The following is a 72,089-nucleotide window of genomic DNA, read 5'->3' on the forward strand; positions in this document are numbered from 1 at the left end:
CCACAAAGGCTCAGGCCTCGGGCGGATGCAGCCTGGACGTGAAATAGGGGTTGCAACATAATAAAGAGAAGGCTGCTAAAGGTGAACAACCCATGAAAAGGGAAGATGATGCACAAGGGAGCTGCACGTGAAAGAGAGGGGCTGCATACATGGATGATGCACATGGAAGAGGGGGCTGTACATGAAAGAGAGGGGCTGCATACATGGATGTTACACATGGAAGAGGGGGCTGTACATGAAAGAGAGGGGCTGCATACATGGATTTTACACATGGGAGAGGGGGTTGCACATGGAATGGGAGGAGCTGCATACATGGATGATACACATAGGAAGAGGGGGCTGCACATGGAATGGGAGGGGCTGCTGTACATGTATGATGCACATGGAAGAGGGGGCTGTACATGAAAGAGAGGGGCTGCATACATGGATGTTACACATGGAAGCAGGGACGGATCTAGACCAAGTTGCCCCAAGTTGCGCCTGGGGCAAGGTCAGGTTTTGGCGCCTAAACTGCCATTCCCCATCCAAATTTTTCCGCCTTTTTAAGAATTCAACAAACTGCGCCTGGGGCAAGAGACCCGCTTGCCCCCCCCTAGATCCGTCCCTGCATGGAAGAGGGGGCTGCACATGGAGTGGGAGGGGCTACAGTACATGGATGATACACATGGAAGAGGGGGCTGCACATGGAGTGGGAGGGGCTACAGTACATGGATAATACACACGGAAGAGGGGGCTGCACATGGAGTGGGAGGGGCTACAGTACATGGATGATACACATGGAAGAGGGAGCTGCACATGGAATGGGAGGAGCTGCAGTACATGGATGATACACATGGAAGAGGGGGCTGTACATGGAATGGGAGGGGCTGCAGTACATGGATGATACACATGGAAGAGGGGTCTGTACATGGAATGGGAGGGGCTGCAGTACATGGATGTTACACATGGAAGAGGGGTCTGTACATGGAATGGGAGGGGCTGCAGTACATGGATGTTACACATGGAAGAGGGGGCTGCACATGGAATGGGAGGGGTTACAGTACATGGATGATACACATGGAAGAGGGGTCTGTACATGGAATGGGAGGGGCTGCAGTACATGGATGTTACACATGGAAGAGGGGGCTGCACATGGAATGGGAGGGGCACTGCTGCACTTTTTAAGGGGAACCCCAATATACTTGGCATATAAGCTGAAAAAGTGTAAATCCAGCCTTGTGTGGGGGGCTAAGGGGGCTCACTTCTGTGGTGAAGAGTCGGATCAGTCACAAGGCATCCCTAGGCAGTAACCTAGGACCTGGAGAGAGTCTTGGGGCCTAGTGGATGCTACCCACATCAAATCTTACTAAAACGGACAAGTGACCATCAGCGGTTTGCTTGCCCCATTTCATCTTAACCCTTTTCTGGTAGTGAGTTGTAGAGTGCGGAAGTGGAGTGTCATACATTTCTTGCTTCCAGTGGAATGACAGGTCCTCTTCACTCTTCTCTTCACTGTAGCGCACCGTGCAGTCTATCTCCTTGTGGTGCCCATCTCTGTGTGCCATGTGACATGCATTAGGAGCCTCAAGGAGAGAAACTGTTGCTCTGCTGAAAGCAGGTAATACATGACACTGCTGCTGATCTCTGCTAGTGCTTGGGGCAGGATGTACTGCATATTGAAAGGGTGTGTGTGTGTGTGTGGGGGGGGGGTGTTCTGGGGAGCCTGCTAAGCTGTAGCTACACCCGTGGTGGAGACTGATGTGCCTGAACACATTCTGTCTTAGGATATTACAGATGTTCTCTTATTTGGGGTCGGTTTAACAACAACAACGAAACATTTGTAAAGTGCTTTTCTCCCGTATGACTGAAAGCACTTAAACTTGTCTCAGATCAGTACATAGGCTATCATTCATAAAAGTGTGTTCGGTAAAAAAATCTGGGAGGGAAAATACTGCATTCGGTATTTTAGACTTCTGTGTGCTCATTCATAAAAATGTTTACAGTTGCGATAGAAGTCAAGTTCGGGGATTTCCCAAACTGAGCTGGTGGTAACAGGAGAAGCTGCCTGAGTTGTTACATTTTCTCCTGCAGAGACAGCCTTACAATAAAAGAGGCAGCCCCAACTTCCCTTTAGATGTGCATTTTTTTTTAAACTTCTATCTGTCTATGAGGCCTCCTTTCCACGAACTGGAAGGCAGTGAAACAGGAAAATTGAATACTCACCTTCCGGTAACTTTCCTTTCCTGGAACAGAAGATGGCGGCATACTCCTGGGTTAGGCTCCGCCCCCTGACCCCATAGGACAGATTTGCTTATAAATTAAACAACCCCCCCCCCCCCCCCCCCCGCCATTCTCGTGAAAATCAGTCCTCGAATGGACAGGAGGGAGGGATTCGTATGCCGCCATCTTCTGTTCCAGGAAAGGAAAATTACCGGAAGGTGAGTATTCAATTTTCCTGTTTCCTGGATACAGAGATGGCGGCATACTCCTGGGACATAAAATATCACACAAGAGGGAGGGAATGCAAAAAATAACAATTTATTTATCCACTGCAGCTAATACAGCTTTTCCAAATTCAAGTGTAGAAAGAGAGGCAGGATCAACATGATAATACATTAAGAAAGTATGAGAAGAAGACCAGCTAGCTGCCCTACAAATGGTTTCTACTGATACTTTTGAAAAGGATGCCCATGAGGCAGCCATTCCTCTGGTTGGATGAGCATGGACTTGTTCTGGTACATTCAAACCTTTAATTCTGTAAGCCTGCTGAATCATTTTCACCAGCCAGTTAGCAATGGTTCTGGATGTTACTGGATACCCTTTTCTAGGGCCCTGTATATTTACAAACAGACGGTCTGAGGCTCTAAATTCCATCGTTTTATCTAGATAAGCTCTCACACTTCTCCCCACGTCCAATGGGTAACACTCATGATCTACTGGAAAAGTCGGCAATGTCAGTTCCTGATTTAATTGAAAGGATGATGCTACTTTCGGGATATGCTGAAGCACTGGTCTGATGACAAGTCTATCAGGATAGAATTGCAGCAGGTTCTGAGAACATCCCAGAGCCTGCAAATCCGAAACTCTTTTTGCAGATGCTATGGCCACCAGGAAGACTGTTTTAAGAGCTACATTCCATAAAGAGGCAGATTCCACTGGATGAAAGGGAGGACTTTTTAGAACGTCCAGAACCACACATAAATCCCACTGCGGGAAAAAAGGCTTTCTAGGAGGCCTCATCTTCTGTACTCCCTGAACAAACTGCATTACCAGCGGTTCAAAGGCCCATTTCTTGCTAGTCAATGCCGACAAGGCCGATATCTGTACCTTAATGGCAGATAGGCTCAATTGCTTATCAACACCTGTTTGAAGGAAGCTAAGGACCTCCTGTATTCCTGGTTTAAGCATATCAAAGTTCTCTGAGATAGCAAATGAGGCGAACCTCTCCCATATTCTGTGATATGTGGTATTGGTGGATGTTTTTCTTGCCCTCAATAAAGTAGCGGTTACTTCATCTGAACACCCTAAATCTCTGTATTTCCTCCTCTCAACCTCCATGCCATTAAACTGAGGTTCCTGCTGTTGGGATATAGCAGATTGCCTTGACAAAGCAGATCCGGTATTGCTGGAAGCTGCCAAGGTTCCTCCACACTCATCTCCCATAGAAGCGTGAACCACGGCCTCCTTGGCCAATAAGGTAATATAGCTATGATCATGCATGATTCTTTACACAGCTTCTGGAGGAACTTCGCAATCACTGGGAACGGAGGGAAGGCATATCCCAGCTTGAATGTCCAAGGGTGTGCTAGACAATCTGCCCCTAGAGCGGCTGGATGGTGATGCCGAGAAAAAAAGTTCTTCAACTTCGCATTCTCGTGCGATGCGAAGAGGTCTACCTGCGGGAGACCCCACTTCTGCACAATCTTCTGAAACACACTCGGGTTCAGGGCCCACTCGTGAGCATTGGAGAACTGCCTGCTTAGCTGATCTGCCAGAGTATTGCGACATCCTGGAAGGTAAGTTGCTGACAGATTGGAAAGATTGTTCTGTGCCCAATTCATGATGTGCGTAGTTTCCCTCAACATTGCCTGACTCCTTGTCCCCCCTTGTCTTCTGACATAGGAGACCGCTGTTGTGTTGTTTTTTTGGAGTAGAACTGACTTGCCCAATATCAGGTGACGGAAGGCTCTGAGTGCTAAGAAGGCTGCTCTGAGTTCCAGAATGTTTGACGGGATCTGATGAGGAAAGATTCTCCACTTCTCCTGTACACACACATCCTTGCAGTGTGCCCCCCATCCTTTCAAACTTGCATCTGTTGTGATCACCACAGCCTCCTCCTGCTGAATCTGATGGCATAACCGCAGATGGTGTTCGCAGGTCCACCAATAAAGAGAGTTCCTTACTGACAAAGGTAGGACAAACTTCTGCAACAGACTCCTCTTGTTCCATAGCCTGAGAAAAAAGTTCTGGAGCATTCTTAAATTCCAATGGGCCCACTTTACCATCGGGATCACTGAAGAGAATGTCCCCAAGAGACTTAAGCACTGCTTCGCCAGAACGGTGCGTTGTGACAACACTACCCTCACCTTCTGCTGAATCATTATGATCTTCTGTGTGGGCAGACACACTTTGTTCTCTTTCGTGATGAACCTGGCACCCAAGAATATCATATCCTGTGATGGAGACAGCTGGCTCTTTTGAAAGTTCACAAGCCAACCTAATCTCTGCAATTCCTGTAGAAGCAACTGTTGATGTTGTAATAGCACTGACTGATTCTGATTGACAAGTAAGATATCGTCTAGGTAGTGGAAAACTCTCAGACCCTTCTGTCTCAAGGATGCTATTGCCGGAAGAAGAATCTTAGAAAAGGTTCTGGGGGCTGTCGAGAGACCGAATGGCAAACTTTGGAACTGCCAATGCTTGTTGTTGATTGAGAACCTTAGGTATTTCTGAAAGCTGCGTCTGATTGGTATGTGTAGGTAAGCATCCGAGAGATCGACCGTTGACATCCAATCTCCTATCTTCACCATCCTTATAATAGTTTGTAAGGACTCCATTCTGAAATGTCGTATTTTTATATATTTGTTTAGGAATTTCAGATCTAGAACCGGCCTCCAACCCCCTGACGTTTTTGGTACTAAGTCTTTGATGGACACCGGTAGTACTGCCTCCACTTGTACCAGGGAGTCGATATATTCCTCCAAAACCAGCCGTTTTTGCATATTTCCTGGCAGTCTTGTTTCCACAAACCTTGCTCGGGGAGGAGTCTTCTTGAATTTCCAAGAGTCCCCTTCTCTAAGGTCCTTTGAACCCAAGGATCGTCTACTGATTCCACCCAGTCCTTCCAAAAGTATCGCAATCTTGCTCCTACCGGGGGTGACTGGGTGGGCGCACCTTCAGAATGTCTTCTGACCTCCTGAACTGAGGGTAGACTTTGGTTTTCCTGTCTTGAGAAATGACGACTGTGAACCCTTCCAGTTCTTGTTAAACTGTTTCCCTGGTCTATAAGATTTTGCTTGTTGAAACCTCGCTGAGGTCTGCTTCCTGGATACTGGCTGACGAAAAGGACGGGTTCTCTTATCTTGGGGTAGCAGCCCCGATTTTCCCCCCGTTACTTTCGATATTGCTTCATCCATTTCTGGGCCAAAGAGATGCTTCCCATCAAAAGGGATCCTGCACCAATTGTTCCTTGACGACTGGTCAGCTGACCATGGTTTTAGCCAAAGAGCTCTCCTTGCCGTTACATTATGAAGCATTGCTCTAGCCGATGACCTAATGGTGTCTATGGCCACCTCTCCCATAAAGTCACTGGTTAATTTTAATTCATCTAAGGCCTTTACTATATCTTGTGTATCGCTACCCGAATTCAGAGCCAGTTCGATATTCTCTATCCAAACTTTAGCCGCTTTTGCCAGAGAGGTTAAAGCTACGGCCGGCCTGCAAGCGGCTCCGGCTGCCAGAAACGCCTTTTTGATATCTGTATCAACTTTTCTGTCAAGAGGGTTGCTGAAGGATACAGCGTCATCCATGGGGAGAGTTACATGACGTGCCAGCTTCATGATGGATGCATCCACCACTGGTGCAGATTCCATTACCTTTGCGTCCTCATCACTTAATGGGTACAATTTTGCGAAGCGATTTGAAAGTGACTGCTTCTGATCAACTTTACTCCATTCCTTCGTAAAGATTTCTTTTATTACCTTCATGAAAGGAAAGTTACTTGGCTGTTTATCCAAATGAGGATAGTATTTATCCGGCTCCTGTAGCGTTGCTTTGTCTTCCTCCCAACCTATTGCTGACTTTATTTCAGACACAAACGCTGGGATCAAAGCGAAGTCAAACCCCACTGGTGATGGCACTGCTGAGGTTGAAGCTTCCTCAGATTGAGCCTGCTGTGTTACAGCCGTTGCTTGAGCCGCAGACAGTTTATTAAACGATTCCTGCACTGCTTGCTGGATGAAAGACATTATCTGCTGATTGTCAGACTCCTTCTCCCTTCCTAACTCCACAAAGCAGGACTCACACACCATTTTATCTGGCATGGCTGGTTGTCCACATGACCAGCAAGCTGATTTTTCAGGCTGGACATATCTAGCGGCTTTGTCTTGCTCCCCTGGAGACCTATGCCTCTGATAAGGACTAGGTTACCGCCTATTTGATCTATATCTATAAGATCTATAATCTGGCGAATAATCCCTTAAGGGCCCTTTTCCACTAGTGGCGTTTGCGATGCTGAATCGCAAAAACGCAAACCGCTAGCGATTTTACAATCGCTACGGTTTGCTTTTTAACATGGGAATCGCGGTAGGTCATTTCCACTACCGCGATTCGTTTTTGCGGGGAACGCGAACGCGCGGCGGAGCGATAATTGCCGCGATTTTGCTATGCAGTGCATAGCATAGCAAAATCGCGGCCGCAAACGTCGGGGGAATCGCCGGTTTTGCGATTCAGCAATCGCTAGCGTTCAGCGTGAACGCTAGCGATTGCAGGTGGAAAAGGGCCCTTAAAGGAGATCTTCTATAATAATGTCCACGTCTTGGTGAACGGCTCCTGCGGGAGTCATAATATTTACTAGAATAATATCTCTTAGGAGACCTGCTCCTACTTGGAGATCGTCTCCTAGATTGACGCCTCGGGGGCGATTGTCTTTTCTTATCAGACTTATTGTCATATTTCTTTGGAGACTTCCTTCTTGATGCTCTCTCTTCTCTTCTAGATCTTGATCGAGAACGAGGCACCTCAGAGGATTGGCGACTTTTAGACCCCATGCTCCTCACTCCTCCCTCTTGCGGACTGTGGAGACACAGAAAAAGATATATGTTTCCACTAAAAACATCCGCCTCCAATCTAAGGGAGATAAGCTCTCTTTTTCCCCATGTGCACAACTATCATTATACAAAAACACCCTGGTGCTGAAAAATAAAATAGAGAGCCTCGCTCTAATACCTCTCCTGAGCATTAGGAATCTCCTGAGAATCCTCCATCTTTGAAAGAAAAAACATATATGCAGTCATAAATAACTGGAGAATAATGCATATTACCTGTCTTGCAGAGACTTCCGTGCCCCCATACCTTCACACCAGTCTACAGGTAGGATCCAGGATAATGGAAAGGACAGGCTGTCAGGAACCACCACACTCCAGCAATGCTTCTCCTGAGCGGTACCGCCAGCTGACACGCTGACACCCGCTCTGGTCACTTCCGGGAATGCACTGCTCTCTTCTGGTGTCCGGCCAATGAAATAGGCAGCCGAACTCTCGCGAGATCTCTGACGTCACCCTGAGGGAGGAATGCAGTGAGAGGGAGCGAGGGCGGAAGAATCCGCAGTTACAAGCAGCAACAGCTGCTTCCAGCACCAGGGGGCGGCTCTAAGGGAAGGTCTTCCCCGCATCTGTAAGCCCCCTTTAGAGGCCGTAACAAAAAGTGGCAGGAAAAAAAGGAGAGAAAAAAAAGCAAACCTGTCCATACGAGGACAGAAAAAAAGAGAATGGCGGGGGGGGGGGGGGGGGGGGGGCGGGGTTGTTTAATTTATAAGCAAATCTGTCCTATGGGGTCAGGGGGCGGAGCCTAACCCAGGAGTATGCCGCCATCTCTGTATCCAGGAAATGCCTCTCAAACTCTCTCAACTGCTCACTGCTGCCTGGTAACTTCTTGCTGCTGCCTGGTAACTGCTTGCTGAGCACACAGCTCAACAGTTCGTGGAAAGGAGGCCTTATTAGTCTTTCTAAACAATCTATTTAATTGCTACAGCTTAGAAGAACTTCAAGAAATATTACACATGCAGGCTGTCTGATGTGAAAAACATATGAAAACAGGTACCCAAAAGGTTAAAAAACTCAGCCTTGGTATTCTGGGAGGCCTTTTTTGTTCTGCTCTCACTGCTGCTGCCTGGGAGGTCTGTCTCCATTAACTTTGCTGTTAGCCGCATGCTTATAGCCTCTTCAAAGCAAGCGGTATTCTCCATCCCAATACCGTCTGCTCTAATCTTTATGAATTGACATCACTGACATGTGTTGAGATAATCACTGCACGAGGCGGTCATTTCCCGCACTGCTCAAGAATGTCAGCTTTTCATGCAGTAACAGGGTTTATGAATGGACATTTTGCTAAGTGGTCGGTAAAGTCAGCTGTTTTCAGCATTACCGCAAGCTGGAATGCTTTATGGATGATAGCCAATGTGATATGTACAGGGGAAAAAGTCATGTGATCATAAATGCCAGACTAAACAGGTGGCTTCTCAATTTTTGATTTAAACGTGTCCAGAGTTGGAGCTGTCTTGATTATGTTTTGGCAAGGTGTTCCACAGGGTAGGGGCAGCATGACAAAAAGCTCTGGCTCCTAAGGTTTTTAGCTGCACTCTGGGGGTGGTCAAGTTATTGGATCCTTTTGATTTGAGGTTGTGGGAGGTGTGATGTAGTTTCAACAATTCCTTCAGGTATCCGGGGCTAGGTCGTGAAGGGATTTGATTCACACTGGTACTCTGGGATGTTGCACAGCACTTAGCTGGTGTTAAATAAGCAGAGAAGTCAGGGACGTAACTAGAAATCACTGGGCCTCCCTGCAAAACTTTGGATGGGGCCCCCTCCCACCATGGGGGCTGGGTGATGTACACAAGACCCTGCTGCACACTGAATGGGGACTGTCTGCAAATCTTTGTCTGCAAAACTTTGTATGATTACCTATCAGTGGCTGAGCAGATGCAGTCATTAGAACAATTGTGCAGAGAGCAGAACATTTTTTTCTCTCCATGCCCCTAGTTGTCAAGCTTAGTCCAATGTTATGGAAAATGGGCCCAGAATGGAACCCAGGGCCTAGCATATATAAATTAGATGTGGTAAACAATTGATATCTACCTAATACTGATCATTTAAAGTAAATCTGAAGCGAAAATAAACATGATATAATGAACTGTATGTGTAGTATGGATAATTAATAGAACATTAGCAGCAAAGAAAAGAGGCTCATATTTTTATTTTCAGATATATAGCTTTTTTAATATAACATTGCATCATTCTGTCATATTTGCAGTTTACAAACCACACTCTGTATTTTAAACTATAACACAGAGCAGAGTTAATGAACCTTTGAACGTCCCTGCAGTAAACCCTTATGTAAATCTGTGTTTGACTCTTTCTTTGATGCTAGGACACCCGAAGTGACGTGTGACATGATGAGATAGACAAGTGTATGTACAGTGCCTAGCACACAAATAGCTGTGCTGTGTTCCTTTTTTTCTTTCTCTGCCTGAAAGAGTTAAATATCAGGTATGTAAGTGGCTGACTCAGCCCTGACTCAGACAGGAAGTGACTACAGTGTGACCCTCTCTGATAAGAAATTACCCTTTGTTATACCTTTCTTGCTCTCAGTAGCCATTTTCTGCTAGGAAAGTGTTTTATAGTTGGAATTTCTTATCAGTGAGGGTCACACTGTAGTCACTTCCTGTCTGAGTCAGGACTGAGTCAGCCACTTAATTACCTGATATTTAACTCTTTCAGGCAGAGAAAGAAAAAAAAGGAACACAGCATAGTTATTAGTGTGTGTGGCACTGTACATACCCATGTCTATCTCATCATGTCACTCGTCACTATGGGTATCCTTTAAATTGCTTCTGAAAACAGCACTGTGGTAGACTCAAGTTGGGTCTGAGAGCTCAGAGAAGCTCTTTTGCATAGATAACAACTGAAGTTTCTTAACTTTTCCTGTACTGGAAACAATATGAGAATCATTTATTTGCTACTAATGTTCTATTTCTAAGCTGTACTACACATACAATTCATGACATCATGTTTTTTATTTTCTCTTCAGGTTTGCTCTAACACTTATAAATTTCCCTTACGTGACATGAAATCAGATCTCCCTCCCCACCGGTGTAGTACAAAGCTGTAGAGTCCCGTTTTCATGCTCCATCAAGCAAGCAGTTACACACATGCAAATTTGATTGGTCAATGATTGGTCAATTTTACCACCATCGTGTAGTATGAGAGTTTACCTACACAATCTGTTCACATCTGTTGGCGCTTGTACTATATGGAGATAGTAAAGTTGGTCATAGATTGGCCAATCAAAATTGGATGTGCATATGCACCTTGAGTCTTGACTTTTATGTACAGCAGAGTCCCAGTTTTCCAGAACTCAACTCACCAGAAGTCTCAACCAACCAGAACACATCGCCGGAAGTACTCACAGTGGTGAAGGCCAACTTCTTAGGCTTTTTGGAGGCTGTGCTGTGCTTAAAGAGAATCTGTAACATCAAAACGTCCCTTGGGGGTACTCACCTCGGGTGGAGGAAGCCTCGGGATCCTAATGAGGCTTCCCACGCCGTCCTCTGTCCCTCGGGGGTCTCGCTGCAGCCCTCCGTACAGCGGTGACGTCATTATTTACCTTCCCGGCTCCAGCGCAGGCGCTCTGACGGCTGTCGGCTCCGAAGTAGGCGGAAATACCCGATCGCCGTCGGGTCTGCTCTACTGTGCAGGCGCAAGTCTCTGGTGCCAGCACAGTAGTAGTAGAGCGGACCCGACTGAGATCTGGTATTTCCGTCTACTTCGGAGCCGAAAGCAGCCACAGCGCCTGCGCAGGAGCCGGGAAGGTAAATATAGAACAAGCTGACGGATCTGTCGGGCCGCTGTTCGGAGGGCTGCAGCGAGACCTCCGTGGGACAGAGGACGGCGTGGGAAGCCTCATTAGGATCCCGAGGCTTCCCCCACCCGAGGTGAGTACCCCCCAGGGGATCTTTTTGATGTTACAGTGTCTCTTTAAACACTGGGCTCCATGGCCTTCAAAGGGTTAATATACTTTCAATTACTATTTTTTAACATTTAATACGGAGTTCATGATATGTATCCAGAGTCTGGGATTGTACTGTGTTAACTAGGCCTATTTTTAACATTCAGGGCCACATGCAATTCGCTTTTCCCCCCGAGTTTTCTCCTAGGTGATATTTTCACACCTAAGCAATAAATGCCTTTTAAAGGAAACCCGAAGCGAATATAAACTAATGAAATAAACAATTGTATCTATCTTCTGTAACGATAAGTGTCAGCAAAAACAGAGTTCTGATTATTAGGTGATCTGCAGTATCACCTATAATACAGATATATACCTGATTATATGGTGATCTGCAGAATGACCTATAATACAGATATATACCTGATTATATGGTGATCTGCAGAATCACCTATAATACAAATATATACCTGATGATACGATGATCTGCAGAATCACCTATAATACAGATATATACCTGATTATACGATGATCTGCAGAATCACCTATAATACAGATATATACCTGATTATATGGTGATCTGCAGAATGACCTATAATACAGATATATACCTGATTATATGGTGATCTGCAGAATCACCTATAATACAGATATATACCTGATTATATGGTGATCTGCAGAATGACCTATAATACAGATATATACCTGATTATATGGTGATCTGCAGAATCACCTATAATACAGATATATGCCTGATTATATGGTGATCTGCAGAATCACCTATAATACAGATATATACCTGATTATATGGTGATCTGCAGAATCACCTATAATACAGATATATACCTGATTATACGATGATCTGCAGAATCACCTATAATACAGATATATACCTGATTATATGGTGATCTGCAGAATCACCTATAATACAGATATATATCTGATTATATGGTGATCTGCAGAATCACCTATAAAACAGATATATACCTGATTATACGATGATCTGCAGAATCACCTATAATACAGATATATACATGATTATACGATGATCTGCAGAATCACCTATAATACAGATATATACCTGATTATATGGTGATCTGCAGAATCACCTATAATACAGATATATACCTGATTATACGATGATCTGCAGAATCACCTATAATACAGATATATACCTGATTATAGGATGATCTGCAGTATCACCTATAATACAGATATATACCTGATTATACGATGATCTGCAGAATCACCTATAATACAGATATATACCTGATTATATGGTGATCTGCAGAATCACCTATAATACAGATATATGCCTGATTATATGGTGATCTGCAGAATCACCTATAATACAGATATATACCTGATTATATGGTGATCTGCAGAATCACCTATAATACAGATATATACCTGATTATACGATGATCTGCAGAATCACCTATAATACAGATATATACCTGATTATACGATGATCTGCAGAATCACCTATAATACAGATATATACCTGATTATATGGTGATCTGCAGAATCACCTATAATACAGATATATACCTGATTATACAATGATCTGCAGAATCAACTATAATACAGATATATACCTGATTATACGATGATCTGCAGAATCACCTATAATACAGATATATACCTGATTATATGGTGATCTGCAGAATCACCTATAATACAGATATATACCTGATTATACGATGATCTGCAGAATCACCTATAATACTGGTATACCAGACAGCTGATGTGACAGCAAATAGCAACGTATAGTGATTGGTGCAACAGTATTACTGATAGGTTTAGCTATACCTCACCAGAGGAGCTGGTAGGTACTAACAGTACAGAGCCCCTCACCAGAGTCAAGGGCTCTCTGGTGAGAGTAGAGTGGTCAGACTAATCGGGTTGGCAACAGACAGACAGATGCAGTACAAAATCGGAAGGCAGAGACCGAAAGGTTTAAACAGGCAGAGTCGGCAGCAAGATCAGATGGGCAGAGGTACAGAATCAATGAGCAGAACGAGTCAGAGTCATACACCGATAATAACACAGTAATGAAGCATCTTTATAGCTATCAAACAATTCCTATCTTGTGTGAAATCCCCGGTTTCCTCCCAGATCAAAGCACACCGGAACTATCTAAGGTCTGAGCGCTAACACACTAGTTGTGAGTGATTCAGCTAGGCTTATAAAGCAGAGGAGACCCCTCCGGCACGCCCCCTCCTATCAGCCAATGAGGAGCGGCGAGCGGCTCCTCTGACGTCAGCCGACCGGCCGGTCAGGTGACGCACCTCCTCCCCGCATAAAGGTCCTGTCTGTGCGCGCGCGCACGCGACAAAGCTACCCTATGTGCAACTGACAGACCCGTCCTCGGCGCGCTAGACGCCTGAGGCACGGATAGATTGCTAAACAGGAAGCTGGAGGCAGCTGCGGTGGTATCGCTGTTCGCCGCTGCTGCCTCTCCAACGTTTGTTACATCTTCCTTCTCTTAAAAATGACTTTTTAAGATATTCCAGTTTTATTTTATGTTTAACCACTTGAGGACCACAGTGCTTAACCCCCCTAAAGACCAGGCCATATTTACAGTAGTTTAATTGGTCACTGCAGTTTTAAGGCCAAGCTGCAGGGCCACACAACGCAGCACACAAGTGGTTCCCACCCCCTTTTCTCCCCACCAACAGAGCTCTCTGTTGGTGGAGTCTGATCGCCCCCTAGTGTTTATTTATTTTTAAATAAATATTTGTTTTTTATTAATATTATTTTTTACTATTTTTTTTTTTTGTAAACCCCTCCCTCCCACCAGCCAGCCAGCCAATCCTGGCGATCGGCTGTCATAGGTTTCACACGGCTGTCCCCAGTATAGCACTGCTGCTGATCGTAGCGCTGTACTAACTGAAAAGATGTTTTCGCCGTCTAACAGTCTCCCGAGCTGCGATCGCCGCTCGGAGACTGAAGGTGGGGCTCCGCCCCTCAAGCAGGAGATGCGCACGCAGCCTGTGTGCAATCTCCTGCAGTAGCCAGCCCCAGGACTTCACACCAATTGGCGTTAGGCGGTCCTGGGGCTGCCACCGCGGCCATGCCCATTGGCGTGGGGCGGTCTTTAGGTAGTTAAATCTACTTTTAAAAGTTTTAACTGTTTTATTGTTTTTGCTAAATGACACATTCATTGAAGTATGCCAGAGCTAAAATCTATGAACTATTGATCCTTTGTATCCCTTTCCTGCTCTCAGAAGTCATTTTCTGCTAGGAAAGTGTTTTATAGTTGGAATTTCTTATCACTGACTCAGACAGGAAGTGACACTGTAGTCACTTCCTGTCTGAGTCAGGACTGAGTCAGCCACTTTCATACCTGATATTTAACGGTTTCAGACAGAGAAAGAAAAAAAGGAACACAGCATAGTTATTTGTGTGCTAGGCACTGTACATACCCATGTCTATCTCATCATGTCACATGTCACTTCGGGTATCCTTTAAGTCACCAGCAAACAAGCAAGTACTCTAAGAATAACTTTGACAGCATCTTTACACCCACTTTTTAGTACTTTTGTAAGTACAGAGTGCTAAAAAGTTGTTTTAAAAAGAAAATAAAAAATTATCTCCTAGGAGAAAACTTTGGAGAAAAAGTGAATTACATATGGCCCTCAGTCTCAAGCAACCAGAAATACACCTATCCGAGGTGACATCAGTTAATCCCTATGTGTGCCGGATAAGGGGGACTTTGCTGTATTAAATCAGCTATCTTGTTTAAATATTAGGTTTTTTTTCTGAAACAAGGTGTACTATAATAAAATAAAAACACACAACGCAGTTGTAGAGCATATACACCATGTGCTTTATTGTGCGTCTCTCCTGACAGTTTTCCTGATGTTGTTGTAGACGCCATTCTCTGGTACTTCCTTGATGTGGTTGTTTAGTGGGTTATTGTGTCACCTCTCTCACAGAAGAAGAGACCACCTTCCCATCTACCACTTCTTCCACCACTGTCTTCACCTTAATGGTTTTGGTGCTGGTGCTCTGCGCATCTTCCTTGCTGACAATTGTAACTCCTAAGATGAGAGAAGACATTTATAATTTGGTTGTTCTGGACTTCTAAAGGTGCGTACACACATGCGACTATAGTCATTTGTAACGATCGTTCCCTGATCTTTACCAACGACGATCGTTACAAAAAACGAACCACCGACTATTAAGGCAAACGACGAACGAGCCAAATCACTACAAAAGAAAGTTCTGTCTCGGCGGATTTTAACCAACGACGATCGTTTGCAAAAGTAGTACATCGTTGGAAACGGTCGTTCGTACTAGGCTTGACATGCGCATTTCACAATTTCTCCGTGAAACTTCTCATTTTTATGCACAGGCGCAATAGTTGCTTTACGTGATGTAACGTTCGTTCTAACGATCAGATCGTTACACACCTTTTAAAACTAACTTTACTTAGGTCGTTCTTTCATCAATTAAAAGTTCGTTCGTCGTTCTCAACGAACGATCATTGTCGCATGTGTGTACGTAGCTTTAGGCTGGGAACACACAATGGCCTCAATTCTGGTAGGGTTATAAAACAAATTACCTCATGTGAGGTAATTTACCTCATGAGGTAAGGACATTAAGCAATGCTGGTAGGTTTTAGTCATGTTTTACCTCATGAGGTAATTTATGAGGTAATTTACCAAAAATAGCTATTCTCATGGAAATTAGGGGGCATGTTAGCACATAATTTACCGATCAGTTTAAGACCTGCCTGTACCTGGAGGGAAAGTCAATTTGTATGCATTTTGCAGTTTTTAGTGGAGTTCCCATTGCTGTTTTAGTGTCATTCCTATTCAGGCTGTGTAATAGAAAAGAATAGTTTAAATAAAACTCCAAATATTTATTGATTTTTTTTTTTTAGAATGCCTCTTTCACATTGGGACGTTGCGTTTGATGCGGCGTTAAAGTCGCACAACGTGCCCCTAACGCAGCGCATGTAGGTTATGAAATTGGACGTTATTTTGTACTGCGTTGTGTCTCTCGGTGCGCCGTTTTCGTCGCATACTGATGGAACGAAAACGGTGCATGCGTTACACTTACTGAGCATGTGCAACACACATAACGCAGCAAATGTATTGCTAAACGCACAGCATGCAGCACTTTCTAAATATTGCTACACATTACACACAACGCAACGTGTGCACTGTGAATGTCGCACAGACACTGTATTGCTGTGCGTTAGTCTGCAATATAATTTTTTATAATGTGCGACTTTAACGTCCCACTGTGAAAGAGGCCTAAGGGATGCCTATAAATATGCTTTTCATAGGTTACTACATAATCAAATACACCTTCCCCTCACAAAAAAAATCTTCCAAAGACTATCCTAACTTAGGGAAGACAATTAAAGACTACTATTTATTTATTGCAGGTTTACCGCTGAAATACCTCATGTTTTACTTCACTTCATGCATTTACCTCATATCTTATCTAAAGCTTAGATAGTTTACACTGCAAATCTAGCTGCAAACCACTCCAACAGTTTATGATTATTTATTCCTGTGATACAATGTGATACGCCCTGGCCATGTTCTGATTGTAAACATTACATGCAGGTAAGCTGGTTTGCATCTCCAGCCCTCCGACTGTGAAAACTTCCCTCCCCTCTCCTCCTCCCCTCTGCTTCTGAAATCTCTGGCTAGTAACACCTCCTCCTCCTCCTGTCCAAACTGAGCTCCCATAAGCCCTTGCTACTAAGGCTTAGAGTACCAAGGCACTCTGGAGAAGCTGTGGGCGAGGCTTGTTTAATTTATAGGGAATTAGAGTATTAAGCCAAAAACAAAAAAAAGTATACACAATTATGCAATGAGTAAAAGTTTATCTTGGATCCACTTTAAGCAAGTGTACTATAAGTGTGTTTCTGAGCTGAACCCCATGTCATGGAAGCTGCCATTGTCTGCCAAGCTACATAGTAGTCCTAGGGCTGTCACCTCACAGTTGTGCTGGAAAGGCGCCTCACTGCCCTGGAGCAAGTATGCAGTTTGTGAGCCAAATAATGGAGGCTGCGATTAGACATTCTATAAAAAGTGCTACTGCTTATAATGTTGGGGGGGAGTGGTGGAAGCATTTAATAGCATCACTATATGTTTTATAATTAACCCACTATATTTTATATAATTAATACATAAAAAATATATAAAATAGATAAAAGGGTCCCTTATGTTATTTATATGTCATATGAATCTGGGAGGGATTTTTAAGTTATTTCTTTGATGCTATTTCCTATTGAGGCTTCCCGTGTCCTCCTCGGTCCCACGGCGGCGGAGATAAAGTTCCCCAAATAGCGGGTATGTAAATATTTACCTCCTGGGCTCCAGCGCAGGTGCAGTATCAGCTCTCTGCCTCGGATAGGCGGAAATAGTCATTCGCTGTCGGGCCGCTCTACTGCGCATGCTCAAGTCGCCTGCGTAGTAGAGCGGACCCGATAGAGATCGGCTATTTTCGCCGCAACAGCGCCCCCGCTGGAGCCAGGAAAGGTAAATAAATCAGCGCTAGTCAGGCTTGTTGAGCCAGGATTGCGGGGTGCTTCGAAGGAGCCAGTGCTGGATTGCCTGCAGCTACAGGGGAGGGTGGAAGCCTCATGGGACCCTGAGGCTTCCCCCTCCCGAGGTGAGTACCCCCCCAGGGGAACTTTATTTTGTTACAGGTTCTCAGTGACTTGTGAAACGCGTTGTCTTTTTCTAATCGTGTTTGTATAAAATCGTACTCTAAAGAAAGAAAAAACTCTGTTTCTGGGTTTTACATGTGGAGAGGTAAGATACGTCTTTTTTTACACCTAAACTTTATTTTAGGATGTCTCCACACCCCCAGTGTTCATGCCCCCTAACTGTTTCGAATCCTGCGGAACTGTCCCGATTTTGGAGGGCTCTCCCGCTATCCCGCTATGACCCCCCCAAGTCCCGGGCAGCAGTGGGCAGAGAGGATGAAAAAGATGATCGAGGCGCCAGCCGCGCCGAAGTGGGATGCATCTGGCTTCCTGCTTCCTGTGACATCACAGGAAGCAGAGTGAAGTTGGATACCGGTATGCATCGATGGACGCCGGTAAGATGACAGCCCGCTCCGCTCAGCTGCGCACTCTGCTAGCAGGGGGGGGGGACAGGGGGGCAGATTCCAAGGGAGGGAGGGAGGTTGAATGTAATGCCGGCATCCCGCATCCCACTTCGGCGCGGCTGGCGCCTCGATCATTTTTTTTACCTTCTACAGTCGCACCCTCCTCCCCACTCACGGCCATCCTCACCCTCCTCCCCACCTACGGGCAGGGTAAGATTTATGAAAAAATATAAGATAGATAGTAATAAAAAAAAACGTTAAAAAAAACTGTATGGTAGGTGTGACTAGGGGGTGTGTTGGGGGTGTGTGGTTAGGGGTGTGGCCTAAGTGTCCCGATTTCTATTTAAAAAATGTTGGGAGGTATGCCAGTGTTTGTTAGCTACACCTCTTCAGGAGATGTTAGCCTTGGTGTGCTACTATCCACAGCTACAAAGGATCCCAGGAGTGCAACTGCCGACCAGTCAATGCCGCCAGGACCTGGAGTACCGAGCAGGGAATATACGGTGGTTGCAGGGATTGCAACCCCCCCTTTGTAAGCATAATTCCTGTCTGATCAATGAGAACCAGGCCATTATTTCCAACATGTCCAATCTGTTTCTGATCGAGAATGTTCAGAAAGCTGCAAAGTTATCATCGGAAAATCGATTCCTTTATTGATCAGAAGAAGTTTGGACATGTACACTACACACGGTACAACTTCCCGTCCGATTACCCGTCGATCAGGCGGGAAATTACAAAGTATAATTTTGAATACAGAGCAACACCAAATACCCAACGATACTGCACCATTAGGCTCCTTGTCTCTCCTTGTCATACAGGTGACTGTGGCCCCTCCCTTTTGGAAAGACAACCACGGTGACCCTTAATACTATATATGCTTATAATGTTATTAGGCGTGCAGTCATGACTTACCTTTGTCTAATGCGTGAGCTAATGCAAAGCTAAGGGGAAAAGAGAAAAAAGTTTCAGTCAAACCATGTCCTTTACTGACACCCCTCAGACAAAAACACATGCCCCTTTATACATATATATGATTTACTAAGGCATCTCTGGGCTGGATTTCCTCAGAGATTGAGCAGAGATGCCCGGGGTTTGCAAAAAGTTCTTGCTATGACTGTATGAACGCATCTGTAACTGCTCACCATGGTCTGATTTCATTTGACCCAGTAGAGCAGGGGTAGGAACTTATGGCAGCCAGATGTGGCTCTTTTGATGGCTACATCTGGCTCACAGACAAATCAGTAGGGGTTGATTCACTAAGCTACACTGCTCAAGCAGCACAGCTCAGTGTGGCAGTGCAGATAACATTTTCAAAGTAGTGCTCACTACTGCTGTAGCATGCACTACTAACCTACTCACGCTACCCCAAAACTAACAGCTGCTCCAAGTACAATAATTTTTATTGAAGTTTTACATAACAAGTTATTACATTACAGGCATTAGTGATTATGTATTCGTATTTGTACAATATAAATGAATACAGTATAACAATTAACAACATATCTGTATTACAGAAATTTATATAACAGATAAAATAAGAAGAATAGTCTGGTTAGAGGGTAAGTAGGAGTTATGCAGGAGTAGTTTATTGGTGTGAAGCTGATATGAGGTGGTAGAAGGAGGTTTGGATGCAGATTGTAAGGTGTAAGTTGAGTGGACCACTGTATGTGGAGATCCGCTACCAGTGCAGGAGTCCACATACAGTCCCTGAAACTGCATTTCCGTTTTTTGAAATATGTCTGATTTTACCTAACAGCTGCTCCAATTGTCCTACTCTAGATCCTGTCAGGTCCAGTGACTTTGTAGGACGAGATCCCCGCACTTTGATTGGCCCAATAGGCTGCCTGTCACTTGACAAGCAGCCTTTTCGGCCAAAGTGCAGAGATCTTGTCCTACAAAGTGAATCATCCCCCAAGTCAGCTAGCTAATTGTACAAGCTCTTAAGCAGGCCATACACTGGCTCGATTCACGGCCGTTTCGACAGCAGATCCGATCCTGGGATCGGATCTGCTGCCAATCGCTTGCGCTAAACGCACCCGCCGATCCGATTCCCTCCCGAAATCGGATCGGACCGTCGATCGCGCCGTGCGGGAAATTACCCTCGATCGCCCGGCGGTAGGAGCGCGTCGCTTGCGGCGTACGATTCGGGCCCGATCCGAGCATGTATACATTACCTGAAGCTGGCTCCGGGGTCCTCTTCTCCTCGCTGCACCGCATTTCCGCATGTCCCAGTGTACGCTTATACTTCCTGTGTCACTCCGGTGACCAGGAAGTTGAAATAGAGGGCGCTCTATTTGAACTTCCTGGTCACGGAGTAACACAGGAAGCGCCGGGATGGAGCAAGAACAGCGGTGCGGTGCAGTGCGGAGAAGACGCCCGGGAGCCAGCCTCAGGTAATGTATACGGGGGGGGGGGGACAGGCGGCAGGAGCAGCTGAACAGATTGTGATCGGTTTCAGGCTGAAATCGATTCACAATCTGTTTGCAGTAAAGGCAGCCATACGATCCCTATCTGATCAGATTCGATCAGATAGGGATCTGTCAGCTGGTCGATCTAATGGCACATCGACCAGTGTATGGCCACCTTTAGTCAGTATTTCTCCTGTCTGGCTCTCTAGGAAATTGCTGATGTTGCTGAAACCCAAGAGAAGCTAAAGACGTGTCTGATACTTTCACTGCCTGGCGGAACAACTGTATATACATCACCATGGCAACAGGGAGGTGAGCCCTACTGTCCGAGTTTGAAATATATTGTATGGCTCTCAGGGAAATACATTTTAAAATATGTGGTGTTTATGGCTCTCTCAGCCAAAAAGGTTCCTGACCCCTGCAGTATAGGGTTGCAGACTCAGTTAATAGCCAATGGTTCTCAGCATGACCCCCGAAAGGTTTGCTCATTCACCAATGATCTACAGTTATTTCCATCTGTAGCAAACTTTAGTGAGGTTAGGTGTATAAAAGCAAAATTCATCTCTTTAGACTAGAATACTTTGCTTCGAGTACCACTGAATTGAGATGGAATTTGATTGCTACTACTGCCATTTTATGAATGGTGCTGTGACATAGGTAACAGCACCATTCTCTCAGTCCAGTGCCCCCAGGAGTCCCCGTACTGGTCAGCCAAAATCTTAAACTTCTTTTGTTATATGATGGCTAGGGGTGTGGCAGGAGTATGATAAGAGGTGTGGCAGGGGCGAGTCTTAATGAATGTGCCCTACTCTGTTGTCTCAAAAAGTTGAGAGGTATGCTCATACAGGGCTAGGAAAATATCTGTCTGGAGTTGGGCTTTAAAGTGTCCTTCAACATCTTCAAGAAGGCCCTCAAAACGCACCTTTTCACTTTGGCCTACCACCCCTCACAAGTGCTCTAAACCCGCCGCTGAACTCTGGTCCCCTACCTTTCGTGTCCCTACCTCTCCCTCTAGATTGTAAGCCTTTGGGCAGGGTCCTCCTCCTTTTGTGTCCTACCTGATCATGCACCTCCATTACTGTGAACCCATGCTATGCATTTGAGTGAACCTAACTTTCCTAATCTCCATGCTCCCATCCAGTGACTGACTAAGCATTACCTTGTACTCATACTGTGCTGTGTGATCTGGTTTTCTTGTATTCCTGTATTGTCATTTTGCTGTATGTCACCCCTAAATATTGTCTGTAACCTAAACTAATGTCCAGCGCTGCATAATATGTTGGCACTTTATAAATACAATAAATAAATAAATAAAAAAATAAATAAATACCAAGGCGATATGTGACATAATGAGATAAGCATGTGTATGTACAGTGCCAAACATATTAATAACCAGGCTGTTTTACTTTGCTATTATGCTGTCTAAATTTGAAAGAGTTAATTTCTAGGTATGGAAGTGACAGCTTCCGTCTTGTCGGTAGCTTGTCGGGAATATAGTAAACATCACTGATAAGCAAATTACAGCTATAAACGTAGCCATAAAACATTCAATCTACTTTGTAATTGTTTAAATATAAAATAAAACCATGGGATAGCTAAAAAAAAAAAAAAAAAAGTAATTTTTAGGATTAGTTCATTTTAAGTGCAAGCCAGTATTTATAAATGGTATTCTATGCTGATTTATTCTGTATGCCCTCACCTGTCCCCTTCCCCATCCAGCAGTCTCCTGTAGGTGGCGATCTCCTGTTCCAGCCTTGTCTTGATGTCCAGCAGCGTTCTGTATTCCAGGGAGTGGGTCTCAGAGTCTGACCTCACTCGCTGGAGGTCCGCTTCTATTTGGGAAATCACACCTTGGAGTTTGCCGAGTTCTGCTCCATACCGACCTTCTGTTTCTGCCAACGAGTTCTCTAGAGCGAGTTTCTGGATAAAAGATGAGAACCAGCACAATAAGCATCTTCTATTTAAACATAACCAGTAGTTATTAATACTACATTATGGTTAGCGCACGCCTGGTGAAATAATAAAAACCTATTAGGTACGCTAATAAAAAGAAAATGGACTCTGTACAGCTCAGCGGACGATGTCAGTGCTATGTAAATACTAAATAATAATCAAATAGGAACTAAAGTCAAAATAATGAATACAATTACTTATTATTTTACAATATTCATTTATAAATCATCTAGTCAGTGTTGGTCATTGTAAAATCTTTCCTCTTCCTGATTTCCTATCTGAAATTTAACACAGGTGGCAACATTTTTAGTATTGGCAGGTGATCTCGGCGGAATGTTTGCTTACTGAGAGTTTTAAAGCCAATTAAAAAGATCTCTGGGCTCCCAGAATGCTGGGGGGGGGGGATTTTTGCTTAATAAACAGCCTAGGCTAAGCCTCAGTGGGAGGTCAGGGCTACATATCAATATATAGCTATAGGAAGTGTTTCGGATGCTGAAGACAGGATATTTAACATACAAGTGGGTATCCTGGATAAGTGCCTGCATTTATAAATACCATATGTTGTTATAGTTCCTCTTTAAGAGAACTTATACTGCACCGTCGCATTGGGTGGGTAAGTAATAAGACTTGATGGAGCCCCATATCAGCCGAGTCTCAGCATATAGTTCATCCCCCTTTCAGAAAATGGATTCTTCCTTTTCTTTATCTGATATAGATAAGGCTGAGGCCTTTTTCTTACCGCTACCGAATCCGCTTTCCGCTAACTATTTTCACATTCTAATGTGGAATTTCGCGGTAATTTCCGCTGATTTTAACATTGATTTTCTCAAAAACTACAAGGTCTTTTTGAAATATTTTTTTCCTCTTGTTCCCACTTGTCTGCTTAACATTCCCTGAAAATTTGATGTTTCTACCTCCTATGGGGGGCTTTGCTATTAACCTCTAAAGTCAGCGTCATACCGCATAGCGGTTCCGATGGGATTTTCGCGGTAATTTTTGCCGAATTTAACATCAATTTTCTCAAAAACTACAAAGTATTTTTGAAATATTTTTTTCCTCTTGTTCCCATTTGTCAGCTTAATATTCCCTGGAAATTTGGTGTTTCTATCACCTATGGGGGCTTTGCTATTAACCTCTAAAGTCGGCATCATACCGCATATTGGTAATGCAAATTTTCTGCATTTTACATAACAGTCAACAGCGGCCAACTTTGGCGGTTAATAGCAAAGCCCCCGTCGGTTCTACAAACACCAAATTTTCAGGGTATGTTAAGCAGAAAAGTGGAAAAAAGAGGAAAAAAATATTTCAAAAAGACCTTGTAGTTTTTGAGAAAATCGATATTAAAATCGGCAGACATTACCGCAAAAATCCGCATTGGAACCGCTATGCAGTATGATGCCGACTTTAGAGGTTAATATCAAAGCCCCCATAGGTGCTAGAAACACCAATTTTTTTCAGGGAATGTTAAGCAGAAAGGTAGAAACAAGAGGAAAAAAAATATTTCAAAAAGACCTTTTTTGTAGTTTTTGAGAAAATTGATGTTAAATTCGACGGAAATTTCCACCTACCGCACTTGCATTACCGATTTCCAAATTTCAATGCGGAAATGCAATTTTCGATCGGAGATGCGGAAATTGCATTTCCGCGGAATCCGAACTAGCGTCCCTATCCTTGTCACATGATGTAAACAACTAGCATGTCACAATTCATAGAGTTCTAAAAACATAGAATTCCACTTCAAAAATAACTGACAGTGGTATAGTTTCTGCTTTAGGGCCAGTTTCCACTAGCCGAATACTTTCTGCATACGGCTTTTCGTATTGCAGACAGCCGCGGTTGTCTTCCGGAACTCGCCTGAAAATGGTGCAAGCGACGCATTTGCGTTTCGCATTTTTGGGCAATTTGCGGCGATCAAATTGCCCAAATAAGAACGGGCCCATAGGGTTTCATTACACTACCGTTTGAGCATTTTGCCGAAATCGCGGCAAAACGCTCTAGTGTGAATGGGCCCTAAAGATGTATACATACACACACAATGACTGTTGCCCAGAGGGATCGGCGTTCGATCCCCAGGTGATAGTTCAGGCCCAAGTGCTGTACAGATGTGTTGCTAAGCTGCAGCCTCACAACATGCTCTGTTGCTATGGAGGAGGGACATCGGCTCAGCGCACTATGGAGTTGTTTCTGGCAGACAATGTAAGAAGGGGAACACCTCACTCAGCCTAGATGATCCGACACTACAGTGTATTGGGGTGCTGCAATGTAAACACACTATATTCTTGACACAGAAGGCGTAGCCATAGCTGTACTTATGTATGGTGTGTGAGGGTGCTTGGTAATTTTATTACATTGGGGAGTGTTCCTCTGTGTCAGACTTACCGTGTTAATGAGGGCTTGCAGCTCCAGCTCAAGGGTCTGGTATTTGCGCTTCAGCTCCATGCTCTCAGATTTGGAAGTCTGGAAGCTTTCTTGGTATACAGCCACTTCCTTATTCAGGCTTTCACTCTGTGGAAAAGAATGATTGCTCACGGTTAGGATATACATGTCAAACTCTGGCCCGCAAAGCCATCAAATTTGGCCCCCACCTGCTTTCCCCACTTTGCATTAAGTTTGGCCCAATCTAGACCACCAGGGAAGCTATATAGAAAGTGAAGCCCTAAATCACCAGGGAATCCATATGGGGGAGAGAGGGGGCCACTATACACCAGGGAACTGTATAGGGGAGGAAGCCACTAGACACCAGGGAACTGTATAGGGGGAGGGAGGACCACTAAACACTAAGGAGCTCTATATGGGAGGGAGGAGGCAATAGACATTAGGGAACTGTATAGGGGAGGAAGGGGGGCCATTAGATACCAGTGAACTTTATAAGGGAGGGAGGTGGCCACTAAAAAGTTGGCCCATAACTTGGTCCCAGCATTCAATTTTGTCCCACTTTGTATTTGAGTATGACATCCCTGAGTTAGGAGGAACAAAGCACAGGGTAACATTTTCCACAATCACAATCTACATCTCACTAATTAAACATTGTTGATCAAATATTAATCAGACATGGCCTGTGCTTTATCATTTGACCGGGGAAATGGTGCACAATTGACGTTGTAAAATGATCAATATTCCTTGACTGATTTTCGGACATGGAGATATCCATTTCACCCAACGACAAGCAAACATCTAATGGTATGTGCCTAACATTAGTCAATAGCCACTCAGATTTTATGGGGGTGGGGGGAAAAGGGCTACACCTCTCTTATAGTATAAATTATTAGCAGATTCAAAAAGAAGCTACGTTTCGAAACAGCACATTTCGTCATTAGGCATGTTTTTGAGTTAGTTTTTAAATTACATTATCTTCATGTCGAAGTTCTCTCTGAATCTAGAATTGAAATAGAGAAACACATTTTCCTACCTGCGTTCTGTACCAGGTTTCAACTTCTTGGCGGTTCTTCTCTACCAGAGTCTCGTACTGCTGTCTGACTTCTGCAAGGATCTTAGACAAGTCAACCGCTGGAGCAGAATCCACCTCCACATTAACCTTTCCTCCAACTTGTCCCTGGATCAGAGCCATTTCCTATAGGGAGAGAAGACAGTAAGACCACAAGAGGAAGAAACCGAGCACAACATTGACTTGGCTATCCTTCAGCTCTCATGAAAAATATTCCTCAAAAGACAGGGCCTATCTTTGCAAGTGCTGCTATGGAAATGTTATCTCTAGGAAATGGGCTACCGATAACTGTATAAAATCATGCAGGTAACTACCGGTATACGCGTTACATACAAACCTTATTTTACTAAATAGTTCTCTAAATATTGAATCTAAAAAGCAACAAGAGGGCTTGAAGGCTACTTAGCTTATAACTTTAGACTGAGCACTTACTAATGGGATGAAATGAGCACTTACTAATGGGATGAAGATGTGATGTTTTAGTTTTTGTCTGGGAATCAATGGACAGATCTCTTACTAAAAGTGACCATACAGCATACAATTTTTTTCTTTAGATCTTTAAAGTCAATGATACTGATGCCTAACACGGTACATTGCTCTAAAGTCAATACATTTCCTTGATTTTTTATATTGCCTGAAAAATCAAACTAATCCACCACCACACACTGTTACATTTTTCCAAAAACTGAGCAGAATTTTTCACCATGGCTGATGCAGCAAAATATTGAAAATGTGGGCATTTTGATCATTTGATTTCTGTTTGAAAAAAAATTTCAATTTTTCTATACAATTGAAAGATCTAAAGTTTGGATGGACACCTTATAGGAGACCTTTGAGATATTATTTTTAAGTATCCAACAAATTGGTTTGTAGCCATTCTATTCTCCTTTCTATTTGACAACTTAAAGCTGATAATCAAGGAATCTGTTTCTCTTCTCCTGTCATACTTATTTAAATACCACTGACTACAGAAGAATGTTAAAACTGTGGCAGCAGATAATTTTGAAGGATAAAACAAATTTTAAAAGGAGTAAATTATACCTTTTGCCTAACATTTGACCCGAACCATTACCTAGTGTATAGCCAAGCACAGGCAAATAGTTGTATAGTCAGCACTCACCTAACCTATTGCCGAGCACCAGTACCCATATTAGTCTTTAAAGGATACCCAAAGTGACATGTGACATGATGAGAAAGACATGTGTATGTACAGTCCCTAGCACACATATAACTATGCTGTGTTTCTTTTTTTCTTTCTCTGCCTGAAATAGTTAAATATCAGGTATGTAAGTGGCTGACTCAGTCCTGACTCAGACAGGAAGTGACTACAGTGTGACCCTCACTGATAAGAAATTCCCCTTTTTATCTCTTTCTTGCTCTCAGAAGCCATTTTCTGCTAGGAAAATGTTTTATAGTTGGAATTTTTTATCAGTGAGGGTCACACTGTAGTCACTTCCTGTCTGAGTCAGGACTGAGTCAGCCACTTACATACCTGATATTTAACTCTTTCAGGCAGGGAAAGAAAAAAAGGAACACAGCATAGTTATATATATGGACAGGTGTAATCTAATGATGTAAATTAAGCAAGCTGTATTGCATACCCTGAATTGGATTACAATGAAATAGGGCCCTAGGCAAGATAGTCCATTTGCCCAGTGCTGATGGTCACCTGGCTTTTTTTTAGTAAGATTTGGTGGGGGCTAGCATCAACCAGGCCCCTAATCTCTCTATAGGCCCTAGGCAACTGGCTAGGTTGCCTTGTGGATGATCTGTCTCTTTGCCGACCCTGAATATTGCGTAGCATTCCATGCAGTGCCTATTTGAAAATGATAACACAGCACCCAGTTTATCCGTTTCATATACAAACATGGTGAACCCAAAATAATGACATAAAGTAACTATAGATATTTGTTCCAAATCTTGCATTCACAACCATGTTATTTCCTCCACCTTGAATCATCCTACAAGTGTTACCTCTTCGTGGTTCTTCTTCAGGAAGATCAGCTCCTCCTTTAGTCCTTCAATCTCATGTTCCAGGTCAGATCTGTTGATGGTCAGCTCATCCAGTGCTCTGCGCAGTCCAGTGATGTCACTCTCGACGCCATGTCTGATGGCCAACTCTGATTCATACCTACCGGGGGTGAAAGATTGGAGGCATTTTATTTGTAGTACAGGTAGTACCCGACTTACTAACGTACGACTTACGAATGTCCCTCCGATACAAAAGGCATGGATTCTGTGTTTCCATGGGAACAAGTCAAAAAAACAATTTTTCATCTTCAATGTGTATCATCCATGTACAGCAACCACTCCCATTCCAGGTACAGCCCCCTCTTCCATGTGTATCATCCCTGTACAGTAGCCCCTCCCATTCCATGTGTATCATCCATGCAAAGCAGTGGTCCTCCCATTCCATGTGCAGCCCCCCCTTCCATGTGTATCATCCATGTACAGCAGCCCCCTCCCATTCCATGTGCAGCCCCCTCTTCCATGTGTATCATCCATGTACAGCAGCCCCTCCCATTCCATGTGCAGCCCCCTCTTCTATGTGTATCATCCCTGTACAGCAGCCCCCTCCCATTCCAGGTACAGCCCCCTCTTCCATGTGTATCATCCCTGTACAGTAGCCCCTCCCATTCCATGTGTATCATCCATGCAAAGCAGTGGTCCTCCCATTCCATGTGCAGCCCCCCCTTCCATGTGTATCATCCATGTTCAGCAGCCCCCTCCCATTCCATGTGCAGCCCCCCTTCCATGTGTATCATCCATGTTCAGCAGCCCCTCCCATTCCATGTGCAGACCCCCCTTCCATGTGTATCATCCATGTTCAGCAGCCCCCTCCCATTCCATGTGCAGCCCCCCCTTCCATGTGTATCATCCATGTTCAGCAGCCCCCTCCCATTACATGTGCAGACCCCCCTTCCATGTGTATCATCCATGTTCAGCAGCCCCCTCCCATTCCATGTGCAGACCCCTCTTCCATGTGTATCATCCATGTTCAGTAGCCCCTCCCATTCCATGTGCAGACCCCCCTTCCATGTGTATCATCCATGTTCAGCAGCCCCCTCCCATTCCATGTGCAGCCCCCTCTTCCATGTGTATCATCCATGTACAGCACCCCTCCCATTCCATGTGCAGCCCCCTCTTCCATGTGTATCATCCATGTTCAGCAGCCCCCTCCCATTCCATGTGCAGACCCCCCTTCCATGTGTATCATCCATGTTCAGCAGCCCCCTCCCATTCCATGTGCAGCCCCCCCTTCCATGTGTATCATCCATGTTCAGCAGCCCCCTCCCATTCCATGTGCAGACCCCCCTTCCATGTGTATCATCCATGTTCAGCAGCCCCCTCCCATTCCATGTGCAGCCCCCTCTTCCATGTGTATCATCCATGTTCAGCAGCCCCCTCCCATTCCATGTGCAGCCCCCCCCCCCCTTCCATGTGTATCATCCATGTTCAGCAGCCCCTCTCTTTCATGATGAGTTCCCTTGAGCATCAGTTTCCTTTTTCATGTGTTTCTCCCCATTTTCACCCACCTCTTTTATAGTTAGTAACCCCTCCTTCATGTCCAGGTGCCCCCTTGTGCTGCAGCCACCCAAGGCCTGGGCCTTTGCGGCCTCTCCTGAAATCCGGCCCTGCATATGTGTCACTAGAATTGCTAACTAAAAGAGCTTGTCGGATTTGTACTTGAGGACAGACTTCCGTTCGTGGCTTTTCCCTCATTGGACAAGCACCCTTATGCTACTCTGACGGCGTGGACCACACTCATGCATGCACAGTACAATTACACACATAGACAAACAAGGGAACAGCTGCATACAAAAAAAGAACCCCATGCAGCAGTGGTGGGGATGAAGATAGTCTGGGAAGCTGATGGTGCATCTCACTACTTGCAGTAAGTGTCTGTATATTCCGGCGTATAAGACGACTCGGGGTATAAGACGACCCCCAACTTCTCCATTTAGAATATAAGGTTTGGGTTATACTCACCATATAAGACTGCCCCTCTTCCTACGCACACCAAATTAAAAAAAAAAACATATACTGGTGCTATGTATGAACAGATACTGGTGCTGTACTGTATGTGGTACCCAGAATATAACAGTATACAGGTGATTGACTGGTTGGATTGGTCAACTCTCCCTCTCCCTAAGCGGATTGGTCAGCTCTCCTTGTCTACCTGTTTATCAGAGCGGTATGGAACAATAGATTATGCTCTGCCCATAAAACACGCCTCTTTCACCCTTCTGGCCCCGCCCTTGTATCCTATTTACCTCCTTCTCTGCCTCTCAGATCTCACACATGTGCGCCTGCGCCGCTTCACTACAGTCCTCAGCAGCGAGATCTGAGAGGCGGTAACAGGACAGGGCGGATCACCCGGCATCAATGGCACCTGGCGTATAAGACGACCCCTGACTTTTCAGATGATTTTCAAGGGTTAAAAAGTAGTCTTATACGCAGGAATATATTGTAAATTTGTGAACGTTTCTTCCTTACTGATCTGTTTTAAATTGACCTGAGCACTGGAATTTTTTTTTTTTGAAAAAAAGAACCTCCCCCTAAGGGAGGTTTATAATGGTGTGTGCCGTCGGAGGGCGGAGGTTGAGGGGAGCATCGTTACTTAACTTACCTACAGGGTTCTGCTTCTGTAGCTCCCAGACCTTATGGCATGCGCTAACTTCTCTGCCTGATTTTGTAATTCCAATTATAAGAAAAAAAAATCCAGTAGGTTTTCCCAGTATGGGGCCCAGAAATTTCTGATGGCAGTCCTGATATCAGGGGCCTGTGACTGCAATTCTTATATGGGGACATGAGGCAAAACGAGTTCAGGTCACTTTGGGCTACCGTAATCAATCAATAGCTTCTAAATCTGATTAGTTCTGGTTTAGCCTCTGCCGTTTCCACTTCCTGTAGATCACAACCATCTAAGGCTCCCTGCACACTGCAAATCCGTTTTCCGATACCGATTCCATTTCCGATTCCGATTCCGTTTCCGATTTTCCTTGAATACATTCAACAGAAAAACGGATCAAAAAGCGCAGCATGCAGTTAAGATTAAAAATCTGAATCGGAATCGGATGTAAAAACAGATACTGGCCTCTTGCACACTGCATGCATTTCAGATTCCGATTCCGCTTTTTAATCTGTTTTTACATCCGATTCCGATTCAGATTTTTAATCTTAACTGCATGCTGCGTTTTTTGATCCGTTTTTCTGTTGAATGTATTCAAGGAAAATCGGAAACGGAATCGGAATCAGAATCGGAAACGGATTCGGAATCGGAATCGGAAAACGGATTTGCAGTGTGCAGGGAGCCTAAAAAGCGGAATCGGAATCTGAAATGCATGCAGTGTGCAAGAGGCCTAAAGATGTCATCACTACAAAATTCAATGCAAGGTCTATATCTAACCTATAGTGATTGGTTTCTTTCACTCACTTGATTTTGAAATCATCGGCAGCCAGCTTGGCATTATCTATTTGCAGGATTAGCCTGGCATTCTGGGTGGTGGCATCTTGGATCTGCAAAATAATGGAAGAAATATTGGTAATGTACCATCCAATCGTCATCCCCCAAGAAAAAAAAAAAATTAAGTCAGTGTTGCCGGCTAATTGTGAGTGACTCAGTGTCAAGTCAACCACTCTGTCCTGGTACATCTTGCCTGTGTCCAATGTTAGTCTAAGTGGTGTTTCCTGGCTTGATTTTGTCCAGATGGTACCCGTCCCAATTTTTGTCCTGTATATTACAGATTACAATTATTTGTGAAGGCCTGAAGAAGGTTACTCCGACGTTGTCGCCTTTTTTAACAATTGCATATTTCAACATATGTTTTTGGTACTTGAAAATGGGATGCTGTTTGCAAAGATGAATTCGTTTGAAGATTTGTGAACTCTGTTTTTACAAAAGAACTTTTTGATATATTAAAATTTAAGATCATCTTGAAACTTTTTTGTCTCTTCAAAAATATTTTTTTTTACTATATATCCTTGTACTTATATGATCAGTGTCAAGTCAAGTCAAAGTGGAAACTTGTATGGAAAGTCAGAATCCAAACTCATGAATTGTATGTCCTAGTTAGCACAATTTTCCTGATGTAACGGCAATCTTATGGTGAAGCAGTAAATTTGGGCAGAAGTGGACTATTTGGGTGCCGCCATAGGCACCCACCAATATATTTTAGCAGTATTTGGGCGCTGGAGTGGAAATTTGGGCACCCGATAAATAGCGGTTGCTGGTGATTAGGCGTTAGGTAGTTTGTGCTGGGGGGGAAGGTAGGCATTAGGTAGGTTGTTTGTCCTCGGTGGAGGGGGGGGGAGTTTAACCACTTCAGCCTTCAGTCGTTTTCCACCTTATGCATCCGAGTAATTTTCACCTTCCATTCATTCGCCAATAACTTTATCACTAATTATCACAATTAATTGATCTATATCTTGTTTTTTCCGCCACCAATTAGGCTTTCTTTGGGTGGTACATTTTGCTAAGAATTATTTTTTTTCTAAATGCATTTTAACAGTAATATTAAAGAGAACGCGAGGTGGGATTTTATTATGCTAGTGGGGCACAGAGGCTGGTTGTGCACAGTAACATCAGCCTCCGTTGCCCCATGGTGTGCCTCAAAGACCCCCCTGCACGCCGCTATACCCCCGCAGTGCTGGCGACACGCAGCGTTTCGCCAGCACAATGTTTACCTAAGCGTTGTCTGTCAGCGTCGCTCCCCCGCCTCCTCCGTATCGGTGCTACCCGCCGCGTCACTTCCCTCCAATCAGCGGGAGGGAAGGGACACAGGCGGGTAGTGCCGATAAGGAGGAGGCGGGGGAGCGGCGCTGACAGACAGCACTTAGGTAAACATTGTTGCCAGCACTGCGGGGGTATAGTGGCGCGCAGGGGGGGTCCTGGAGGCACACCATGGGGCAACAGAGGCTGGTGATAGTGTGCACAACCAGCCTCTGTGCCCCACTAGCATAATAAAATCCCACCTCGGGTTCTCTTTAAGAAAAAAATTGAAAAAAATTATTATTTCTCAGTTTTCGGCCATTATAGTTTTAAAATAATACATGCTACCATAGTTAAAACCTATGTATTTTATTTGCCCATTTGTCCCGGTTATTACACCATTTAAATTATGTCCCTATGACAATGTATGATGCCAATATTTTATTTGGAAATAAAGGTGCATTTTTTAGGTTTGGTCCGTCACTATTTACAAGCTTATAATTTAAATAATACTAGTTGTATACTCTCTTCACATGCATATTAAAAAAAAGTTCAGACCCTTAGGTAACTATTTATGTATTTGTTTTCTTTTTATTGTAATTTTTTTTTTTTTTTTAGTTAAACATTTTATTTGGGGATTTTTTTGGGCGTGGGAGGTAAACAGTTAATTTTAAATGTAATTTATTGTGTCTTTTTGTAATAAAAATGTATGTGCATGTAGTTTTACTATTTTGCCACAAGATGGCCACAGTGATTTGTTTTGTTTTTCTATCCTGTGAGCGAGCACACTCGCTTACAGGAACTATAAGAAGGACGTGATTTTTTTTTTTTTTTTACAGAAAGATCGCGGCCTCTGAAAAGAAGCCGTCGGTTTTTGTACCGGGAACTTAGATCAATGAATGGGAACAAAGTTCCCCTTGATTGATCTCCGGGCTAACAGGGGGTGGCATGGGGGCGCGTGTGCATGCGCGCAATTGTGCGGAAGTGGACAGCACCTCAGCAGCAGCCTTGTGAACGTGTTAGTCACGTCCAAAAGGCTAAAATGGTTAATGGTTCGGCGTTAGGTAAGCTGTTTTTGGGGGGTGGGGAGTTTAAGGGTTAGGCGTTAGGCAGATAGTCTGTGCAGGTGGGGGGGTGTTAAGGGTTAGGCGTCAGGCAGATAGTCTGTGCAGGTGGGGGGGGGGATGTTAAGGGTTAGGCGTCAAGCAGATAGTCTGTGCAGGAGGGGGGTGTTATGTTAAGGGTTAGGCGTCAGGCAGATAGTCTGTGCAGAAGGGGGGTGTTAAGGGTTATGTGTCCGGCAGATAGTCTGTGCAGGTGGGGGGGTGTTAAGGGTTAGGCGTCAGGCAGATAGTCTGTGCAGGTGGGGGGGGGGGTGTTGAGGGTTAGGCGTCAGGCAGATAGTCTGTGCAGGTGGGGGGTGTTAAGGGTTAGGCGTCAGGCAGATAGTCTGTGCAGGTGGGGGGGTGTTGAGGGTTAGGCATCAGGCAGATAGTCTGTGCAAGTGGGGGGTGTTGAGGGTTAGGCGTCAGGCAGATAGTCTGTGCAGGTCGGGGGGTGTTGAGGGTTAGGCGTCAGGCAGATAGTCTGTGCAGGTGGGGGGGGGTGTTAAGGGTTAGGCGTCAGGCGGATAGTCTGTGCAGGTGGGGGGGGTTTGAGGGTTAGGCGTCAGGCAGATAGTCTGTGCAGGTGGGGGGTGTTGAGGGTTAGGCGTCAGGCAGATAGTCTGAGCAGGTGGGGGGGTGTTGAGGGTTAGGCGTCAGGCGGATAGTCTGTGCAGGTGGGGGGGTGTTGAGGGTTAGGCGTCAGGCAGATAGTCTGTGCAGGTGGGGGGGGGGTGTTAAGGGTTAGGCGTCAGGCGGATAGTCTGTGCAGGTGGGGGGGTGTTGAGGGTTAGGCGTCAGGCAGATAGTCTGTGCAGGTGGGGGGTGTTAAGGGTTAGGCGTCAGGCGGATAGTCTGTGCAGGTGGGGTGGTGTTGAGGGTTAGGCGTCAGGCAGATAGTCTGTGCAGGTGGGGGGGGGGGGGTGTTAAGGGTTAGGCGTCAGGCGGATAGTCTGTGCAGGTGGGGGGGGGGGGGTGTTGAGGGTTAGGCGTCAGGCAGATAGTCTGTGCAGGTGGGGGGGGGGGGGGGTTAAGGGTTAGGCGTCAGGCGGATAGTCTGTGCAAGTCGGGGGGTGTTGAGGGTTAGGCGTCAGGCAGATAGTCTGTGCAGGTGGGGGGGTGTTGAGGGTTAGGCGTCAGGCGGATAGTCTGTGCAGGTGGGGGGGTGTTAAGGGTTAGGCGTCAGGCAGATAGTCTGTGCAGGTGGGGGGGTGTTAAGGGTTAGGCGTCAGGCAGATAGTCTGTGCAGGTGGGGGGGTGTTAAGGGTTAGGCGTCAGGCAGATAGTCTGTGCAGGTGGGGGGGTGTTAAGGGTTAGGCGTCAGGCAGATAGTCTGTGCAGGTGGGGGGGGTGTTAAGGGTTAGGCGTCAGGGGGGAGGGTTCTGTGTGAGAGTGGAATTAGGTTTAGCTATACTAAAATATTGGTATTTAACACCGATCTTTTACTATCAGCATTACTGGGCACCCAAATTTCCAGGCGCCTTTATTTGATGTACGTATCTTATAGGTGGTGGCTGAATGGAGTAATGGTTAAGGGCTCTGCCTCTGACACAGGAGACCAGGGTTCGAATCTCGGCTCTGCCTGTTCAGTAAGCCAGCACCTATTCAGTAGGAGACCTTGGGCCAGTCTCCCTAACACTGCTACAGCCTATAGAGCGCGCCCTAGTGGCTGCAGCTCTGGCGCTTTGAGTCCGCCAGGAGAAAAGCGCGATATAAGTGTTCTGTGTTTGTCTGTGTTTGTATAGACTCATCTATTCCCGGATAAGCCCTGCAGCTGAGTCATTGCTGCCTGGGTAGTTTTATTTTAATGGTGGCAGTATTCCCGCACACTGCATGAAAAGTACCGGCAACATTTATTTTAGTCCCTGTAGCCGGCTCCCAGGATCCTGTTACTATTTACAGCCCGACAGGCAGCAGCAGGTGCAGGCAGTCTACAGAGCTGGAAGACGCTTGTTAACATAACAGACTGAGCCGCCCTCAGCTGCTCACTAACTGCTCACCTGTCATCTCAGAACATAGCTAGACATGGAGAGAACATAGCATTAGCAGTTATGGGAGGTGCTAACACTATAATAGAACTAATGGTTAAAATAGGAGAAGACAAAAACCACAAACAGCTGCAGACTCCCCCAGAGCAGGAATGGAGGAGTCCGGTGTCACTGTCACGTCTGAACAATCATCTTCAGCATGGCTCACTTACATGTTATAGAGAACAGAAAAGTATTTAAAGGACCACTACAGAGAAAAATGTAAGCAGTTGAAATCTGACTGAACGGATAGGTTTTGGACTAGTCCATCTCCTCATGGAGGTTTCACAGGGTTTTTCTTTGTTTTCAAAAGCATTTCCCGAATGGCAGACTAGTCCAAAACCTGTCAGTTTTGTCAGACTTTAAAGCGGACCCAAAGCAAACATTTTTTAATCCAAAATATTTAGTTGCACCACTCTGACACATACAAAGATAAATAAACACTCCTTCAAGCCTATGAGCATTTCAGTGCATGCTTTTCACCCTTCTTTTCATAACTAGGGTTATACAGGCGGCAGCCATTACTTCTGAGCTTAGTGGGAGGTTTTATATCATGGGTGTGTTTGTCATCAGCTACCCTCCCTCACATGGGCGTCGTCTATGTGAAATCTCACACAAGCTGAGATCACCTCCCCTGTGACATCATCAGTAGCAGCCTGTGATTTGTTTTTTATCTCCTCCACTGGTCTGCCGGATTCTGTCCCAGCAATATGAAAGGAAGGGCGGGGGGGGGTCCTCCAATAAATGTAAAATATTTTATATTTGTCATCATGCAGCTGAAAAAAAGGCTGCTATTTATTATTAGAATTTAGAAAATAGATTTTATTTCTGAAATCTTGTATTCTTAATTTGGGTCCACTTGAACGGCTTACTTTTTTCATTGTTTCATTTTTTTAAAGTGTTAGATCTCATTACAGTGATCAGCTACACTGACAATAGCTGTATTCTCCCAGTGCATTATTTCAACGGCCGCTAACCACTTGTTTCATTTTTGTGGTTTGTCCCAGAATTCATGCAGTATTGGGGACCACATTGCAGTTACCATAATGAACATTTCTTGCAGAATGCCTAATAACTGCCAAGCACAAGAGGAACTTTAACTTCATCCTAATCAGTAGCTAACAGCCCCTTTTCCCATGAGAAATATTAACTTTTTCTCTATAAGTGCATCAGGGAGGTCTGTGTGGCCGACATTGTGGTGAAACCCCTCCCCCAGTGTGATGTCAGGGTCATAACCTTGATAGTTTCCTGTCTGTGAGCCTTAATGCATTGTGGGAAACAATAGCTGTTATAATATTAATTATTATTATTAATAATAATAATAATATGTTTATAAAGTGGATACACACCCCTAAAAAAACATTATTGGAAGGGTGTGTTATATGGGTTCAGTGAGTTTGGGCCAGTGAGATGTTATATGGTCTGCTAATAATTAGGGGTTGCTGTTCATGTCAGCTATATATGGCACATTCCTACAAAGACCAAGGAAAAAGTTTAAGCCCTCTGTACGACTTTGGCAAACATGGAATGTCATATTAGCTGCGGTACCAAGGGATGCACAGCACTCAGCAATACTAGGGCTGTGGAGTCAGTACAAAAATCTTCCGACTCCAACTGCTTAGTTTATGAAACCACAACTCCGACTCCGTGTGCCCAAAATTGCCCCGACTCCGACTCCTCGACTTCGACTCCACAGCCCTGAGCAATACTGCTAGCTGCATTCAGCTGAGCATCATCAAATGGAACACCTGAAACACCTCTCATGTTAGTGGCTGTATAGTGTACTGGTTTGACATGGGAGACCGGGGCTAGGTACTGACAGTCACTATTCAGTAAGAAGTCCTTGGACAAGACTCCTTTACACTGCAGGGTGGCCTCTTTACCACATCCCAATGGCTGCAGCTCTTGAGCGCTTTAACTACCTGAGCGGTATGGACGATCTCGGCTCGTCCATACCGCCGCAGGGGATCGTATGACCCCGGGTGGTTTTTTTTTAATAAAAATGGTGTCAGATCATGTGGCTAGCACTTGGCTAGCTGTATGTGTCCCCCAATCGGGCCGGCACCCCCTGATCACCGCCCTGATACATACCTCCCCCTGGAACCTGCGATGGCGCAGCCTCTCCAATTGCCTCCAGGCGTCGCTATGGGGAGAATCGGGACTGCGCATGACGTCGATGACGTCAGACATCATGTCCAATTGTCGACATAGCGACGACAGAAGCTGATCGGGGAAGTTGCGGTTCTCGTGGGATCGTAGCTAGGTAAATATAGCCGGATCAGAGCGGTGCCGGGGGACTTGGGGAACATGTGTAGCTAGCCTAGTGCTAGCTACACTATATAAAACAAATTTGCAACAAAAATTTCCCTCCCGCGGACACATGGCCGCAAAAATTGAACGCCAGGGAGCTTAAGTACGACAGGAGAAAAAGCTCTATACAAATGTTTGGATTATTATGTGTACTGGTACATTACCATGAATGAAAATTTCAAACAACAGTATTTCAGGGATGTTTATAATTCTAGAAATCGCCCGTGTAAAGTATATTTCAGATTTACATAACCTGTACGGAAAAACTCAATCCAGAGTTGACAGGAGAGCCCCTTGTTACCTGGGAGCGCAGCTTGTTGATGATGTCATAGTAACCACTTTGGTCAACAGTGCTGAAGGAGGTCCTCTTCTCATAGAACTCGCGGATTTTCAATTCCAGTTCACCATTGGCTTTTTCCAGAGATCGGACCTGGAGAAGAACATTAGACTGTAAGTATCCACTTTTATCAGTATCTTTGCATGTCCATCATATAGGTTTGTATATACATGTGACAGGCATACTATTACTGCTAAGTTGCTTTCTCTATGGCCTTATTCAGATGGGCAGCTGAAGGCTGTGAATTCACCACCTGTCAGCTGCTCTCGGAGCCTGCCATTCGACAGACGCCCATCCCCCCCCCCTATAGAGTCACATTTGGCCGCGGCCGTGCTCAGGCGTAACTTATGACGATTTTCTGCTGCGGAGTGACACCACCGCCTGTCAAGTGCTGACACGCATGGTGCTACAACCGCTGCCATTCGGCTGCATTTAAATTGCACTCGAATGGTGCTCGTGACTGGCAGACAGGACACTGAACTGCTTGGCAAAGGTACAGTTCAGCTGTCTGTCTGAAATAGTCCTTACATTTGCTCATGGCATTCAGAGACAGCTTTATAGTTATTAGTCCTCTAAGCTGGCTTTCCCATGTCCTACCCCCTCCTTCAGCAGCCCCGCTACTATGTGCAGCAGCCTTCCCATGTGCAAAAAGAAACCCCCTTCCATGTGCAGCAATCCTGACTGTACCTGCTACCAAGCCTAGGGTATGGTACAGGCATGAAAATATTTTGCATTTAATATGTACCGACTTTAACCAATTCTCTGAAGAAGCAGCCAGGCAGCAGTTTGTGAAACAGCTGTCAGATCTTTGCTAATTGTATGTATCTTGTCTTGTCGGGGATGTACAGTAATAAAACGGTGGATGTCTAGAATACTCATCTGGTGTCCGGACTCCTCTCTTCTCAACTATTCACAATTGTCTTAATTCTGGAGGCACAGTGAGTAACTCACCTACCCCCGGAGGTCTGCTTGTTTTTACATCAATCTTCTCCTACTGTGACTTTAACCAAGGATTGAACTTTATCTCAGTCAGGAGCTGATACCCCCTTTCTGCATGGCTTGTGGTGAAACCGCTCTAACAGTGTGATGTCATGACCATGGTCCTGACAGTTTGCTGTCTGTGAACCGCATTGCATTGTGGGAAATAACGGCTTTTTCCAACTGCCAAGCAAGCAACATCTCCCTCTGCATAGAACTCTCAGTAACGAACATTCCGTACAGATCACCTGGCGGGACTAAAGATGTCACCACCAGTGATACATTTCAGAATGTAAATCATGGAGAGGAAAGAGTTTACTATGGGCAAACACTGACTAAATAATCTATGAATTAAAATTATAAATAATAAACTATTTTATTAATGATGTTATTTTCACTACAGTTCATCTTTAAAGGAGAACTGAAGAGAGAGGTATATGGAGGCTGCCATGTTTATTTCCTTTTAAGCAGTACCAGTTGCCTGGCAGCCCTGCTGATCCTCTGCCTCTAATACTATTAGCCATAGCCCCTGAACAAGCATGCAGCAGAACAGGTGTTTCTGACTTTAAAGTCAGATCTGACAAGACTAGCTGCATGCTTGTTTCTGGTGTTATTCAGATACTACTGCAGAGAAATAGACCAGCAGGGCTGCCAGGCAACTGGTATTGATTAAAAGGAAATAAATATGGCAGCCTCCGTATACCTCTTACTTCAGTTCCCCTTTAAACTAATACAGTGTTGTAAAGTGGAATAGTTTAAGTGCATAGTTTAAACAGCAGTCTAGAAATGTCACTTGGAAATGACAGAACATAATTAGTAATTCTGGCCCTCATTGGAGTCCACTATCTGAGCCAATCTACTACAGGATGGCAATGAATCAGTGGACAGTGACTGCAGTCATGCTTGCCAATAGTTTTATGGACAGTTTGTAGATAGCAAAGTCATTCTAAAAGGTAGGACTCCAAACACTGTTACTTTCAAGCGAAAAATCGCTCGAGCGATCAGAAATTCCGATCGGACGAAAAATCGTTCACTACACCATCAACTAACCAATCATTGCTTCCTATCTATCATGACCAACAGGAAAATCCAAATTTTGGTTTGACGAAAATTCAATCGGACAATTGTTTTTATAATCGTTCATTATCGATTGTGCCCGTCAACTGAGATTATTTACAACCAATCCGATCAGAATTTCTGATCGCTCTAACTATTTTTCGCTAGAAATTGGACCGTTAGTGGCCAGCTTTATGCTCTGTTTCTCAAGGGGCCCCTACACTGGTTGATTTCAGCCATCGATCGATCAATCGATACTATAGCATCGATCGATCAGAAATCGGTTCTTTCAAATCTGTTGATCGTTTGATTTGTGGGCAATTTCGTTGGATTTCGATGGATTTGATCTATCTGACAGGATGGAAGATCTAGGTCGATCTGCTGCTGCCAGCAGATCGATGGCCCTGAGTTGCATTGGATCTAATGGTCCAATAATGCATTTAGATAGATTTCCAATAGATTTCATTCTGAAATCTATTGGAAATCTGTTCCTAGTGTGTGGCACACATCAGATGGATTCCTGTCAGATTCAATGTGACAGGCATCGGACAGAAATCTATCTGATGGTCGAATTTGCTGCAAATTACTGTACTACACATACAATTCATTACATCGTAAGTTTATTTTTACTTCAGATTCCCTTGAAATCTTGCTTTAGGCGTTATCAGACTTACCTTGTCCAAATAAACCGCCAGACGGTCGTTCAGGTTCCTCATGGTCTCTTTGCCACTGGCGCCAAAAGAACTAGCTTCCTGAACGCCGAATCCACCACCGAATCCAGCACCAAAGGCAGAAGCTGAGGCACCGGCGCCACCAGCGCCAAACCCAGAACCTGCCATGCCGAAGCTGGAAGAGGAAATCTTGTAAGTGGAGGCGCTTCCGGCCAAGCTGTGTGCCCTGTGAGAGGAAAGCCCAGGACTGACCCCAGAGAAGCTGGTGAAGCTGCGGGACATATTGCAGATGGACAGTGACAGAGCTGATGTGTGCTGTGCAGAGTGCAGGAGAGTGAGCTGAATCTGTGCCCCCTCTGGCCTGTCTTATATCCCCAGCAGAGAGGGAGGGCCTGCATTCTTGTCACCACCACCACCACCAGCCCGCATAGCTGTGTGCACAAAGGGACATTCCTGCAGGTAGCAGGCATGACCTGTCTGGTGAGTGGCTCAGATCCTGCTGGGCTTTTCATGACCCCCCCCTATAAGATCATTTCATGGAAAACAGGGCTTTCTCATTGATGTGAAATTGCTGGACCCTTTCAAATAAACTCTATTTCTAAATCTATTTTAAAGCATTGCTGGAATTTCTATTTGGGGAAGGTAACGGCCTCCGACAGCTGCTGCTCTGCTTTCAGGGATGACCAAATAGTATTTACATGCAGCATATAGTATTCCCGTAAAGCGCGCTAAAAAGGTCACCCGCCAGCCCTGTCACACTGAACTGATGTAAGGGCCCGCCGCATCACTGACAGTATAAAGGTTATTGAACAATGTTTATGAAAGATCTGACCACCTTCCTCCATTAAAGTTTGTCTTTGAGCCAGGGGCGTAACTAGAAATCACTGGGCCCCCCTCCCCCTGCACACTGAATAGGGACTGGCTACAAATCTTTGTCTACAAAACTTTGTAGGATTCATTATCAGTGGCTGAGCAGATGCAGTCATTAGAACAATTGTGCAGATAGCAGAAAGTTTTTTCTCTACTTGCCCTCACTTGTCAGTTTCTCAGGATGGGGGCCTCCTGTGGCTTTTGGGCACCCCCTGCGGCTGCATCTCTTGCAGGGTCTATTGTTACGCCCCTGCATTGAGCATACCAGACCCCAGATAGAATTTCTAAATAATCACCCTCAATTAAAGGGAACCTGAGATGGCTTATATTGCTGCTTTTATACTTACCTGGGGCTTCCTCCAGCCCCATGAGGTGCATGGGGTCTCTCAGGCCACTCTGTGCTCTTAGAGCTCTTCTGTGCATGTGCGGCTAGGCGCGCGTACCCCTTGTTGCGCTACCGTCCCCGGGAGTGTTCTGCGCCTGTGCAGAATGCTCCTGTGTACGGAAGCGCCGCAGGGTGCATGTGGGGGTGTGCCGCGCATGTACAGAAGCGCACGACTGGCCAAATTACCATGAAGGATCAGGGCCGGATTTGTACTCTTTACCACCCAAGGCCACTGTCACCAGCTGCCCCCCTTCAGTATAGGTAGTAAGATGAACCCCCCTTCCCCTCCCCCTCCAGTATAGGTAGCCTGATGACTCCTTGAATCCCTCCCTCTTTCAGTACAGCTCGCCTCCACACCGCAGCAGCCATCAGTGTCACTCACTTCTCTGCTGGTCTGGTCTCCAGTGCAGAAGCTTCCTCTTCCCATCTGTCTCCAAAGCTGCCCAAGTCCATAGCCGCCGGCCACAATGCCAACGTGCACAGAGAGCAAGGTGGCTGCTGCACAGGTGGCTAGCAGCAGAGTACGGCGGTCAGGCCCTCACCTGATCTCCCTGCATTACAGCATTTGCAAGCTTGCAAATACTGCACCAGTTTAGCCTGCTGCTTTGGTGTCGTTGCTCCTGTGGTTCCCTAGGCCATGGCCTAGGCGGCCTTGGCCTAAATCCGGCCCTGGAAAGGATTCTAAGAGAACGGTGTGGACAGAGAGGATGGCGTGGGACCCCACGCACCTCATGGGGCTGGAGGAAGCCCCAGGTAAGTATAAATAGACCTCTATAAGCCAGGATGGATGTCAGGTTATAAGCTCTTTCTGGCACACCTGACCTGGTGGGGCTATACTAAAATGAAGGTGATAATGATCAAGAGGATTTACCGAATCAATAGTATTTATAGTTTTACGCACAATCCTTCCTAGTCTTGATAATGGCTTATTGAATGAAAGAATACATTACAGGGATCAGCACACACTGCAGCTAATTTACTATCAATGTAGATACAGAGGTCCAGTTTATACTGTAAAAATACTAGCAATATAAAATGGCACTAAATTCAGTAACATACGTATAAGGAATTATTGATCAGGGACCCATTTTAACCAATTATTTTAAGCATAATCTAATGCTTTAAAGAGGAACTCCAGTGAAAATCATGTAATAAAAAAAGTGAATTTTTACAATAATTATGTATAAATGATTTAGTCAGTGTTTGCCCATTGTAAAATCTTTTAAATACCTGATTTATATTCTGACATTTATCACATGGTGACATTTTTACTGCTGGCAGGTGATGTAGCTGCTGCTTGCTGTTTTAGCAGTTGGAAAAAGCTGTAAACATCTATTTCCCACAATGCAACAGGGTTCACAGACAGGAAACTGCCAAGAGTACGTACCCAGAGTTTCTTGTGGGAAGGGTTTCACCACAATATCAGCCATACAGCGCCCCCTGATGGTCTGTTTGTGAAAAGGAATAGATTTCTCATGTAAAAGGGGGTATCAGCTACTTATTGGGATAAAGTTCAATTCTTGGTCGGAGTTTCTCTTTAAACACACACTAGTATAAATAAACCAATGCTCCAATGCTATACATGTTATTCCACTATATTCAGGGGCGTATCTGGGTAACATAGAGCCTATGGCAAACACTGAAATTGTGCCCCCCTCCCCGGTAAGAACCCCCTTCCCCTCCAAGAACAGCATGCTTTCTTACTTTCGTACATGTTATGGTTGGCTGTGTTTTTGGGCGCGGAATATTGCAGTTGCTTTTTCAGAAATATCTCTTCTTATTCCCTCTCTGTCATCTTTTATAACACTAAGCCAAGTGCACCCCACATACATAAATTAAGTAGCCATGTTCCCCAGATAACAGAATAAATCTAAGGTCTGAGTGACGGGGAGGCGTGGGGTACAGCACAGGGGCAGGCATGCGCCCATGGTGCTGTGGCGCCCATGGCAAGAGTCATGCCTGCACCCCTCTAGATACGCCTCTGTACTTCATCCCCCCACCTCCCCACCCTTTCCTCACACACACAATTTGTCTACCAGTGCAATGTCCCTACCATCATAATATACAGTGGTGTGAAAAAAATGCCTGCCCCTTCCTGATTTCCTCTATTTTTTTAACCACACTTGCGCAGGATGCTCCCAGCCATGGCTGCCATGCACAGCCACTTGGGCACATGGTCGAGGAGGTTTTCAGAGAGCACAGAGCATAGCTGCTCAGAGCTTTTAAAGACCCCTCTTAGCCCCTCTTTAATAAAGAGGCAACCGCAGCACAACAGAGGGGACCCAGAAGATATTGAGGGGCCACAATAATTATGGGGGCTGAAAGAAGCTCCAGGTAAAGCAATATTAGAGGGGTTTTTTCCAGTTCTTGGGTCATTTATGGATCATCACTCAGGGCGGGGCCGAGGCAGAGGCGAGAGAGGCTCCAGCCTCAGGGCGCAGTGTAGGAGGGGGCACACAATTCATTTAGCTATCATTCCCCTATTGTGTTTGAAGCAGAGAGAAATAAGAAAAGGGGATACACGGCAGTGACTGCAAGCCAGATAAGTAGAGATTAAGGTGTTGGGGGCCCTGGGGCGCCTCTTAGTCTAATAGCAATCAGTGTGGGACGGCTGGGGTGGGAGGGATAGTGGGGCGCACTTTGGTGTCTCAGCCTTGGGTGCTGGAGGACCTTGTCCTGGCTTGAGAATCTGGCATGTATAGAGAAGCCCCTCACATCACTTTTAAGATCTGGTATGCTCAAGGCCGGACTTACCATAAGGCACTGTAGGCACATGCCTACAGGCGCCTGATGATGAAAAGGCGGCTTACTCCCCTCCCCAAGTACTCCCCTCCTGCCTTGCAAATGCAAAGTCCAGAGCGGAGTGTAAATGAGATTCCACTGACCAGATCTCTCTCAGTATGGGGCATCTCTAGCTCCATAATACTTGGGGGCACCTCTAGCTACTTAATACTGAGGATCTCTGGTTACCTAATACTAAGGGGCAGCTATCTATAATGGGCAAGGGAAGTAAGGGAGAAGTGACAGCTGGGCCAGCCACGCACACTTGTGGCGCAGTACGGTGGGGGTTTGTAGGTTCATGGAGGGCGGAGTCTAGGGTGCCTGAACATCTGGGCCTATAGGCTCCAGTGATGTAAATCTGGGCCTGGGTATGCTGGATCTTTACTAATGTCTAACCCCCAGGCGCATTGTTCTCCTCCTTACCGCTCCCTCTCTGACGAGCGCCATGCATCGTCCATCCGTTCCTCTCCATAGCAACACGTGACAACAGACCCGTTTCTACAGCACTCAGCCCAGAACTGAAGTCCCGACAGTATGTGCATGCAAGGCTTCAGTCAGTAGAAGCATGGCATAATGGACAGAGGCAGCCTATGTTAAAGAGACCCTGTTGTGAGAGGCATGTGGAGACTGACATATTTATTACCTTGTAAATAATGCATTGCCAGCTGTCTGGCTGTCCTGCTGATCTCTTTCATTCCTGTAGTCTAAAATAGAGCAGGTGTGTATGTGGGGGGAAGGGGAGAAGAGGGAGAGCAAGGACAAACACCATATTAATAGACAACACAAGAGAGAAATGCTGCCAGTTGTGTGAAGAAGCAGGCGTGTCCTGCAATATATGTCAAGCAGGTCACGGTGAGAGCAGATGATTTTTAAGGTGGGCATACACTTATACATGGCTATCAGTTTCGATCATCAGATCCAAGGGTGTATCTAAAATGTATGATCCCCCCCAAGGTTTATAGGCCCCTCAACCTCCCCTCCCCCACAAATGCAGCCAACCAATGAGGAAAAAAGATATATATATAGTACTCCTCTCTATCCCCGCCCCACACACAAACTATTGCCCGCCTCTTTCTCCCTCTATGCACTGTAGCACATAGAGCCGTGTCATTTTTACCTGGTCCAGCGCTGCAGGATTCCTCTATGCTTCACTGCCGCACCTGCGTATTGCGCATGGGCGAGAATGTGTCCTTGCACATGCGCAGTACGGAGCGGCTGTCTTCAGAAGCACTCGGGCTCCTGGAGATTGCCAAAGCCTCCCGTAGGGGCGGAAGTGAGCAGTCTCCCACCTATCTGTCAGTCGCAGACTGCTAAAGGGGGATCCAGTGCCGGAACCGGGGGACCGCAGGAGGAGCGGGAAAGCTCTATTGGACCCAGAGCCTTCCCTCTCCTTAGGCGAGTATCTGTTTTTTGGGGATTTTTAAATACGCTTCAGATTCACTTTGACCACTTAAGGACCACAGGCTTACACCCCCCTAGTGACCAGGTGATTTATTACAATTCAGTGCTTTGCAGCTTTAACAGCTCGCTGCAGAGCCATACAACTAAGCACACAAATTAATCTTCCCAACTTTTCTTGCCACCAACAGAGCTTTCTGTTGGTGGCGTCCGATTGTTGCGTCAGCATTTTGTTTTGTTTTTTATAAATTTTATTCTTATTATTTTATACTTCCCAACTTTTTGAGATGAGAAAGAGGGACACTTAAAGGAGTCATCAGGGTGATATGAGGACAATAAGTGCTACTTACCCAGGGCTTCGTCCAGCCCCAAGCTCCCAGCATGTCCCTCACTGCAGCTCCGCGGTGTGTTATTTGCCTGTAAAGCTTCCCGGTCCCCGGCGATGATGTCTCTGCGAGCGGCGATGTCAATCACCCCCACGTGGTTCGGAGCATACGCTCTGGTCCACGTGGCCGTGATTGACAGTGCCTCCAGGTCAGCCTGACATCATCGCCGAGGACCGGGAAGCTTTACAGACAAATGACACATCGCGGAGCTGCAGCGAGGGACATGCTGGGAACTTGGGGCTGGACGAAGCCCGGGGTAAGTAGCACTTATTGTCCTCATATCACCCTGATGACTCCTTTAAGCCATGCCCCTGCCACACCCCTGATCATGCCCCCGCCATGCCCCCTAGTCACACATACCATAAAGATTTCATAAGAAAAATATGTTTTATAATTCAAACCACACTGGTCCTTTCTATTCTGGTTAATTTTCCTTCAAATTAACATTTTAAAATTAGTAATTAATCAATTTAAAGGATGGAAATAAAGTTTAGAGTCAATCAAACATGTTATTTAGTAGAGAAATATATATAGATATTTATATATAAAGGGAGGTGGGACACCAAGAGCCCAATAGTGTGATATTGTATAGATGATAATTAATAATGAGTAATATAACAATTTAATACTCACAAACCAGGGTTACCATTAGGCAACCACTGTGAAGGCCGGTGGGGAGATTAACCTGACCCCACTCAGGATTAAAAGTCGCTCTCTGTAGATGGGAAGAAGATGGGTACAACCCTCCACCAAGGGTGGACTTAGCAATATGTAGAAGCTTTCCTCTGTAGAGGCGCTCAGTGTGGTTTTGATGCTGATAAGCTGTATGCTCTTTTTTGATTGGCCTGATGAAGCGGGATTGAGCCCGTGAAACGCGTTGCCTATTTTTACTGTGGAGTATAAATAAATTGTTGTTTGACTGTTGATGCCACAGTCCTTCCTTTGTTTGCTTTGTCTGCATGGATGGGATAGGCCCACCACTGCCCCATCGGTTTTAAGCTCGTTTAAGTGACTTTTATTCTATTGGCGCCTCTGGAAAGCTTCTATATATATATATATATATATATATATATATATATATATATATTTACATAAAAAGAGGGACAAAGTCCTGAAAGAGGGACAAATAAGGAGGAAAGAGGGACAGAGGGACAGGGCTCCCAAAGAGGGACAGTTGGGAGCTATGTTATTTTTTATTAAAATTTACTAATTTTCTATCTTCCTTCCCTCCCTTCCCCCCCAAGAGCAAATCAGTGTGATTGGCTCTCATAGGCATCAGCCTATGAGAGGTGATCATCTTCAGAGCCACTCGAGGGAGATTGCAGTACTGTACGTGTAGATAGCGGCTGTTTTCAGCCATTATACAGCCTATCAGCCGCGATCGCTCCGCTCCGTGTCACTGCAGGGAACGATCGCGCATGCTTGCACGCATTCCCTGCAATTCCCCGCCCACGGCTCTTGACGCCTTTCGACATTAGGCGGTCCTGGGGCTGCCACCTTCCTGATGGCTACCGGCATTAGGCTGTCGGGAAGGGGTTAAGTCAGTCACACGTTTTCAGCCAGCTGGGACGGACTCGAGTGCATGCTCATCTGGATCAGAGAATCAGAATCGATCAGAGGCATAGAATAGACTTGAAAGTCAGGCAAGTAGCTTAGATGGCAGCATTCATATTTCTTTCACTACAAATTCCCTTTAAACCTTATGGAGAAAAATCCGTTTTTAGCAGTTATCCGAGAATGCAGCGGGTAGAAAAGCTTGTTGTATATTTTCTACACAAGCAGCCCAACTGCATTCTTCTGCAAACAGTTACATGTCTTTAGAAAGAGGAAGTGTTGCATACCTTCTGCAAGCTCCGCGTTGTAGCTTAGCTTTACCTACGCACCACTTACACACATTGTAGTTTATACAGTTCAACAGGATTGACATGATCTCCGATGAAAGGCTGCAGAAGGAGGACCTGGAGGTGACCCCATCAATCAGGAGAAGCTGGAATGTCACGAATAACAAGAATGTCCACAGAACAGTTGACAGATGAGCCGCGTTCCTACATTACGCCTGTGTCAGCTGCAGAAATATGGTTGGCCGCAGAGCAGGGCAAGTTCTAGATTTTTTGCTACCTGAAACAGGCCTGGAACCCACTAGAAAGCACAAAAGGTTATCGCAATCGCTAGTGATTTGTGATAGTGTTTTGCAAGCGATTTTGGGAGCGATTTCCCAGCTCCTAGACTATGCATTAGAGTGGAAACGCTCCAAAAATGCTGCATGTCTTGCGATTGTGATTTCCTTAACCCTTTCCACTCGGAGATTTTTCCTAAAAGGAGTCGTTTCTGCTCTGAGGTTTTTTTTACAGAAATGCACTCTCCCTCTTACTCTCCCATTTTAACATGGAACATAACATAGTAACATTGCATATCTTACTTTAAAGAACACATCAGGGGCATAACTAAGAGCCCCCGGGCCCCCCTGCAGAAATTGTGAGCGGGCCCCCCTCCCCCCTCGTGGCTGTTTTGGGGGGCTGGAGGGGTCGCACCATGAGAGGAAAGCTATGGCCACACTCGGAGGGGAGGGGGGAAGGTCCTCCCCCTCCCTCACCTCGGGCTTTCCCCTCTGTGCTCCCCTCCAGCTTCTAGCTATACAAGCGCAGCGAGCGTAGCGGCGGGCAGCGGCAGGCAAACATACCTTCTGTGCATCCGGACACTTCTCGCTCTGGTGACTGATGCGACTTCCTGTTTTATACAGGAAGTCGCGTCAGTCACTAGAGCGAGAAGTGTCCGCGCTGGAACGCACAGAAGGTATGTTTGCCTGCCGCTGCACGCCGCTCCGCTCGCTGCACTTGTCTTGTATAGCTACTGAAGCTGGAGGGGAGCACAGAGGGGAAAGCCCGAGGTGAGGGAGGGGGAGGACCATAGCTTTCCCCTCATGGTGCGACCCCTCCAGCCCCCCAAAATGGCCACGAGCGGGCCCCAGGGGGGGGGGGGGGGCGGTTCTCTCCCCCCGCCGCGGGCGCATGGGCTGCATCCCCTATTGTTACGCCCATGGAACACATTATAACGTTTAATTTAATACCTTCAATTGTGGTAGGGGTGATACAGCACCCTGTAGAAAAAGGTACAGGAGGCCAGTAGTGCAATACGTCAGTAATCACAATGGAGGTAAGTAATAAAAATCACTACTCACAAAAGGAGGTTGCTGGGGGCAACCAACCACAGTAAGCAGGTGGAGACAACAAACCTGACTCCACTCGGGGTGGTCCTAGCCAGAACCAGAAGGATGGTCACTCTCTTAAAGGAAAACACGGGACAGAATCCACTGTGGCGACACCACTAGTGGTCTGTCACCACCCCTCGGACAGGATATGTTCGGGGGTATACTTGGCACAACGAAGGAAAGAGGCGCCTCTTTCCTTCGTTGTGCCAATTTAATACCGTATTTGGACAGTTTGGCATCTTCTATTGGCTGGTAGCAGAGAAGAAAGCCAAGGTATGGTAAATTATACAGCAATTTCCTGGGTGTAATCCTGGCTTGCGTGAGCAAGTTTCGCACCAATAGGTGGTTTTATGCCTGCCACCCGGTGTCTTCATGTCACTACACACGGTGCAATCTTTGGTATTTCGATTGGGAATTGGAGCAATAAAATGTTGGCTACTATTTAGACGCTCCTCCACGTCCATTGCATAGGATGCCACTGCTTTTCTATGCAACTATGCAAGAAATTTGCAATGGAATCTGCAGAAAGGAATCTGCAAGAAGGAATCAGTAAGAAGGAATCAGTAAGGAATAAGCAAGGAATCTGCAAGAAATCAGCAAGGAAAATTCAATGCATTGGTCACTTCCTGGTAGGGCTGATCGCACACTTCCGTTTTGGGGCAGGGGGGTACCACCTTTGTGGGCATGTACTCTTACATGCCCACTATACAAGGGGAGAGAGATCAGACTTTGCCCCCCACAGATGTGCCTGCAAACTGCCGCTGAGATTATATAGCGGGACATACGAGTGCAACGGGAAATTCGCAATGTCCTGCTATGCGGGACATATGAGTGGAAAGGGTTTTTAATAGCAATTGCTCTAGTGGAATCTGTCTTATCCATTTACATTGGCAGAGCGTTTAGGGAAATCGCTAGTGATTGAATGCGCTCCCTAAACACTCAAAAAATGCTCTAGTGGGTTTCAGGCCACAAACTTGTAAGGTGATGGCTTATTGATGCACGATCCCCATATAGCATGCTGCGTTGCTATCGGTTAAGCAGCTGGTTCAGTCTTCTTGGTGGGAGGTCGGGGGGGGGGGGGGGGGGGTGAGCAGGTGCTGCCTTGATGCCACTTGCAGCGGGAACCATAATATCGGTATGCTGAGTTCTGCCCAATTCTGTGGATTCTGTAGAAGAGGGCATTGAGGTCAGAAACATTGAAGTCTCTTTGAATCAGATTTATAAATGCATAGATTATGAGAGAGCCAGCCAAATGCATATTAGGACTGATCCATGGATGTCTAATTTTATGTAACATTGGCCACCAGATGCTGAGGTTCCCAGTTTCTCTTCCTGGAGATGATGTGTCTGGACTGTAGCTGCTCAGTGAACCTGAAGATCAGGGGCATAGCAATATGGGGTGCAGAGGTTGCAACTGCATTGGGGCCCTTGGGCCAGAGGGGCCCTCCCTCAACCACAGCATTAGCTCTGTATTGGTCATGTGCTCATAATAATCACTTCTATAGATACTGTGAATAGTGGTAATCATTAAACTGTTCTTCATCCTCTTCTTGCACCTCTGACACTGTAGTTGCCATTGGCAGGTTTTAGTGCACTGTATCAATTGTTAGGTATAGAGTGCATGGGGGGTCCCAATGTAAAACTTGCATCGGGACCCACAGCTCCTTAGCCAGTGGAGTAGCTAGAAACCTCTGGGCCCCGATGCGGAATCTGGATGTGGGCCCTCCCGGCAACAACAGCCCCCCCTCGCAAAACCGAAGCACACACATATCCAAATCCCCATAGCTGTGCATGGCATGGCTATATCAATTCCGCTTTCCAGCAGCATGGCTGCCACGTGCAATTTGCAAACATACGCAGCACCCAGAGGAAATAGGGCAATTAGTAGCAAGATGCCAGTCTGAAGGAAAATAATCGTTATGTGCGCAGCATTCACCCGATAATAATTATGTGCGCAGCATTCACCAGAAAATAATCGCAATGTGGGAGCATTCACCAGAAAATAATCGCAATGTGGGGAGCATTCACCAGAAAATAATCGCAATATGGGGAGCAGTCACCAGAAAATAATCGTTATGTGCGCAGCATTCACCCGATAATAATTATGTGCACAGCATTCATCAGAAAATCGTTATGTGCGCAGCATTCACCAGAAAATAATCGTTATGTGCTCAGCATTCACCAGATAATAATCGTTATGTGCGCAGCATTCACCCGAAAATAAACGCAATGTGGGAGCTTTCACCAGAAAATAAACACAATGTGGGAGCTTTCACCAGAAAATAAACGCAATGTGGGGGAATTCACCAGAAAATAAACGCAATGTGGGGGAATTCACCAGAAAATAAACGCAATGTGGGGCCATTCACCAGAAAATAAACGCAATGTGGGGGCATTCACCAGAAAATAAACGCAATGTGGGGACATTCACCAGAAAATAAACGCAATGTGGGAGCTTTCACCAGAAAATAAACGCAATGTGGGAGCATTCACCAGAAAATAAACGCAATGTGGGGGCATTCACCAGAAAATAAACGCAATGTGAGGGCATTCACCAGAATATAAACGCAATGTGGGAGAATTCACCAGAAAATAAACGCAATGTGGGGGCATTCACCAGAAAATAAACGCAATGTGGGAGCATTCACCAGAAAAAATTCGTTATGTGGGGGCTAGAGATGTGGCGAACGGTTCCCGAACCGTTCGCCGGCGAACATCTCTAAATTCATGGGCCTCTTACTACTTCCGGGTCGCAATGACCCGGAGTAGTACGCCTGCGCTGCCCAGCGGAGCGCGTCCTAGATCGTGCTCCCGTTGCCGGGCACTCTCTGCGCATGTGCGTGACGTCATGAGTGACGTCACGCTCATGCGCAGAGAGCGCCCGGCAACAGGAGCGCGATCTAGGACGCGCTCCGCCGGGCAGCGCAGGCGTACTACTCCGGGTCATTGCGACCCGGAAGTAGTAAGAGGCCCAGAGAGGTTCAACATGAAAAAACTGGCCTGTCAGAACTCGACCCTCCAAGGTGCTTGACAGCTTTTTTACTGCATTTACACAGCAGTAGTACAACAGCAAGCCGACAGCATGACGTTTCGGGCAAAGGCCCTTTCTCAAATGCTGAAGTTCACATCCTTCTGACAAACATATATAGGCATTAAAACAACACGCCCTCTTCTTAGAGGGCGGGCACTCTGCTTAAAGTTACATACCCCTTACAAGGGGAAAGAGCAGCAACAACAATGATAAATTAAGCTATAAAAAGCATCTGAGGCTGAAGTCCTCATTCAGCCCTCCCGGCGATTGAGACCCCAACCTGTCCATCCAGCAAGCCTCCCGCCTTAAAAGAGTATTCCTCTGGTCAACCCCTTCCTGACACTTCACCACCTCCAACACCTGCCATCTTATTTGTGTAACTCTATGGCGCAACTCAATATAATGACGTGCCAACGGGGACTCTTTTTTAACCTGTACCTCACCTTCTTTGATCTTAGGTGGGTTCTGTATAGTACTTTTATGCTCATTAAGCCTTGTTTTTATGTCTCGTGTGGTCTGGCCCACGTATGCCAGTCCACACGGACACTTAATGAGATAAACCACCCCCTTAGTGTCACATGTGGCATAATGTTTGAGTGGAATAGACACACCTGAGCTAGGGTGACGCACTTCAGGGCCTTTAATGATACTATTGCAATGTTGACAATTAAGGCAAGGGTATGTCCCTACTTTTCCTGGGCCTAAAAACCTTTGTGTTCTGACCTCTGTGCGGCCAATATCTGCCCGCACCAAATGGTCCTTCAAGGACCTCCCCCGCCTATATACAAATCTCGGCGGACTCTTGTATGTATGGACAAGCTGGGGATCACTCTCAATAACCGGCCAAAATTTGAGAACGGCATTCCGTAAGAATCTGGATTCATTACAAAAGGTAGTAATAAAATTTACATCTTTAGACTGATTATCTATATCTACTTTATACTCCCTTAATGCCTTCCTATCCATTTCCAACACCTCTGCTGTAATTTCACTACACCTCTTCTCACTATAGCCTCTCGCGACAAAATCTTGAGTGAGAAGCCTTTCCTATACGCAGCCCACAGAACCCAAGGGCGGAAACAGGAAGCCGCTAAGAGGAAGGGGCGGAGCCGGAGGCGAAAGAGGCAGGGGTCGCGGCAGAGGCGGCAGAGGAATACCGCAGGGACATCCCCAGCAACCAGTGAACCGTCCAGCCACCCGGAGCCAGCCGCAATAACAATGTGCAGGCAGACAGATACTCCCGAGATGAGCGTGGACTTGCTACAAAGAACAGTGAGTAATGGCAATGACGATGTAGCAGCGCTGTCAAAGGAAGACTATATGGGAAGGCATGGAGGGCTGGTGGAACAGCAAGATAAAAGCGTGTGGGATAGAAACTGTACTGTATATAACATCTCGAGCAGGGAGATCACACAAGCTGAGCTGAGTGTACTGAATAAGGGACTAGGCTTTGTCCCTACCTCTGGCATCAATATGTTTAATATCAAAGTTGACCTTTATAAATACACACGGAACATCAGATGGAAGACCTGGTTTAGTCTTAATAGACCAAGGAAGGACAGAGATGCTATAGATATACAGAGAGCGGAGGTTGAAATCCCTAAGAAATTAAGACCTAAGAGTAAATTGGATCCTCCATTCACTAGTAACGCATTGGAACTTTTTGAGAAACTAGTCCTTAACCACCCTGGCGTTCTGATTAAATCGCCAGGGTGGCTGCGGGAGGGTTTTTTTTAAATTAAAAAAAAACTATTTCATGCAGCCAACTGAAAGTTGGCTGCATGAAAGCCCACTAGAGGGCGCTCCGGAGGCGATCTTCCGATCGCCTCCGGCGCCCAGAATAAACAAGGAAGGCCGCAATGAGCGGCCTTCCTTGTTTCGCTTATATCGTCGCCATAGCGACGAGCGGAGTGACGTCATCGACGTCAGCCGACGTCCTGACGTCAGCCGCCTCCGATCCAGCCCTTAGCGCTGGCCGGAACTTTTTGTTCCGGCTACGCTGGGCTCAGGCGGCTAGGGGGGCCCTCTTTCGCCGCTGCTCGCGGCGAATCGCCGCAGAGCGGCGGCGATCAGGCAGCACACGCGGCTGGCAAAGTGCCGGCTGCGTGTGCTGCTTTTTATTTCGTTAAAATCGGCCCAGCAGGGCCTGAGCGGCAGCCGCTGGCGGTGTTGGACGAGCTGAGCTCGTCCAGACCGCTCAGCTGGTTAAGGAGACTAAAAAGTGTGTAGAAAAAAAGAAAAGGAAGCAATATAACCTCACCAGAAGTGAATATAGCGCTTTGATGGCGCTTAAAGGGGACACATCCATAGTAATTAAACGAGCAGATAAGGGGGGGGGCCACTGTTATACAGGATCGGAAGGATTATGTATCAGAAATTAAGCGTCAATTGGACGATGTGCAGATGTATAGAGAGTTGCCCAGGGACCCTACCCCAATATTTAAAAGGGAATTGGATGTCCTACTAGATGATGCAGCAAGTACTGGCATTATAAGCAGGGAACTACTAGCGGTACTAAAGAAAGATAAACCAAGGGTGCCGGTGTTTTATACGTTACCAAAAATTCATAAGGACCTGAGGCATCCGCCAGGGAGACCCATTGTGTCTGCAGTGGACTCCCTGGTGGAGCCTCTAGGGATATACATTGATTCGTGGCTGCAACCAATCGTAAGGGATAATGAAGTCTGTCTGAAAGACATGACTCATTTCCTTAATAGATTGGAGAGTATAAATATGGATGGGGTGAAGTTCCTTGTTACTATGGATGTTGTAAATCTGTATAATAATATAGTTCATGTGGAAGCTTTACACTCAGTCCATGAGAGACTGAGAGCAGATGAGAGAGTGGAAAATGAGATGCTTATCTTTACCATGTCTTTATTAGAATTCTGCCTCACTCATTCGTACTTCAGATTTGGTAGTGTATGTTACCTGCAGACCCTGGGTGTGCCCATGGGGGCGCCATATGCCCCTTCTGTGGCAAATATTGTAATGTCTGATTTTGAAAATACTCATTTTTTGGGACAGGATGCTCCTGGGCACATCCAGGGGTACTGTAGGTTTATAGATGATCTATTTTTTTGTTGGAGTGGGAGTGAGGAGGAGCTGTGCCAGTTCTTTACTGATCTTAATCAGAGACATCCCACGCTCAAATTTAAAATGGAATATGATGCCCATAGGTTACATTTTTTGGATGTCGAGATCATGAAGGGGGAGGATGGGGTGGTAACGGACTTATACAGAAAAAAGACCGACAAGAATTCTTTTTTGTCGGCAGAGAGTTGCCATCCTTACCCCCTCATTCATGGCTTGCCTAAGAGTCAATTTATTAGGGCAAGGAGGATCACCTCCACTGATGAATTGTATTGTGAGCAGGCACGGCTTCTCACTCAAGATTTTGTCGCGAGAGGCTATAGTGAGAAGAGGTGTAGTGAAATTACAGCAGAGGTGTTGGAAATGGATAGGAAGGCATTAAGGGAGTATAAAGTAGATATAGATAATCAGTCTAAAGATGTAAATTTTATTACTACCTTTTGTAATGAATCCAGATTCTTACGGAATGCCGTTCTCAAATTTTGGCCGGTTATTGAGAGTGATCCCCAGCTTGTCCATACATACAAGAGTCCGCCGAGATTTGTATATAGGCGGGGGAGGTCCTTGAAGGACCATTTGGTGCGGGCAGATATTGGCCGCACAGAGGTCAGAACACAAAGGTTTTTAGGCCCAGGAAAAGTAGGGACATACCCTTGCCTTAATTGTCAACATTGCAATAGTATCATTAAAGGCCCTGAAGTGCGTCACCCTAGCTCAGGTGTGTCTATTCCACTCAAACATTATGCCACATGTGACACTAAGGGGGTGGTTTATCTCATTAAGTGTCCGTGTGGACTGGCATACGTGGGCCAGACCACACGAGACATAAAAGCAAGGCTTAATGAGCATAAAAGTACTATACAGAACCCACCTAAGATCAAAGAAGGTGAGGTACAGGTTAAAAAAGAGTCCCCGTTGGCACGTCATTATATTGAGTTGCGCCATAGAGTTACACAAATAAGATGGCAGGTGTTGGAGGTGGTGAAGTGTCAGGAAGGGGTTGACCAGAGGAATACTCTTTTAAGGCGGGAGGCTTGCTGGATGGACAGGTTGGGGTCTCAATCGCCGGGAGGGCTGAATGAGGACTTCAGCCTCAGATGCTTTTTATAGCTTAATTTATCATTGTTGTTGCTGCTCTTTCCCCTTGTAAGGGGTATGTAACTTTAAGCAGAGTGCCCGCCCTCTAAGAAGAGGGCGTGTTGTTTTAATGCCTATATATGTTTGTCAGAAGGATGTGAACTTCAGCATTTGAGAAAGGGCCTTTGCCCGAAACGTCATGCTGTCGGCTTGCTGTTGTACTACTGCTGTGTAAATGCAATAAAAAAGCTGTCAAGCACCTTGGAGGGTCGAGTTCTGACAGGCCAGTTTTTTCATGTTGGATTAATATGGAGGATTGATGGACCTCTGATCCTGACGGGACTCCCCAATATATAGTTTCATCCCAGAGGCGGGCAGATACAATATAGATTGCGCCCAGAGAGGTTCGCCAGGCGAACTGTTCGGCCCAACTCTAGTGGGGGCAGTCACCAGAAAATAATCGTTATGTGGGGGCAGTCACCAGAAAATAATCGTTATGTGGGGACAGTCACCAGAAAATAATCGTTATGTGGGGGCAGTCACCAGAAAATAATCGTTATGTGGGGGCAGTCACCAGAAAATAATCGTTATGTGGGGGCAGTCACCAGAAAATAATCGTTATGTGGGGACAGTCACCAGAAAATAATTGTTGTGTGGGGGCAGTCACCAGAAAATAATCGTTATGTGGGGACAGTCACCAGAAAATAATCGTTATGTGGGGACAGTCACCAGAAAATAAACCTGTACAAATAAAAAAAAAATCACTCACCTGGCCAGCCTCTGACGTGAGCTTCCCGACATGCAACCAGCTTCCCTCGTGCAGCTCCTCCAGCAACGATCCTGCAGCGGAGCAGCCAGTTTCTCCCTCGCTGACAGGCAGAGTGCAGGGCTATGGGAAGATGGCTCCCGAAGCCCTGTACTGGAGACACAAATAGTCTCTAGTGCAGGGCTTCAGCAGCCATCTTGCCGTAGCCCTGCTCTGCCTCCAGGAGCCAGTCCCCGCAGTGCGCTGCAGGGATTTCAACACCTGGGGGGTCCAGGCCCCCGAGCCCCTCCCCCGCCTCTTTAGGAGGTGGGGCCGGTCGCCACGGCGACCCCTGCGACTGCGGGCCCTACTCCCATATCCTTATCTACACCCCTGCTGAAGATTTCAGTACGTCTCCCCCCAGTGCTCATGTGCATGGCTGGATTTCAGGCAAGGTTAAAAAAGGCCATGGCCTAGGGCACCAGAAAGCAAGGGGCGGGCTAGTACATTCATGCAATCATGCAATCAGTGATGCTCAGACACCCCCGATCACATATTCGACTTGTTCAGCCGTGATTAAAAAAAATCCGACTAAGTCATGATTATTTTTCCGGATTTGAAACTGACTTACGAATTCGACTCGATTTTTTCCGTGATTGCCTCTAATATGTGGAATCACGGCCGTGATCACGAATTAGCCCCCATACATGCTACAGTCCCCAAAATTGCATTTATTATAAAGGTGATCAGTGGCTACAACTTAAACATTTTTTCAAAAAGACCTTATGAGAAAATTGAATTTAAAGTTCCCAATGAAAAAGTATTGGTGATTAAATCCTGCCAAATTTATCGGTTAATAGCAAAGCCCCCTTACATGATATAAAAACCAAATTTGCGGGATATATTAAGTAGAACAGTGGGAACATAATGTTTTTTTCCAAAAATACCTTATAGTTTTTGAGATAATCGATTTTAAAGGTTCAAAGGAAAACAGTATACATTTAAATGCGGTAATGACAGTTAATGTATTTACCACATTTACATGTATTACTTTTTTCCTTTAAACCTTTCAAATCGATTATCTCAAAAACTATAAGGTCTTTTTGGGAGAAAAAAATTGCCCTTGTTCCCAATGTTTTACTTAAAGAGACACTGAAGCGAAAAAAAAATGATGATATTATGATTTGTATGTGTAGTACAGCTAAGAAATAAAACATTAAGATCAGATACATCAGTCTAACTGTTTCCAGTACAGGAAGAGTTAAAAGTGACTCTGTAACAAAATTTACAACGTTTTTTCTACCATCCTACAAGTTCCTAAACCTATTCTAATGTGTTCTGGCTCACTGCAGCACTTTGTACTATGACAGTCTCTGTAATAAATCAATGTATCTTTCCCCTGTCAGACTTGTCGGCCTGTGTCTGGAAGGCTGCCAACTCTTCCGTGCTGGTCTGTTCCTCTATGCACACTCCAGTGTGTGTTTTATTTACATAAGTCAGCAGCTTCTTTGCTATCTTATCAGCGATAGAAGAGAGCTGGATAAAAATCCTCCTCTGTTAGGCTGTGAAAGCTGGCTGACACATACTGAGGAATTACAAACACAGGCACAGGCAGAGCTGTCTGCAGGAAGCCTGTAATGTTCAGTGCATGAGAGAAGAAGGGGACAGAAGGTAAACACACAAATGATCTTTTGAGATTCAAAAGGAAAGCTGTATACAGCCTGCTTGTGTATGGATGTATTTTCTATGTGTGGACATACTGTACATCAACCTACTTCCTGTTTTGGCGGCCATTTTGTTTGTTTATAAACAAACTTTTTAAAACTGTTTTTAACCACTTTTAATGCGGCGAGGAGCGGCCAAATTGTGACAGAGGGTAATAGGAGATGTCCCCTAACGCACTGGTATGTTTACTTTTGTGCGATTTTAACAATACAGATTCTCTTTAAGAAACTCCAGTTGTTATCTCTATGCAAAAAAGCAATTAAGCTCTGCGACTAGAGATGAGCGTAATGACCTAATTACGATTTCGCGAAATTTCGCGTAATTAGTGTAATTACGATTATGGCCGTAAGTACATAATCGTAATGAAGAAGGATTTCGCGAAATTTCGCGTAAGCGTAATTTTCGCGTAATTTTCGTATTACAATGGTTATTTGTTCATGCCGTAATTTCGCATTAAACGCTACCGTAATTTCGCGTTAAACCGTAACGCTCCGTATAATATAAAAAAGCCGCCGACTTTAAGGGTTAATAGCAAAGCCCCCTTAAATGCTAAGAGCCTCAAATTTGGAGAATATATTAAGGAGATCAGGAGGAATAAGAGGAAAATTTTTTTTTTCAAAAAGACCTTATAGTTTTTGAGAAAATCGATGTTAAAGTTTCAAAGTAAAAATGTATACATTTAAAAACCCGCCGACTTTAACGGTTAATAGCAAAGCCTGCTTAAAGTTTAGGAACACCAAATTCCTAGGGTATATTAAGGGGATCAGTGGGAATAAGAGGAAAATTTTTTTTTTCAAAAAGACCTTATAGTTTTTGAGAAAATCGATTTTTAAGTTTCAAGGGCAAAAATGTCTTTTAAATGCGGAAAATGTCAGTTTTTTTTGCACAGGTAACAATAGTGTATTATTTTCGTAGATTCCCCCAATATAAAAAAAAAACGACGTGGGGTCCCCCCTCCCAGACCTCTTTAACCCCTTGTCCCCCATGCAGGCTGGGATAGCCAGAATGCGGAGCACCGGCCGCGTGGGGCTCCGCACCCTGACTATACCAGCCCGCATGGTCCATGGATTGGGGGGTCTCGGAAGGGGAGGGGCAGCCAAGCTTTCCCCTCCCCCTCCGAGCCCTTGTCCAATATAGCTCAGAGCTCTGTCGGGTCCGTGCAGGACGCTAAGTCCCCGCCGGCTCCGCTGCCCTCCCCGCCTCTCCCACATGTCACCCACATGTCACCCACATGTGGGTGACATGTGGGTGACAGATGTGGGCGGGGTGGACAGCGGGAGCCGGCGGGGACTTAGCGTCCTGCAAGGACGCGTAAGTGTATGCGGCGGGTGAGCGGCGAGTGACGTCGGGTGCGGCGTAGTTACAATGTAACAAAGTTGTTACATTGTAATAACTTTGTTACATTGTAACTGATAGAACATTTCCGAGGATATTTCGAGGGATCATTTATTTAAAGGGACAGGTAAGTATTAATGGTTAATTAAGAATATTAAAGGACTTTTTTCGTGGTTATGTTTTTTGTTCAATTAAAATACTTTTTCTATGTGTTTGTGTGTTTATTTACTTTTAACCCTTAAAGGAAATGGGTAAGGGGTACAAGTACCTCTATACTAATTTCTCCTGGGAGGGGGGGTGGGCATCTGGGGGACCCCTTTTTAAAGGGGACTCCCAGATTCCACCAGGAACCCCCCACCCAGGAAATCGCGGCCTCCACCTCCACCGCCCATCGGAGGTGGAGAAGAGCCCCTTGTCCTTGGATTGGACAAGGGCTCGGAGGGGGAGGGGAAAGCTTGGCTGCCCCTCCCCTTCCGAGACCCCCCAATCCATGGACCATGCGGGCTGGTATAGTCAGGGTGCGGAGCCCCACGCGGCCGGTGCTCCGCATTCTGGCTATCCCAGCCTGCATAGGGGACAAGGGGTTAAAGAGGTCTGGGAGGGGGGACCCCACGTCGTTTTTTTTATATATTTCCCACACTCAGAACGAAGTAAGTAAAACTCTTCCCACTTGGGGGAATCTACGAAAATAATACACTATTGTTACCTGTGCAAAAAAAACTGACATTTTCCGCATTTAAAAGACATTTTTGCCCTTGAAACTTAAAAATCGATTTTCTCAAAAACTATAAGGTCTTTTTGAAAAAAAATTTTTCCTCTTATTCCCACTGATCCCCTTAATATACCCTAGGAATTTGGTGTTCCTAAACTTTAAGCAGGCTTTGCTATTAACCGTTAAAGTCGGCGGGTTTTTAAATGTATACATTTTTACTTTGAAACTTTAACATCGATTTTCTCAAAAACTATAAGGTCTTTTTGAAAAAAAAAATTTTCCTCTTATTCCTCCTGATCTCCTTAATATATTCTCCAAATTTGAGGCTCTTAGCATTTAAGGGGGCTTTGCTATTAACCCTTAAAGTCGGCGGCTTTTTTATATTATACGGAGCGTTACGGTTTAACGCGAAATTACGGTAGCGTTTAATGCGAAATTACGGCATGAACGAAACGCGAAATTTCGCGTTGAAAATTACGCTTACGGTATTTTCAATTACGATTTTAATGGCAATTTCGCTACGCTAATTTCGCATCGTAATCGCAAATTTCGCATGCGTAATTATAGTAATGCGAAATTACGAAAATTTCGGCTCAACTCTATCTGCGACTTTCAAAGTCGTGAAGAGGGCTGTTTTCTGACTTTTATTATCTCAAGTGTTATTGAACTATTTACTTTTTCTCTTCCAGAGGAGAGGTCATTAGTTCACAGACTGCTCTGAAAGAATAATTTTGAATGCTGAGTGTTGTGTAATCTGCACATATTATAGAATGATGCAATGTTAGAAAAAACACTATATACCTGAAAATAAAAATACGAGAATATTTTCTTTGCTGCTAAACTTCTAGTTATTATTCATAGTACACAACCAATACATTATATCATATATTTTTTTTCGCTTCAGTGTCTCTTTAAGATATCCTGCAAATTTAGTGTTTATAGCATGTAAGCAGGCTTTGCTATTGACCTTTAAAGTCAGCTGGATTAATCACGATTTAATCACGGCTATTTTTCCGCAATCGCGACCGAATATTAGTCATCACAGAAAATCCGTGATTGAATTCCGTGATCCAGAATCGATCACGGATTCGGATCCGGACGACGATTCGTGCAAAAATGCTTGCGAATCACTATGTCGTAGTGACGAGGTCGTGATGAGCACCACTGGTGAATTGCAGCAGTTGGGCAAGTGTCTGGGACTCGAGGATGAAGGGGCAGAAAACTTGGGCAGCTTATTGCCTGTGACCTGAGCTGTCACTCATCATCACCGTTGGCCTCTCTTTGAGTCCAGCTCCGCCCTCCTACCAACTCCAACCTATCAGAGCAGAAGGCATTAATTTGGACCATAAATGGAATACAAATTATAACCATTCAGATCATTTTAGATGTAATCGATCCACAAAAGAGATCAATAAAACAATTTACAAATTGGTCTTTTGGTCTATACTGGAGGCACCTATACCTGGCTACCTATACTAAGAGTGGATTTTTTTGGTCGCACCACGGCTGTACTGCGCGATGAAAGTTGTCGGGTGCTATGCGATCGTTCCAAATCAGGGGGGAAGCCATAATCACAAGTTTGTTTCAGGCAGCAAAAAGTCTACAACTGGCCCTGATGGTGGGTGACACTGGGCCGACTCACAGGGTGACATTAGGCCGACTCACAGGGTGACATTAGGCCGACTCACAGGGTGACACTGGGCCGACTTTAGACTATGAATCATAACTAGTGCACTGTTGAAAGGTCTATAGTTGCCATTACTCAGCCTGCATGAGACTACAACAACAGGCAAGAATCTACATACAGTTCCTATCTGTTCCTATAATATAAGTTGAAGGTGACTTATATAATAGGAACTGTAAAATAAAAGCATGTAGATTATTGCTGGTTCTTATAGTCCCATGCAAGCTGAATAATGGCGACTGGCCAACTATAGACCTTTCATCAGTGTACAAGTTATGATGGAACCTGAGTCCCCCTAGTAGTGCCCCGTCCCGCCTGCTCACATCCAACCCCTTAAGAGCTATAATTACAGGCAGCAGCAGCCGGGTAGCGTTACATCTCGCTGCTGCGGGTTCTGCTGGTGGAGGCCGGGACTAGTCAGGAGGAAGCTCTGAACAAGACTGTGCACTGCAAAGTCCCCACAGTGCATACAGGCTGGCTCGCACTCGGGCCCCTGCACACACGTGACGTCGCACTCACAGCATACCTCCCAACTTTTTGAGATCGGAAAGAGGGACACTTAAGCCACAGCACTAATCCCACCCCCAATATACCTTTAGCCACACATACTATAATGATTTAATAAAAAAATATGTTGTCTTGTAATTAAAACCACACTGGTCCTTTCTATCCTGGTTCATTTTCCTTCATATTAATATTTGAAAATAAGAAATATATCAATCTAAAGAATGGGAATAAAGTTTAGAGTCACTTAACCTCCCTGGCAGTAAGCCCGTGCTGAGCTCGGGCTATGCCGCCGGGAGGCACCGCTCAGGCCCCGCTGGGCCGATTTGCATAATTTTGCACTTTGCTAGCTGCATGTGCAATCCGATCGCCGCCGCTACCCGCCGATCCGCCGCTATCCCTCGCACCACAGCCGCCCCCCCCCCCCAAGACCCTGTGCGCTGCCTGGCCAATCAGTGCCAGGCAGCGCTGTGGGGTGGATCGGAGTCCCCTTTGACGTCACGACGTCGAGGAAGTCGGTGACGTCATCCCGCCCGTCGCCATGGTGACGGGGGAAGCCCTTCGAAGAGCGGGATCTCCTGATCTCCTATCGCCGGAGGCGATCGGAGGGGCTGGCGGGATGCCGCTGAGCAGTGGCTATCATGTAGCCAGACCTTGTCTCGCTACATGAAGAAAGAAAAAAAAAAAAACATTAAAAAAACGGCTTTGCTGCCCCCCTGGCGGATTTTAATAAACCACCAGGAGGGTTAAAGAGACTCTGAAGTCTCATAAAATGCCACTTTTTATGTAACATTTATCTTCAGCAGTATAAGCCAAACTAAAACGCTGCATCCCTGCAGCGGATTGCTGGATTTACTCCCCCCCCCCCCCCCAAATACAGGGGAAAAATTCCACGACTTTCAAAGTCATGGAATTTGCTACCCGGGGAGGCAGAGCTTTGAGCTGCAGCTCTGCCTCCATGTGTTTCAATTCCCACTGATCACTGTCTCTCCCCAGCCCCTCTCAGTGACGGAAGACTGAGAGGGGCGGGGAGAGGCGGGGATTGACACCCATGGAGGAAAAGCTCTGCCTCTATGAGGAAGCGATCCCCGCATTCTCCCATGGAGATTTGGGTGGGTTAAATCCAGCAATCTGCTGTGGGGATGCAGCAATTTAGTTAGGGCGAAACTACTGAACATAAATGTTACTGTACATAAAAAGTGGCATTTTATGACACTTCAGAATCTCTTTAACTACTTGACGACCGCTCCACACCAATCTGCATGAACATGACGGCAGCCCCAGGACCGCTCCATGCCAATTGGCGTGAACGCGGCGGCAGCCCCAGGACCGCTCCACGCTGATTGGCGTGAATGGCTGGGAATTGGGCTAGCAGCTCTGCCTTCCGCCTTCAGTCTCCCAGTTAGACAGCGAAACGAAATGCCATCTAATATACCTGTACAGCGCTGTGATCTTAGGCAGCGCTGTACTGGGGACACGGCTGTCCCCTCTGTAGTCCAGGAAGTGATCGGCTGTTATAGGCTGAAGCCTATGACAGCCAGTTGCACTGATTGGCTGGAGGGGGGAGGGAGGGATATAAAATAAATAAAAAAATAATTAAATTTATTCAAAAAATAATCAAATAAATATTTATATAAAAACAACAACTGGGGAGCGATTAAACCCCACTAACAGAGAGCTCTGTTTGTGGGGAGAAAAGGAGGGGGATCACTTGTGTGCTGAGTTGTGCGGACTTGCAGCTAGGCATTAAAGAGAAACTCCGATCAAGAATCGAATTTTACCCCGATCAGTAGCCGATACTCCCTTTTACATGAGAAATCTATTCCTTTTCCCAAACAGACCATCAGGGGGCGCTGTATGGCTGATATTGTGGTGAAACCCCTCCCACAAAGAAATTCTGAGTACGTACTCTTGGCAGTTTCCTGTCTGTGAACCCTGTTGCATTGTGGGAAATAGCTGTTTACAGCTGTTTCCAACTGCCAAAAAAAGCAAGCAGCAGCTATATCACCTGCCAGCAGTAAAAATGTCACCATGTAATAAATGTCAGAATGTAAATCAGGGATTTAAAAGATTTTACAATGGGCAAACACTGACTAAATCATTTATACATAATTATTGTAAAAATGAAGCACTTTTTTAATACATTATTTTCACTGGCGTTCCTCTTTAAAGTACATTAGGGGTCCATCCAGGTCCATCCAGGACCACCCCGAGTGGAGTCGGGTTTATGGTCTCCACCCGCTTTCGGTGGTCGTTTGCCTCTTGCAACCCTCCTTTGTGAGTAGCATCTTACTTATCTTCTATCACACCAATAGCTGACATACTACACTACTGGGCTCCCTTCTTTTGTCTCCTGTGCCTTTTCCTACAGGGTGCCATGACACCCCCACCACACTAGGCCTTAAAGTGGATCCGAGATAATCTTTTACTCATTGCATAATTGTGTTCCTTTCATATAGTTTATAGGGCATTCCTCAAGCCAAATACTTTTTTGTTTTTGTTTTAATACTCTAGTTCCCTATAAACTAAACAAGCCTCGCCCACAGCTCCTTTTGTGCCTTAGCACTGTAGCAAGGGCTTATGGGAGCTAAGTCTGGACAGGAGGAGGGGGAGGTGTTACTAGCCATTGATTTCAGAGGCAGTGGGGAGGAGGGAGGAGGAGAGGGGACTGAATTTACACACAGGCAAGCTGATAGCATCTCCAGCCCTCAGCCTGTGACAATGTGACAAACAGAGCATGGCTGCCCTCATTGTATCACAGGAATAAATAATCATAAACTTTTGAGCTGTTTGAGCTAGATAAAGGGTTTTGTAGGGCTTGTCGGACTGCACCAAATGGCATCTTCATGAAGGGAAGGGGGTGGAGCATAATGGCAGGTTAGCCCCAGCCACTGGCAGAGCCATAGGTAGCTAAAGCTACACAGCCACAGATTTTGATCCCTGCTGTAGACCATTTTTTTTAGACTTTACCATGGTCAGTTTCAGTGTTTATATTAAAACCATAGGGGATGAAATTGGAGAAATAGTGTATTTTTTCATTTTTTCCTTGTATTTCCCTTTAAAATGCATAGAAAACAAAGTAATTACTGAAAACAAATATTAACCCCAAAAAGCCCAATTGGTGTTGAAAAAAAACAAGATATAGATCATTTCATTGTGATTAGTAGTGATTAAGCAGTTGGCAAATGAAAGGGATGAACACTGAAAGGTGAAAATCGCTCTTGTCCGTTGGGGTAAAAACCGCCTTGGGGTGAAGTGGTTAAGTTGTGTTTTAATAGCATAAACCTGTACCGCCAGCATAGATGTGCTGGGCTGGGTGTTTTAATAGGTTAGTATGCTGCTTATGTTTTGTTCCTCTCCGCTGTTTTGTTGGCAGTGTAGATGTTATGGCTGATGTCATCACAGGCAGGCTATGCTGTCACGTGACCTCCCCATGTTATTGGTTACACATCGCTTGTGTGCAGTGACTCATAACCAGCGGTGACAGTGCATTTCACAACACCAGTGAGTAACTATGACATTTCCCCTAAGCCCAGCACATCTATGCTGGCGGTACAGGTTTATGCTGGTAGATCATGGCTATAATTATTCCTTTCACAAGTAGAAGTCTATAGATAACAGAAGCACGTTTCCAAACGTTCCGGACAATATAACTCCATTAGCACAAGATTATAGGGCTGCACAGTGGCTTAGCGGATAGCACTCTTGCCTTGTAGCACTGGGTTCTCAGGTCAAATCCCAGCTAGGGGCACTATCTGCACGGAGATTGTATGGATTGCAAGGATGGGCCAAGGCAGAGGCGAGAGAGGCTCCAGCCTCAGGGCGCAGTGTAGGAGGGGGCGCACAACTCACTCAGCTATCATTCCCCTATTGTGTTTGCAGCAGAGAAGAATAAGAAAAGGGGATACATGGCAGTGACTACAAGCCAGATAACTAGAGATTAAGGTGTTGGGGGCCCTGGGGAGCCTCTTAGTCTAATAGCAATCAGTGTGTGACGGCTGGGGCGGGAGGGATAGAGGGGCGCACTTTGGTGTCTCAGCCTTGGGTGCTGGAGGACCTTGTCCCGGCTCTGATGGATTGTATGGATGAATGACAACTGGCTGAAACTGAATGCAGACAAAACTGAAGTCCTTCTGATCGGAGGGCAGCGCATGACAACAAAACAACTTAACTTGCAGTCTTCACTACTGGGAATAGGAGGCACGGATCTACGCAGCTCGGATCATGTGTTTAGCCTGGGAGTTCTAATTGATAAGGCTTTAAACTTCAGAACTCACATCTCTGCTGTGGTGAAATCATCCTATGTTCACCTTCAGAACATCGCAAAAATCAATCACCTCATCCCCCCAGAAGATCTACCAACTTTAGTTCATGCCTTCATTACCTCCCGACTGGACTACTGCAATGCTCTCTACACTTGCCTTCCAAAAAAGGTCTTGTACCGCCTACAGCTGATACAGAATACTGCTGCCAGACTGCTAACCAACCAACCCTGTCACTAACAAAACTCCAGTCCTGCACTCCCTTCACTGGCTACCTATAGAATGGAGGGTGCTATTCAAGATCGGCCTACTGACATTTAAATCCCTGAATAATCTGGGCTCTGGATACTTGAAAGAAATGTTGCAGCTGCGTAGCAATCCCCGCATTCTCAGATCCACAGTTTCTAATAATCTAGTCATACCCAGAGTCCACTTGGAAACTTTTGGTCCCAGAGCCTTCTGTCATGCTGCCCCTATGTTTTGGAACTCCTTACCTCAACAGATCAGGACAGCTCCATCCCTGGACGTGTTTAAATCCAGACTGAAAACCCACCTGTTCAGTTTGGCATTTGCAGAAATATAACTTTTGTTGTGTGAATACTTCATCCTACTACCAACTACTGAATCTGAGAGAGCCTAAGCGCTTTGAGTCCTATGGGAGAAAAGCGCTATAGAAATGTTATTGTATTGTATTATTGTATGTTCTCCCTGTGTCTGTGTGGGTTTCCCCCAGGCACTCCGCTTGTCTCTCACATCCCCAAAACATACAGATAAGTTACGTGGATTTCCCCTAGACAACGATACATACACTACACTATACATACATATGAATATGGTAGGAATTAGATTGTGAGCTCCTCTGAGGGATAGTTAAGTGTCCAGACAATATACTCTGTACAGCGCTGTGAAAGAGGTCAGTGCTAAATAATAATACATTGCTGGGTAACATACTGTAACGATTGTGGAATTCTTTCCGTGGTCAGCGCACAGGATGCGCGCTGACACTGCGGAAATTCTCCACAAGCGTATAATCTGGGAGAACCCAGCAATGGTGCTATGCACCAGTAGAGGGGAATTCCTGCCGGCAGATGGAGCTGTGGAGTGCAGAGGAACAGATCCTCTGCACAGCCACAGATGCCAGATAGGAATTGTACGAGGGGAAGCGATGCAGGGCAAGATAGCCCCTAAAGAGAGAGAGCACAGAGACAGGGTGTATGTGTGTCCACCAATCTAGTCGCCAGATGAACACACAACCGTAAAGACCAGGTGGGAAAGCAATCGCAAGATATGGAGATTGCTAACAGCGACACAAGACTGAATAAGCACAGAGAAGGAATGTGTGTATGTCCACCAATCTAGTCGCCAACCAGCGACGGCGAACACACAACAGTGAAAAACAAGTGAGAAGAACGCAATCGCAAGAGATGCGATTGCCAATGAGAATTAGCACAGGGACGGAATGTATGTGTGTGCACCAATCTAGTCGCCAACCAGTGAGGGTGAACACACAACAGCAGAAAAAAAGTAGGAACGCAATCGCTAGAGTGGCGATTGCCAATAGTGACACAAGACTGAATAAGCACAGAGAAGGAATGTGTGCATGAGAATTGCCAATAGTGACACAAGACAGAGTAAAGGTTAAACACAGGAGCAGAGAGACAGGCACAGCATATCATACCATGAGAATGTTAACGAAAATAACAAACGCAATACCTAAACGCTGTCACCGCGCGTTAGGCGCAACAGCGACAAGCGCGTTTACGGCGCGGTCTCCACACGTTAAGCGCAACAGAGAAAAGCACGCCACCCTGACTAACGAATGAACACCAATGAACAAATAACAGGAACGCTTGCTAAACAGCTGCCTCACCGCAGACAACCGCAAGCGTTTGCTCCAGATAGACAGACAAACGGAAAACAGGAATAGGTCAGATAAGATCCACCGCTCTTACGCCAGAGCGAGCGCGATCCGGGTTCAGGGATAGGACAGGAAGGATCCACTGCTCTTTCCGCCAGAGCGAGTGTGAACCAAGTACAGAAACGGAGCTAGTAGGATCCACTGCTCTTTTCCACCAGAGCAAGTGTGATCCAAGTACAGAAACGGAGCTAGTAGGATCCACTGCTCTTTTCCACCAGAGCAAGTGTGATCCAAGTACAGAAACAGAGTTAGCAGGATCCACTGCTCTTTTCCACCAGAGCAAGTGTGATCCGAGTACAGGAATAGGCCTAGCAGGATCCACTGCTCTTTCCGCCAGAGCGAGTGCAATCGCAAGGACAAGACAAGACAGCCAATACAGATAATACAACCTGACTGCACTAGAAGGATTGCCTAGTGCAGTCCCCAGGAATTACTCTAAAATAATCGTTAGCAAACAATAGCAAGGCTGACACTCCAGGAGTGTATTAACAAACCATCATGACCAGCAAAGGATTGTGGGATCCCATGGTATTTATGCTGCAAGCCTTCAAAGGAGGCGGCTAGGCAATTTGCATGACAAATGTATACAAATTCCTCAGCAGCAGAGCAGGTCTGAAACTTGCAAAGTGAAGACAGGTCTCTCTTCCAGAGACCTGCAGCCCACAGACTCAAGGAATGGTCAAACAGCTGTCTGCCTGTGCAGCCAGCTGAGCGGATCATTACACATACGAACTGTTTAAGCTCTTTGTCTACTAGGTAATGTGATCACATTTCCTTTTATTTACACTACCCACAATTTTGCCGTGATTGCACCATAAACCGTCATGGGAGAAGAAGGGTGATCACCCTAAAAATCGTGCAGACTGGGAATGCTGTTTTTAAAAAAGACACCTGTAAGGCTTGGTGGTGTATTCTCCACAGTCAGCATGCAACGCATGAGCTGACGTGGAGGAGGTACACACACTAGCACAAGGAAACAGGCTATCCCTAGTATAGTGGAGGGGAGGACTGACTCCAACAGGAGATTGTGGCGCACAGAGCCGGTGCAGATCTGACAGCCACAAACAATGCTTTCGCTATACCGTCTCAGCGCAAAGTAGCGCTGAGCGCACAAACCAGAACTGAGGAGATCAGGACAGGTAACAGAATGAACGCTTGCTAAACTAGCCACTACTTAGTGACAGCAAGCGTCCACAATAACACAGACTGGAATGAGGCAGCCAATGCGTTGCGGCGATGGTGTGCCTCACAAAGACAGGACAGGATAGTCAGGAAAAAGCAGGATCAAGATAGATGAACGTAACACAGACAAATATACAATAAGTATGTTTTCCTAGCGTATAACAATTACAGCTATCAATGAAACTATTTGTAACGTCTGACTAACATATGTATATATCGGCAATGAACCGATATATGACATAAGCAGGAACGCTGACTAGGACTGGAGTAATACAGGGAACAGGACTCAGAAGGATTTGCTATCTCTTCGCAGAGATGAACGCAATCCACAAACGGTAACAGAACAGGATTCAGAAGGATTCGTTATCTCTTCGCAGAGATGAACGCAATCCACAAACAGAACCAGGAGCAGGGTAACTACCTCAGCACGGGTGGTCACGGTACGCGCAACCTACCAAAACGTGCTGGAAAGCTGACTAACTGCACACAGGATATAAACAGTTCGTGTACG

The 72,089-nt window shown here is 45.6% G+C and overlaps 1 protein-coding gene across 1 annotated transcript; it reads right to left on the minus strand.

Moving 5' to 3' along the window:
* Nucleotides 1-15,010: 15,010 nt before the first annotated feature.
* LOC137542181 (keratin, type I cytoskeletal 47 kDa-like) lies at nt 15,011-41,626 on the minus strand. The gene is made up of 9 exons (XM_068263907.1): nt 41,286-41,626; nt 38,542-38,670; nt 31,526-31,608; nt 28,063-28,219; nt 26,053-26,214; nt 25,023-25,148; nt 22,390-22,610; nt 19,195-19,223; nt 15,011-15,248 (listed from the first exon to the last, which is right to left on the minus strand). The coding sequence occupies exons 1-9, from the start codon at nt 41,562-41,564 to the stop codon at nt 15,121-15,123; spliced, it is 1,314 nt and encodes a 437-aa protein (XP_068120008.1). The 5' UTR covers nt 41,565-41,626; the 3' UTR covers nt 15,011-15,120.
* Between the last annotated feature and the right edge of the window lie 30,463 nt (nt 41,627-72,089).

The sequence above is a fragment of the Hyperolius riggenbachi genome, chromosome 12 (genome assembly GCF_040937935.1).
Source record: "Hyperolius riggenbachi isolate aHypRig1 chromosome 12, aHypRig1.pri, whole genome shotgun sequence".
Taxonomy (NCBI): Eukaryota; Metazoa; Chordata; class Amphibia; order Anura; family Hyperoliidae; genus Hyperolius; species Hyperolius riggenbachi.

Coding starts and splice junctions, on each gene's coding strand:
- LOC137542181 (XM_068263907.1), bottom strand. CDS start 41,564: ATGTCCCGCAGCTTCACCAGCTTCTCTGGGGTCAGTCCTGGGCTTTCC. Junction 31,609..38,541: donor TCAACAAGCTGCGCTCCCAG/GTAACAAGGGGC, acceptor ATTATTTTGCAG/ATCCAAGATGCCACCACCCA. Junction 28,220..31,525: donor GCCGATGATTTCAAAATCAA/GTGAGTGAAAGA, acceptor CACCCCCGGTAG/GTATGAATCAGAGTTGGCCA.